Below are 72,089 nucleotides of genomic sequence, written 5' to 3'. Positions count from 1 at the left end.
AAGAATCTAAAGAATCTAAAGAATCTAGAGAATCTAAAGAATCTAAAGAATCTAAAGAATCTAAAGAATCTAAAGAATCTAAATAATCTAATTAATCTAAAGAATCTAAAGAATCTAAAGAATCTAAAGAATCTAAAGAATCAAAAGAATCTAGAGAATCTAAAGAATCTAAAGAATCTAAAGAATCTAAAAATCTAAAGAATCTAAATAATCTAAATAATCTAAAGAATCTAAAGAATCTAAAGAATCTAAAGAAACTAGAGAATCTAAAGAATCTAAAGAATCTAAAGAATCTAAAGAATCTAAAATATCTAAAGAATCTAACGAATCTAATGAATCTAAAGAATCTAAAGAATCTAAAGAATCTAAAGGATCTGAAGGATATAAAAAGTCTAAGGAATCTAAATATTCTAAAAATCTAAAGTATCTAAAGAATCTAAAAATCTAAAGAATCTAAAGAATCTAAAGAATCTAAAGAATCTAAAGAATCTAAAGAATCTAAAGAATCTAAAGAATCTAAATAATCTAAATAATCTAAAGAATCTAAAGGATCTAAAGAATCTAAAGAATCTAAAGAATCCAAAGAATCTAAAGAATCTAAAGAATCTAAAGAATCTAAAGAATCTAAAGAATCTAAAGAATCTAAAGAATCTAAAGAATCTAAAGAATCTAAAGAATCTAAAGAATCTAAAGAATCTAAAGAATCTAAAGAATCTAAAGAATCTAAAGAATCTAAAGAATCTAAAGAATCTAAAGAATCTAAAGAATCTAAAGAATCTAAAAAATCTAAAGAATCTAAAGAATCTAAAGAATCTAAAGAATCTAAAGAATCTAAAGAATCTAAAGAATCTAAAGAATCTAAAGAATCTAAAGAATCTAAAGAATCTAAAGAATCTAAAGAATCTAAAGAATCTAAAGAATCTAAAGAATCTAAAGAATCTAAAGAATCTAAAGAATCTAAAGAATCTAAAGAATCTAAAGAATCTAAAGAATCTAAAGAATCTAAAGAATCTAAAGAATCTAAAGAATCTAAAGAATCTAAATAATCTAAATAATCTAAAGAATCTAAAGGATCTAAAGAATCTAAAGTATCTAAAGAATCTAAAGAATCTAAAGAATCTAAAGAATCTAAAGAATCTAAAGAATCTAAAGAATCTAAAGAATCTAAAGAATCTAAAGAATCTAAAGAATCTAAAGAATCTAAAGAATCTAAAGAATCTAAAGAATCTAAAGAATCTAAAGAATCTAAAGAATCTAAAGAATCTAAAGAATCTAAAGAATCTAAAGAATCTAAAGAATCTAAATTATCTAAAAAATCTAAAAAATCTAATGAATCTAATGAATCTAAAAAATCTAAAGGATCTGAAGAATATAAAAAGTCTAAGGAATCTAAATAATCTAAAGAATCTAAAGAATCTAAAGTATCTAAAGAATCTAAAAATCTAAAGTATCTAAAAAATCTAAAGAATCTAAAAATTCTAAAGGAACTGAAGAATCTAAAGAATCTAAAGAATCTAAAGGATCTAAATAATCTAAAGTATTTAAAAAATTTAAAAATCTAGCGAATCTAAAGAATCTAAAGAATCCAAAGAATCTAAATAATCTAAAGAATCTAAAGAATCTAAAGTATCTAAAAAATCTAAAGAATCTAAAGAATCTAAAGGATATGAAGAATATAAATTGTCTAAGGAATCTAAATATTCTAAAGAATCTAAAGAATCTAAAGTATCTAAAGAATCTAAAAATCTAAAGGATCTAAAGAATCTAAAGAATCTAAAGAATCTAAAGAATCTAAAGAATCTAAAGGGTCTAAAGAATCTAAAGAATCTAAATAATCTAAATAATCTAAAGAATCTAAAGGATCTGAAGAAACTAAAGAATCTAAAGAATCTAAAGAATCTAAAGAATCTAAAGAATCTAAAGAATCTAAAGAATCTAAAGAATCTAAAGAATCTAAAGAATCTAAAGAACCTAAAGAATCTAAAGAATCTAAAGAATATAAAGAATCTAAAGAATCTAAAGAATCTAAAGAATCTAAAGAATCTAAAGAATCTAAAGAATCTAAAGAATCTAAAGAATCTAAAGAATCTAAAGAATCTAAAGAATCTAAATAATCTAAATAATCTAAAGAATCTAAAGGATCTAAAGAATCTAAAGAATCTAAAGAATCTAAAGAATCTAAAGAATCTAAAGAATCTAAAGAATCTAAAGAATCTAAAGAATCTAAAGAATCTAAAGAATCTAAAGAATCTAAAGAATCTAAAGAATCTAAAGAATCTAAAGAATCTAAAGAATCTAAATAATCTAAAGAATCTAAAGAATCTAAAGAATCTAAAGAATCTAAAGAATCTAAAGAATCTAAAGATTCTAAAGAATCTAAAGAACCTAAAGAATCTAAAGAATCTAAAGAATCTAAAGAATCTAAAGAATCTAAAGAATCTAAAGAATCTAAAGAATCTAAATAATCTAAAGAATCTAAAGGGTCTAAAGAATCTAAAGAATCTAAAGAATCTAAAGAATCTAAAGAATCTAAAGAATCTAAAGAATCTAAAGAATCTAAAGAATCTAAAGAATCTAAAGAATCTAGAGAATCTAAAGAATCTAAAGAATCTAAAGAATCTAAAGAATCTAAAATATCTAAAGAATCTAAAGAATCTAATGAATCTAGAGAATCTAAAGAATCTAAAGAATCTAAAGAATCTAAAGAATCTAAAGAATCTAAAGAATCTAAAGAATCTAAAGAATCTAAAGAATCTAGAGAATCTAAAGAATCTAAAGAATCTAAAGAATCTAAAGAATCTAAAGAATCTAAAGAATCTAGAGAATCTAAAGAATCTAAAGAATCTAAAGAATCTAAAGAATCTAAAGAATCTAAAGAATCTAAAGAATCTAAAGAATCTAAAGAATCTAGAGAATCTAAAGAATCTAAAGAATCTAAAGAATCTAAAGAATCTAAATAATCTAATTAATCTAAAGAATCTAAAGAATCTAAAGAATCTAAAGAATCTAAAGAATCTAAAGAATCTAGAGAAACTAAAGAATCTAAAGAATCTAAAGAATCTAAAAATCTAAAGAATCTAAATAATCTAAATAATCTAAAGAATCTAAAGAATCTAAAGAATCTAAAGAATCTAAAGAATCTAGAGAATCTAAAGAATCTAAAGAATCTAAAGAATCTAAAGAATCTAAAGAATCTAAAGAATCTAAAATATCTAAAGAATCTAACGAATCTAATGAATCTAAAGAATCTAAAGAATCTAAAGGATCTGAAGGATATAAAAAGTCTAAGGAATCTAAATATTCTAAAGAATCTAAAGTATCTAAAGAATCTAAAAATCTAAAGAATCTAAAGAATCTAAAGAATCTAAAGAATCTAAAGAATCTAAAGAATCTAAAGAATATAAAGAATCTAAAGAATCTAAAGAATCTAAAGAATCTAAATAATCTAAATAATCTAAAGAATCTAAAGGATCTAAAGAATCTAAAGAATCTAAAGAATCTAAAGAATCTAAAGAACCTAAAGAATCTAAAGAATCTAAAGAATCTAAAGAATCTAAAGAATCTAAAGAATCTAAAGAATCTAAAGAATCTAAAGAATCTAAAGAATCTAAAGAATCTAAAGAATCTAAAGAATCTAAAGAATCTAAAGAATCTAAAGAATCTAAAGAATCTAAAGAATCCAAAGAATCTAAAGAACCTAAAGAATCTAAAGAATCTAAAGAATCTAAAGAATCTAAAGAATCTAAAGAATCTAAAGAATCTAAAGAATCTAAAGAATCTAAAGAATCTAAAGAATCTAAAGAATCTAAAGAATCTAAAGAATCTAAAGAATCCAAAGAATCTAAAGAACCTAAAGAATCTAAATAATCTAAATAATCTAAAGAATCTAAAGAATCTAAAGAATCTAAAGAATCTAAAGAATCTAAAGAATCTAAAGAATCTAAAGAATCTAAAGAATCCAAAGAATCTAAAGAACCTAAAGAATCTAAAGAATCTAAAGAATCTAAAGAATCTAAAGAATCTAAAGAATCTAAAGAATCTAAATAATCTAAATAATCTAAAGAATCTAAAGAATCTAGAGAATCTAAAGAATCTAAAGAATCTAAAGAATCTAAAGAATCTAAGGAATCTAAAGAATCTAAAATATCTAAAGAATCAAAAGAATCTAATGAATCTAGAGAATCTAAAGAATCTAAAGAATCTAAAGAATCTAAAGAATCTAAAGAATCTAAGGAATCTAAAATATCTAAAGAATCTAAAGAATCTAATGAATCTAAAGAATCTAAAGAATCTAAAGAATCTAAAGAAACTAAAGAATCTAAAGAATCTAAAGAATCTAAAGAATCTAGAGAATCTAAAGAATCTAAAGAATCTAAAGAATCTAAAGAATCTAAAGAATCTAAAGAATCTAGAGAATCTAAAGAATCTAAAGAATCTAAAGAATCTAAAGAATCTAAAGAATCTAAAGAATCTAAAGAATCTAAAGAATCTAGAGAATCTAAAGAATCTAAAGAATCTAAAGAATCTAAAGAATCTAAAGAATCTAAATAATCTAATTAATCTAAAGAATCTAAAGAATCTAAAGAATCTAAAGAATCTAAAGAATCTAAAGAATCAAAAGAATCTAGAGAATCTAAAGAATCTAAAGAATCTAAAGAATCTAAAAATCTAAAGAATCTAAATAATCTAAATAATCTAAAGAATCTAAAGAATCTAAAGAATCTAAAGAATCTAGAGAATCTAAAGAATCTAAAGAATCTAAAGAATCTAAAGAATCTAAAATATCTAAAGAATCTAACGAATCTAATGAATCTAAAGAATCTAAAGAATCTAAAGAATCTAAAGGATCTGAAGGATATAAAAAGTCTAAGGAATCTAAATATTCTAAAAATCTAAAGTATCTAAAGAATCTAAAAATCTAAAGAATCTAAAGAATCTAAAGAATCTAAAGAATCTAAAGAATCTAAAGAATCTAAAGAATCTAAATAATCTAAATAATCTAAATAATCTAAAGAATCTAAAGGATCTAAAGAATCTAAAGAATCTAAAGAATCCAAAGAATCTAAAGAATCTAAAGAATCTAAAGAATCTAAAGAATCTAAAGAATCTAAAGAATCTAAAGAATCTAAAGAATCTAAAGAATCTAAAGAATCTAAAGAATCTAAAGAATCTAAAGAATCTAAAGAATCTAAAGAATCTAAATTATCTAAAAAATCTAAAAAATCTAATGAATCTAATGAATCTAAAAAATCTAAAGGATCTGAAGAATATAAAAAGTCTAAGGAATCTAAATAATCTAAAGAATCTAAAGAATCTAAAGTATCTAAAAAATCTAAAAATCTAAAGTATCTAAAAAATCTAAAGAATCTAAAAATTCTAAAGGAACTGAAGAATCTAAAGAATCTAAAGAATCTAAAGGATCTAAATAATCTAAAGTATTTAAAAAATTTAAAAATCTAGCGAATCTAAAGAATCTAAAGAATCCAAAGAATCTAAATAATCTAAAGAATCTAAAGAATCTAAAATATCTAAAAAATCTAAAGAATCTAAAGAATCTAAAGGATATGAAGAATATAAATTGTCTAAGGAATCTAAATATTCTAAAGAATCTAAAGAATCTAAAGTATCTAAAGAATCTAAAAATCTAAAGGATCTAAAGAATCTAAAGAATCTAAAGAATCTAAAGAATCTAAAGAATCTAAAGGGTCTAAAGAATCTAAAGAATCTAAATAATCTAAATAATCTAAAGAATCTAAAGGATCTGAAGAATCTAAAGAATCTAAAGAATCTAAAGAATCTAAAGAATCTAAAGAATCTAAAGAATCTAAAGAATCTAAAGAATCTAAAGAATCTAAAGAATCTAAAGAACCTAAAGAATCTAAAGAATCTAAAGAATATAAAGAATCTAAAGAATCTAAAGAATCTAAAGAATCTAAAGAATCTAAAGAATCTAAAGAATCTAAAGAATCTAAAGAATCTAAAGAATCTAAAGAATCTAAATAATCTAAATAATCTAAAGAATCTAAAGGATCTAAAGAATCTAAAGAATCTAAAGAATCTAAAGAATCTAAAGAATCTAAAGAATCTAAAGAATCTAAAGAATCTAAAGAATCTAAAGAATCTAAAGAATCTAAAGAATCTAAAGAATCTAAAGAATCTAAAGAATCTAAAGAATCTAAAGAATCTAAATAATCTAAAGAATCTAAAGAATCTAAAGAATCTAAAGAATCTAAAGAATCTAAAGAATCTAAAGATTCTAAAGAATCTAAAGAACCTAAAGAATCTAAAGAATCTAAAGAATCTAAAGAATCTAAAGAATCTAAAGAATCTAAAGAATCTAAAGAATCTAAATAATCTAAAGAATCTAAAGGGTCTAAAGAATCTAAAGAATCTAAAGAATCTAAAGAATCTAAAGAATCTAAAGAATCTAAAGAATCTAAAGAATCTAAAGAATCTAAAGAATCTAAAGAATCTAAAGAATCTAAAGAATCTAGAGAATCTAAAGAATCTAAAGAATCTAAAGAATCTAAAGAATCTAAAGAATCTAAAGAATCTAAAATATCTAAAGAATCTAAAGAATCTAATGAATCTAGAGAATCTAAAGAATCTAAAGAATCTAAAGAATCTAAAGAATCTAAAGAATCTAAAGAATCTAAAGAATCTAAAGAATCTAAAGAATCTAGAGAATCTAAAGAATCTAAAGAATCTAAAGAATCTAAAGAATCTAAAGAATCTAAAGAATCTAGAGAATCTAAAGAATCTAAAGAATCTAAAGAATCTAAAGAATCTAAAGAATCTAAAGAATCTAAAGAATCTAAAGAATCTAAAGAATCTAAAGAATCTAGAGAATCTAAAGAATCTAAAGAATCTAAAGAATCTAAAGAATCTAAATAATCTAATTAATCTAAAGAATCTAAAGAATCTAAAGAATCTAAAGAATCTAAAGAATCTAAAGAATCTAGAGAAACTAAAGAATCTAAAGAATCTAAAGAATCTAAAAATCTAAAGAATCTAAATAATCTAAATAATCTAAAGAATCTAAAGAATCTAAAGAATCTAAAGAATCTAGAGAATCTAAAGAATCTAAAGAATCTAAAGAATCTAAAGAATCTAAAGAATCTAAAGAATCTAAAATATCTAAAGAATCTAACGAATCTAAAGAATCTAAAGAATCTAAAGAATCTAAAGGATCTGAAGGATATAAAAAGTCTAAGGAATCTAAATATTCTAAAGAATCTAAAGTATCTAAAGAATCTAAAAATCTAAAGAATCTAAAGAATCTAAAGAATCTAAAGAATCTAAAGAATCTAAAGAATATAAAGAATCTAAAGAATCTAAAGAATCTAAATAATCTAAATAATCTAAAGAATCTAAAGGATCTAAAGAATCTAAAGAATCTAAAGAATCTAGAGAATCTAAAGAACCTAAAGAATCTAAAGAATCTAAAGAATCTAAAGAATCTAAAGAATCTAAAGAATCTAAAGAATCTAAAGAATCTAAAGAATCTAAAGAATCTAAAGAATCTAAAGAATCTAAAGAATCTAAAGAATCTAAAGAATCTAAAGAATCTAAAGAATCTAAAGAATCTAAAGAATCTAAAGAATCTAAAGAATCCAAAGAATCTAAAGAACCTAAAGAATCTAAAGAATCTAAAGAATCTAAAGAATCTAAAGAATCTAAAGAATCTAAAGAATCTAAAGAATCTAAAGAATCTAAAGAATCTAAAGAATCTAAAGAATCTAAAAAATCTAAAGAATCCAAAGAATCTAAAGAACCTAAAGAATCTAAATAATCTAAATAATCTAAAGAATCTAAAGAATCTAAAGAATCTAAAGAATCTAAAGAATCTAAAGAATCTAAAGAATCTAAAGAATCCAAAGAATCTAAAGAACCTAAAGAATCTAAAGAATCTAAAGAATCTAAAGAATCTAAAGAATCTAAAGAATCTAAAGAATCTAAATAATCTAAATAATCTAAAGAATCTAAAGAATCTAGAGAATCTAAAGAATCTAAAGAATCTAAAGAATCTAAAGAATCTAAGGAATCTAAAGAATCTAAAATATCTAAAGAATCAAAAGAATCTAATGAATCTAGAGAATCTAAAGAATCTAAAGAATCTAAAGAATCTAAAGAATCTAAAGAATCTAAGGAATCTAAAATATCTAAAGAATCTAAAGAATCTAATGAATCTAAAGAATCTAAAGAATCTAAAGAATCTAAAGAAACTAAAGAATCTAAAGAATCTAAAGAATCTAAAGAATCTAGAGAATCTAAAGAATCTAAAGAATCTAAAGAATCTAAAGAATCTAAAGAATCTAAAGAATCTAGAGAATCTAAAGAATCTAAAGAATCTAAAGAATCTAAAGAATCTAAAGAATCTAAAGAATCTAAAGAATCTAAAGAATCTAGAGAATCTAAAGAATCTAAAGAATCTAAAGAATCTAAAGAATCTAAAGAATCTAAATAATCTAATTAATCTAAAGAATCTTAAGAATCTAAAGAATCTAAAGAATCTAAAGAATCAAAAGAATCTAGAGAATCTAAAGAATCTAAAGAATCTAAAGAATCTAAAAATCTAAAGAATCTAAATAATCTAAATAATCTAAAGAATCTAAAGAATCTAAAGAATCTAAAGAATCTAGAGAATCTAAAGAATCTAAAGAATCTAAAGAATCTAAAATATCTAAAGAATCTAACGAATCTAATGAATCTAAAGAATCTAAAGAATCTAAAGAATCTAAAGGATCTGAAGGATATAAAAAGTCTAAGGAATCTAAATATTCTAAAAATCTAAAGTATCTAAAGAATCTAAAAATCTAAAGAATCTAAAGAATCTAAAGAATCTAAAGAATCTAAAGAATCTAAAGAATCTAAAGAATCTAAAGAATCTAAATAATCTAAATAATCTAAAGAATCTAAAGGATCTAAAGAATCTAAAGAATCTAAAGAATCCAAAGAATCTAAAGAATCTAAAGAATCTAAAGAATCTAAAGAATCTAAAGAATCTAAAGAATCTAAAGAATCTAAAGAATCTAAAGAATCTAAAGAATCTAAAGAATCTAAAGAATCTAAAGAATCTAAAGAATCTAAAGAATCTAAAGAATCTAAAGAATCTAAAGAATCTAAAGAATCTAAAGAATCTAAAGAATCTAAAGAATCTAAAGAATCTAAAGAATCTAAAGAATCTAAAGAATCTAAAGAATCTAAAGAATCTAAAGAATCTAAAGAATCTAAAGAATCTAAAGAATCTAAAGAATCTAAAGAATCTAAAGAATCTAAAGAATCTAAAGAATCTAAAGAATCTAAAGAATCTAAAGAATCTAAAGAATCTAAAGAATCTAAAGAATCTAAAGAATCTAAAGAATCTAAAGAATCTAAAGAATCTAAAGAATCTAAAGAATCTAAAGAATCTAAAGAATCTAAAGAATCTAAAGAATCTAAAGAATCTAAAGAATCTAAATAATCTAAATAATCTAAAGAATCTAAAGGATCTAAAGAATCTAAAGTATCTAAAGAATCTAAAGAATCTAAAGAATCTAAAGAATCTAAAGAATCTAAAGAATCTAAAGAATCTAAAGAATCTAAAGAATCTAAAGAATCTAAAGAATCTAAAGAATCTAAAGAATCTAAAGAATCTAAAGAATCTAAAGAATCTAAAGAATCTAAAGAATCTAAAGAATCTAAAGAATCTAAAGAATCTAAAGAATCTAAAGAATCTAAAGAATCTAAAGAATCTAAAGAATCTAAATTATCTAAAAAATCTAAAAAATCTAATGAATCTAATGAATCTAAAAAATCTAAAGGATCTGAAGAATATAAAAAGTCTAAGGAATCTAAATAATCTAAAGAATCTAAAGAATCTAAAGTATCTAAAGAATCTAAAAATCTAAAGTATCTAAAAAATCTAAAGAATCTAAAAATTCTAAAGGAACTGAAGAATCTAAAGAATCTAAAGAATCTAAAGGATCTAAATAATCTAAAGTATTTAAAAAATTTAAAAATCTAACGAATCTAACGAATCTAAAGAATCCAAAGAATCTAAATAATCTAAAGAATCTAAAGAATCTAAAGTATCTAAAAAATCTAAAGAATCTAAAGGATATGAAGAATATAAATTGTCTAAGGAATCTAAATATTCTAAAGAATCTAAAGAATCTAAAGTATCTAAAGAATCTAAAATTCTAAAGGATCTAAAGAATCTAAAGAATCTAAAGAATCTAAAGAATCTAAAGAATCTAAAGGGTCTAAAGAATCTAAAGAATCTAAATAATCTAAATAATCTAAAGAATCTAAAGGATCTGAAGAATCTAAAGAATCTAAAGAATCTAAAGAATCTAAAGAATCTAAAGAATCTAAAGAATCTAAAGAATCTAAAGAATCTAAAGAATCTAAAGAACCTAAAGAATCTAAAGAATCTAAAGAATATAAAGAATCTAAAGAATCTAAAGAATCTAAAGAATCTAAAGAATCTAAAGAATCTAAAGAATCTAAAGAATCTAAAGAATCTAAAGAATCTAAATAATCTAAATAATCTAAAGAATCTAAAGGATCTAAAGAATCTAAAGAATCTAAAGAATCTAAAGAATCTAAAGAATCTAAAGAATCTAAAGAATCTAAAGAATCTAAAGAATCTAAAGAATCTAAAGAATCTAAAGAATCTAAAGAATCTAAAGAATCTAAAGAATCTAAAGAATCTAAAGAATCTAAATAATCTAAAGAATCTAAAGAATCTAAAGAATCTAAAGAATCTAAAGAATCTAAAGAATCTAAAGATTCTAAAGAATCTAAAGAACCTAAAGAATCTAAAGAATCTAAAGAATCTAAAGAATCTAAAGAATCTAAAGAATCTAAAGAATCTAAATAATCTAAAGAATCTAAAGGGTCTAAAGAATCTAAAGAATCTAAAGAATCTAAAGAATCTAAAGAATCTAAAGAATCTAAAGAATCTAAAGAATCTAAAGAATCTAAAGAATCTAAAGAATCTAAAGAATCTAAAGAATCTAGAGAATCTAAAGAATCTAAAGAATCTAAAGAATCTAAAGAATCTAAAGAATCTAAAGAATCTAAAATATCTAAAGAATCTAAAGAATCTAATGAATCTAGAGAATCTAAAGAATCTAAAGAATCTAAAGAATCTAAAGAATCTAAAGAATCTAAAGAATCTAAAGAATCTAAAGAATCTAAAGAATCTAAAGAATCTAAAGAATCTAAAGAATCTAGAGAATCTAAAGAATCTAAAGAATCTAAAGAATCTAAAGAATCTAAAGAATCTAAAGAATCTAGAGAATCTAAAGAATCTAAACAATCTAAAGAATCTAAAGAATCTAAAGAATCTAAAGAATCTAAAGAATCTAAAGAATCTAAAGAATCTAGAGAATCTAAAGAATCTAAAGAATCTAAAGAATCTAAAGAATCTAAATAATCTAATTAATCTAAAGAATCTAAAGAATCTAAAGAATCTAAAGAATCTAAAGAATCTAAAGAATCTAGAGAATCTAAAGAATCTAAAGAATCTAAAGAATCTAAAAATCTAAAGAATCTAAATAATCTAAATAATCTAAAGAATCTAAAGAATCTAAAGAATCTAAAGAATCTAGAGAATCTAAAGAATCTAAAGAATCTAAAGAATCTAAAGAATCTAAAGAATCTAAAGAATCTAAAATATCTAAAGAATCTAACGAATCTAATGAATCTAAAGAATCTAAAGAATCTAAAGGATCTGAAGGATATAAAAAGTCTAAGGAATCTAAATATTCTAAAGATCTAAAGTATCTAAAGAATCTAAAAATCTAAAGAATCTAAAGAATCTAAAGAATCTAAAGAATCTAAAGAATCTAAAGAATATAAAGAATCTAAAGAATCTAAATAATCTAAATAATCTAAAGAATCTAAAGGATCTAAAGAATCTAAAGAATCTAAAGAATCTAAAGAATCTAAAGAACCTAAAGAATCTAAAGAATCTAAAGAATCTAAAGAATCTAAAGAATCTAAAGAATCTAAAGAATCTAAAGAATCTAAAGAATCTAAAGAATCTAAAGAATCTAAAGAATCTAAAGAATCTAAAGAATCTAAAGAATCTAAAGAATCTAAAGAATCTAAAGAATCTAAAGAATCCAAAGAATCTAAAGAACCTAAAGAATCTAAAGAATCTAAAGAATCTAAAGAATCTAAAGAATCTAAAGAATCTAAAGAATCTAAAGAATCTAAATAATCTAAATAATCTAAAGAATCTAAAGGATCTAAAGAATCTAAAGTATCTAAAGAATCTAAAGAATCTAAAGAATCTAAAGAATCTAAAGAATCTAAAGAATCTAAAGAATCTAAAGAATCTAAAGAATCTAAAGAATCTAAAGAATCTAAAGAATCTAAAGAATCTAAAGAATCTAAAGAATCTAAAGAATCTAAAGAATCTAAAGAATCTAAAGAATCTAAAGAATCTAAAGAATCTAAAGAATCTAAAGAATCTAAAGAATCTAAAGAATCTAAAGAATCTAAAGAATCTAAAGAATCTAAAGAATCTAAAGAATCTAAAGAATCTAAAGAATCTAAAGAATCTAAAGAATCTAAAGAATCTAAAGAATCTAAATTATCTAAAAAATCTAAAAAATCTAATGAATCTAAAGAATCTAAAAAATCCAAAGGATCTGAAGAATATAAAAAGTCTAAGGAATCTAAATAATCTAAAGAATCTAAAGAATCTAAAGTATCTAAAGAATCTAAAAATCTAAAGTATCTAAAAAATCTAAAGAATCTAAAAATTCTAAAGGAACTGAAGAATCTAAAGAATCTAAAGAATCTAAAGTATCTAAAGAATCTAAAAATCTAAAGTATCCAAAGAATCTAAATAATCTAAAGAATCTAAAGAATCTAAAGTATCTAAAAAATCTAAAGAATCTAAAGAATCTAATGAATCTGAAGAATCTAAAGAATCTGAAAATTCTAAAGGATCTGAAGAATATAAAAAGTCTAAGGAATCTAAATAATCTAAAGATTCTAAAGAAACTAAAGAATCTAAAGAATCTAAAGAATCTAAAGAATCTAAAGAATCTAAAGAATCTAAAAAATCTAAAGAATCTAAAGAATCTAAAGAATCTAAAGAATCTAAAGAATCTAAAAAATCTAAAGGATCTAAAGAATCTAAGGAATCTAAAGAATAAAAAGAATCTAAAGAATCTAAAGAATCTAAAAAATCTAAAGAATTTGAAGAATCTAAAGAATCTAAAGAATCTAAGGAATCTAAAGAATCTAAAGAATCTAAAGAATCTAAAGAATCTAAAGAATCTAAAGAATCTAAAGAATCTAAAGAATCTAAAAATCTAAAGAATCTAAAAAATCTAAAAAATCTAAAGAATCTGAAGAATCTAAAGAATCTAAAGAATCTAAAGGATCTAAATAATCTAAAATATTTAAAAAATCTAAAAAATTTAACAAATCTAAAGAATCTAAAGAATCTAAAGAATCTAAAGAATCTAAAGAATCTAAAGAATCTAAAGAATCTAAAGAATCTAAAGAATCTAAAGAATCTAAAAAATCTAAAGAATCTAAAGAACCTAAAGAATCTAAAGAATCTAAAGAATCTAAAGAATCTAAAGAATCTAAAGAATCTAAAGAATCTAAAGAATCTAAAGAATCTAAAGAATCTAAAGAATCTAAAGAATCTAAATAATCTAAATAATCTAAATAATCTAAAGCATCTAAAGGATCTAAAGAATCTAAAGAATCTAAAGAATCTAAAGAATCTAAAGAATCTAAAGAATCTAAAGAATCTAAAGAATCTAAAGAATCTAAAGAATCTAAAGAATCTAAAGAATCTAAAGAATCTAAAGAATCTAAAGAATCTAAAGAATCTAAAGAATCTAAAGGATCTAAAGTATCTAAATTATCTAAAAAATCTAAAAAATCTAATGAATCTAAAGAATCTAAAAAATCTAAAGGATCTAAAGAATATAAAAAGTCTAAGGAATCTAAATAATCTAAAGAATCTAAAGAATCTAAAGTATCTAAAGAATCTAAAAATCTAAAGTATCTAAAGAATCTAAAGAATCTAAAAAATCTAAAGGATCTGAGGAATCTAAAGAATCTAAAGAATCTAAAGGATCTAAATAATCTAAAGTATTTAAAAAATTTAAAAATCTAACGAATCTAAAGAATCTAAAGAATCCAAAGAATCTAAATAATCTAAAGAATCTAAAGAATCTAAAGTATCTAAAAAATCTAAAGAATCTAAAGAATCTAATGAATCTGAAGAATCTAAAGAATCTAAAGATTCTAAAGGATCTGAAGAATATAAAAAGTCTAAGGAATCTAAATAATCTAAAGATTCTAAAGAATCTAAAGAATATAAAGAATCTAAAGAATCTATAGAATCTAAAGAATCTAAAGAATCTAAAGAATCTAAAGAATCTAAAGAATCTAAAGAATCTAAAGTATCTAAAGAATCTAGAGAATCTAATGGATCTAAAGAATCTAAAGAATCTAAAGAATCTAAAGAATCTAAAGAATCTAAAGAATCTAAAGAATCTAAAGAATCTAAAGAATCTAAAGAATCTAAAGTATCTAAAGAATCTAAAAATCTAAAGAATCTAAAGAATCTAAAGAATCTAAAAAATCTAAAGAATCTGAAGAATCTAAAGAATCTAAAGAATCTAAAGTATTTAAAAAATCTAAAAAATCTAATGAATCTAAAGAATCTAAAGATTCTAAAGAATCTAAAGAATCTAAAGAATCTAAAGAATCTAAAGAATCTAAAGAATCTAAAAAATCTAAAGAATCTAAAGAATCTAAAGAATCTAAAGAATCTAAAGAATCTAAAGATTCTAAAGAATCTAAAGAATCTAAAGAATCTAAAGAATCTAAAGAATCTAAAGAATCTAAAGAATCTAAAGAATCTAAAGAATCTAAAGAATCTAAAGAATCTAAAGAATCTAAAGAATCTAAAGAATCTAAAGAATCTAAATAATCTAAAGAATCTAAAGAATCTAAAGAATCTAAAGAATCTAAAGAATCTAAAGAATCTAAAGAATCTAAAGAATCTAAAGAATCTAAAGAATCTTAAGAATCTAAAGAATCTAAAAAATCTAAAGAATCTAAAAAATCTAAAGAATCTAAAGGATCTAAAAAATCTAAAGAATCTAAAGAATCTAAAGAATCTAAAGAATCTAAAGAATCTAAAGAATCTAAGGAATCTAAAGAATCTAAAGAATCTAAAGAATCTAAAGAATCTAAAAATCTAAAGAATCTAAAGAATCCAAAGAATCTAAAAAATCTAAAGAATCTGAAGTATCTAAAGAATCTAAAGAATCTAAAGGATCTAAATAATCTAAAGTATTTAAAAAATCTAAAAAATCCAGCAAATCTAAAGAATCTAAAGAATCTAAAGAATCTATAGAATCTAAAGAATCTAAAGAATCTAAAGAATCTAAAGAATCTAAAAAATCTAAAGAATCTAAAGAATCTAATGAATCTAAAGAATCTAAAGTATCTAAAGAATCTAGAGAATCTAATGAATCTAAAGAATCTAAAGAATCTAAAGAATCTAAAAAGTCTAAAGGATCTGAAGAATATAAAAAGTCTAAGGAATCTAAATAATCTAAAGAATCTAAAGAATCTAAAGTATCTAAAGAATCTAAAAATCTAAAGAATCTAAAGAATCTAAAGAATCTAAAAAATCTAAAGAATCTGAAGAATCTAAAGAATCTAAAGAATCTAAAGAATCTAAAGTATTTAAAAATCTAAAAAATCTAATGAATCTAAAGTTTCTAAAGAATCTAAAGAATCTAAAGAATCTAAAGAATCTAAAGAATCTAAAGAATCTAAAGAATCTAAAGAATCTAAAGAATCTAAAGAATCTAAAGAAACTAAAGAATCTAAAGAATCTAAAGAATCTAAAGAATCTAAAGAATCTAAAGAATCTAAAGAATCTAAAGAATCTAAAAAATCTAAAAAATCTAAAGAATCTAAAGAATCTAAAGAACCTAAAAATCTAAAGAATCTAAAGAATCTAAAGAATCTAAAGAATCTAAAGAATCTAAAGAATCTAAAGAATCTAAAGAATCTAAAGAATCTAAAGAATCTAAAGAATCTAAAGAATCTAAAGAATCTAAAGAATCTAAAGAATCTAAAGAATCTAAAGAATCTAAAGAATCTAAAGAATCTAAAGAATCTAAAGAATCTAAAGAATCTAAAGAATCTAAAGAATCTAAAGAATCTAAAGAATTTAAAGAATCTAGAGAATCTAAAGAATCTAAAGAATCTAAAGAATCTAAAGAATCTAAAGAATCTAAAGAATCTAAAGAATCTAAAGAATCTAAAGAATCTAAAGAATCTAAAGAATCTAAAGAATCTAAAGAATCTAAAATATCTAAAGAATCTAAAGAATCTAATGAATCTAAAGAATCTAAAGAATCTAAAGAATCTAAAGGATATGAAGAATATAAAATGTCTAAGGCATCTAAATATTCTAAAGAATCTAAAGAATCTAAAGTATCTAAAGAATCTAAAAATCTAAAGGATCTAAAGAATCTAAAGAATCTAAAGAATCTAAAGAATCTAAAGAATCTAAAGAATCTAAAGAATCTAAAGAGTCTAAAGAATCTAAAGAATCTAAATAATCTAAATAATCTAAAGAATCTAAAGGATCTAAAGAATCTAAAGAATCTAAAGAATCTAAAGAATCTAAAGAATCTAAAGAATCTAAAGAATCTAAAGAATCTAAAGAATCTAAAGAATCTAAAGAATCTAAAGAACCTAAAGAATCTAAAGAATATAAAGAATCTAAAGAATCTAAAGAATCTAAAGAGTCTAAGGAATCTAAAGAATCTAAAGAATCTGAAGAATCTAAAGAATCTAAAGAATCTAAATAATCTAAATAATCTAAAGAATCTAAAGGATCTAAAGAATCTAAAGAATCTAAAGAATCTAAAGAATCTAAAGAATCTAAAGAATCTAAAGAATCTAAAGAATCTAAAGAATCTAAAGAATCTAAAGAATCTAAAGAATCTAAAGAATCTAAATAATCTAAATAATCTAAAGAATCTAAAGAATCTAAAGAATCTAAAGAATCTAAAGAATCTAAAGAATCTAAAGAACCTAAAGAATCTAAAGAATCTAAAGAATCTAAAGAATCTAAAGAATCTAAAGAATCTAAAGAATCTAAATAATCTAAATAATCTAAAGAATCTAAAGGATCTAAAGAATCTAAAGAATCTAAAGAATCTAAAGAATCTAAAGAATCTAAAGAATCTAAAGAATCTAAAGAATCTAAAGAATCTAAAGAATCTAAAGAATCTAAAGAATCTAAAGAATCTAAAGAATCTAAAGAATCTAAAGAATCTAAAGAATCTAAAGAATCTAAAGAATCTAAAGAATCTAAAGAATCTAAAGAATCTAAAGAATCTAAAGAATCTAAAGAATCTAAAGAATCTAAAGAATCTAGAGAATCTAAAGAATCTAAAGAATCTAAAGAATCTAAAGAATCTAAGGAATCTAAAGAATCTAAAATATCTAAAGAATCAAAAGAATCTAATGAATCTAGAGAATCTAAAGAATCTAAAGAATCTAAAGAATCTAAAGAATCTAAAGAATCTAAGGAATCTAAAATATCTAAAGAATCTAAAGAATCTAACGAATCTAAAGAATCTAAAGAATCTAAAGAATCTAAAGAAACTAAAGAATCTAAAGAATCTAAAGAATCTAAAGAATCTAAAGTATCTAAAGAATCTAGAGAATCTAATGGATCTAAAGAATCTAAAGAATCTAAAGAATCTAAAGAATCTAAAGAATCTAAAGAATCTAAAGAATCTAAAGAATCTAAAGAATCTAAAGAATCTAAAGTATCTAAAGAATCTAAAAATCTAAAGAATCTAAAGAATCTAAAGAATCTAAAAAATCTAAAGAATCTGAAGAATCTAAAGAATCTAAAGAATCTAAAGTATTTAAAAAATCTAAAAAATCTAATGAATCTAAAGAATCTAAAGATTCTAAAGAATCTAAAGAATCTAAAGAATCTAAAGAATCTAAAGAATCTAAAGAATCTAAAATATCTAAAGAATCTAAAGAATCTAATGAATCTAGAGAATCTAAAGGATCTAAAGAATCTAAAGAATCTAAAGAATCTAAAGAATCTAAAGAATCTAAAGAATCTAAAGAATCTAAAGAATCTAGAGAATCTAAAGAATCTAAAGAATCTAAAGAATCTAAAGAATCTAAAGAATCTAAAGAATCTAGAGAATCTAAAGAATCTAAAGAATCTAAAGAATCTAAAGAATCTAAAGAATCTAAAGAATCTAAAGAATCTAAAGAATCTAGAGAATCTAAAGAATCTAAAGAATCTAAAGAATCTAAAGAATCTAAATAATCTAATTAATCTAAAGAATCTAAAGAATCTAAAGAATCTAAAGAATCTAAAGAATCTAAAGAATCTAAAGAATCTAAAGAATCTAAAGAATCTAAAGAATCTAAAGGATCTAAAGAATCTAAAGAATCTAGAGAATCTAAAGATTTTAAAGAATCTAAAGATTCTAAAGAATCTAAAGAATCTAAAGAATCTAAAGAATCTAAAGAATCTAAAAAATCTAAAGAATCTAAAGAATCTAAAGAATATAAAGAATCTAAAGAATCTAAAGAATCTAAAAAATCTAAAGAAACTAAAGAATCTAAAGAATCTAAAGAATCTAAAGAATCTAAAGAATCTAAAGAATCTAAAGAATCTAAAGAATCTAAAGAATCTAAAGAATCTAAAGAATATAAAGAATCTAAAGAATCTAAAGAATCTAAATAATCTAAATAATCTAAAGAATCTAAAGGATCTAAAGAATCTAAAGAATCTAAAGAATCTAAAGAATCTAAAGAATCTAAAGAACCTAAAGAATCTAAATAATCTAATTAATCTAAGGAATCTAAATATTCTAAAGAATCTAAAGTATCTAAAGAATCTAAAAATCTAAAGAATCTAAAGAATCTAAAGAATCTAAAGAATCTAAAGAATCTAAAGAATCTAAAGAATATAAAGAATCTAAAGAATCTAAAGAATCTAAATAATCTAAATAATCTAAAGAATCTAAAGGATCTAAAGAATCTAAAGAATCTAAAGAATCTAAAGAATCTAAAGAACCTAAAGAATCTAAAGAATCTAAAGAATCTAAAGAATCTAAAGAATCTAAAGAATCTAAAGAATCTAAAGAATCTAAAGAATCTAAAGAATCTAAAGAATCTAAAGAATCTAAAGAATCTAAAGAATCTAAAGAATCTAAAGAATCTAAAGAATCCAAAGAATCTAAAGAACCTAAAGAATCTAAAGAATCTAAAGAATCTAAAGAATCTAAAGAATCTAAAGAATCTAAAGAATCTAAAGAATCTAAAGAATCTAAATAATCTAAATAATCTAAAGAATCTAAAGGATCTAAAGAATCTAAAGTATCTAAAGAATCTAAAGAATCTAAAGAATCTAAAGAATCTAAAGAATCTAAAGAATCTAAAGAATCTAAAGAATCTAAAGAATCTAAAGAATCTAAAGAATCTAAAGAATCTAAAGAATCTAAAGAATCTAAAGAATCTAAAGAATCTAAAGAATCTAAAGAATCTAAAGAATCTAAAGAATCTAAAGAATCTAAAGAATCTAAAGAATCTAAAGAATCTAAAGAATCTAAAGAATCTAAAGAATCTAAAGAATCTAAAGAATCTAAAGAATCTAAATTATCTAAAAAATCTAAAAAATCTAATGAATCTAAAGAATCTAAAAAATCTAAAGGATCTGAAGAATATAAAAAGTCTAAGGAATCTAAATAATCTAAAGAATCTAAAGAATCTAAAGAATCTAAAGAATCTAAAGAATCTAAAGAATCTAAAGAATCTAAAGAATCTAAAGAATCTAAAGAATCTAAAGAATCTAAAGAATCTAAAGAATCTAAAGAATCTAAAGAATCTAAAGAATCTAAAGAATCTAAAGAATCTAAAGAATCTAAAGAATCTAAAGAATCTAAAGAATCTAAAGAATCTAAAGAATCTAAAGAATCTAAAGAATCTAAAGAATCTAAAGAATCTAAAGAATCTAAAGAATCTAAAGAATCTAAAGAATCTAAAGAATCTAAAGAATCTAAAGAATCTAAAGAATCTAAAGAATCTAAATTATCTAAAAAATCTAAAAAATCTAATGAATCTAAAGAATCTAAAAAATCTAAAGGATCTGAAGAATATAAAAAGTCTAAGGAATCTAAATAATCTAAAGAATCTAAAGAATCTAAAGTATCTAAAGAATCTAAAAATCTAAAGTATCTAAAAAATCTAAAGAATCTAAAAATTCTAAAGGAACTGAAGAATCTAAAGAATCTAAAGAATCTAAAGTATCTAAAGAATCTAAAAATCTAAAGTATCCAAAGAATCTAAATAATCTAAAGAATCTAAAGAATCTAAAGTATCTAAAAAATCTAAAGAATCTAAAGAATCTAATGAATCTGAAGAATCTAAAGAATCTAAAAATTCTAAAGGATCTGAAGAATATAAAAAGTCTAAGGAATCTAAATAATCTAAAGATTCTAAAGAAACTAAAGAATCTAAAGAATCTAAAGAATCTAAAGAATCTAAAGAATCTAAAGAATCTAAAAAATCTAAAGAATCTAAAGAATCTAAAGAATCTAAAGAATCTAAAGAATCTAAAAAATCTAAAGGATCTAAAGAATCTAAGGAATCTAAAGAATAAAAAGAATCTAAAGAATCTAAAGAATCTAAAAAATCTATAGAATTTGAAGAATCTAAAGAATCTAAAGAATCTAAGGAATCTAAAGAATCTAAAGAATCTAAAGAATCTAAAGAATCTAAAGAATCTAAAGAATCTAAAAATCTAAAGAATCTAAAAAATCTAAAAAATCTAAAGAATCTGAAGAATCTAAAGAATCTAAAGAATCTAAAGGATCTAAATAATCTAAAATATTTAAAAAATCTAAAAAATTTAACAAATCTAAAGAATCTAAAGAATCTAAAGAATCTATTGAATCTAAAGAATCTAAAGAATCTAAAGAATCTAAAGAATCTAAAGAATCTAAAGAATCTAAAGTATCTAAGGAATCTAGAGAATCTAATGAATCTAAAGAATCTAAAGAATCTAAAGAATCTAAAGAATCTAAAGAATCTAAAGAATCTAAAGAATCTAAAGAATCTAAAGAATCTAAAGAATCTAATGAATCTAAAGAATCTTAAGAATCTAAAGAATCTAAAGGATCTGAAGAATATAAAAAGTCTAAGGAATCTAAAAATTCTAAAGAATCTAAAGTATCTAAAGAATCTAAAAATCTAAAGAATCTAAAGAATCTAAAGAATCTAAAGAATCTAAAGAATCTAAAGAATCTAAAGAATCTAAAGAATCTAAAGAATCTAAAGAATCTAAAGAATCTAAAGAATCTAAAGAATCTAAAGAATCTAAAGAATCTAAAGAATCTAAAGAATCTAAAGAATCTAAAGAATCTAAAGAATCTAAATAATCTAAATAATCTAAAGAATCTAAAAGATCTAAAGAATATAAAGAATCTAAAGAATCTAAAGAATCTAAAGAATCTAAAGAATCTAAAGAATCTAAAGAATCTAAAGAATCTAAAGAATCTAAAGAATCTAAAGAATCTAAAGAATCTAAAGAATCTAAAGAATCTAAAGAATCTAGAGAATCTAAAGAATCTAAAGAATCTAAAGAATCTAAAGAATCTAAATAATCTAATTAATCTAAAGAATCTAAAGAATCTAAAGAATCTAAAGAATCTAAAGAATCTAAAGAATCTAAAGAATCTAAAGAATCTAAAGAATCTAAAGAATCTAAAGGATCTAAAGAATCTAAAGAATCTAGAGAATCTAAAGATTTTAAAGAATCTAAAGATTCTAAAGAATCTAAAGAATCTAAAGAATCTAAAGAATCTAAAGAATCTAAAAAATCTAAAGAATCTAAAGAATCTAAAGAATATAAAGAATCTAAAGAATCTAAAGAATCTAAAAAATCTAAAGAAACTAAAGAATCTAAAGAATCTAAAGAATCTAAAGAATCTAAAGAATCTAAAGAATCTAAAGAATCTAAAGAATCTAAAGAATATAAAGAATCTAAAGAATCTAAAGAATCTAAATAATCTAAATAATCTAAAGAATCTAAAGGATCTAAAGAATCTAAAGAATCTAAAGAATCTAAAGAATCTAAAGAATCTAAAGAACCTAAAGAATCTAAATAATCTAATTAATCTAAGGAATCTAAATATTCTAAAGAATCTAAAGTATCTAAAGAATCTAAAAATCTAAAGAATCTAAAGAATCTAAAGAATCTAAAGAATCTAAAGAATCTAAAGAATCTAAAGAATATAAAGAATCTAAAGAATCTAAAGAATCTAAATAATCTAAATAATCTAAAGAATCTAAAGGATCTAAAGAATCTAAAGAATCTAAAGAATCTAAAGAATCTAAAGAACCTAAAGAATCTAAAGAATCTAAAGAATCTAAAGAATCTAAAGAATCTAAAGAATCTAAAGAATCTAAAGAATCTAAAGAATCTAAAGAATCTAAAGAATCTAAAGAATCTAAAGAATCTAAAGAATCTAAAGAATCTAAAGAATCTAAAGAATCCAAAGAATCTAAAGAACCTAAAGAATCTAAAGAATCTAAAGAATCTAAAGAATCTAAAGAATCTAAAGAATCTAAAGAATCTAAAGAATCTAAAGAATCTAAATAATCTAAATAATCTAAAGAATCTAAAGGATCTAAAGAATCTAAAGTATCTAAAGAATCTAAAGAATCTAAAGAATCTAAAGAATCTAAAGAATCTAAAGAATCTAAAGAATCTAAAGAATCTAAAGAATCTAAAGAATCTAAAGAATCTAAAGAATCTAAAGAATCTAAAGAATCTAAAGAATCTAAAGAATCTAAAGAATCTAAAGAATCTAAAGAATCTAAAGAATCTAAAGAATCTAAAGAATCTAAAGAATCTAAAGAATCTAAAGAATCTAAAGAATCTAAAGAATCTAAAGAATCTAAAGAATCTAAAGAATCTAAAGAATCTAAAGAATCTAAAGAATCTAAAGAATCTAAAGAATCTAAAGAATCTAAAGAATCTAAATTATCTAAAAAATCTAAAAAATCTAATGAATCTAAAGAATCTAAAAAATCTAAAGGATCTGAAGAATATAAAAAGTCTAAGGAATCTAAATAATCTAAAGAATCTAAAGAATCTAAAGTATCTAAAGAATCTAAAAATCTAAAGTATCTAAAAAATCTAAAGAATCTAAAAATTCTAAAGGAACTGAAGAATCTAAAGAATCTAAAGAATCTAAAGTATCTAAAGAATCTAAAAATCTAAAGTATCCAAAGAATCTAAATAATCTAAAGAATCTAAAGAATCTAAAGTATCTAAAAAATCTAAAGAATCTAAAGAATCTAATGAATCTGAAGAATCTAAAGAATCTAAAAATTCTAAAGGATCTGAAGAATATAAAAAGTCTAAGGAATCTAAATAATCTAAAGATTCTAAAGAAACTAAAGAATCTAAAGAATCTAAAGAATCTAAAGAATCTAAAGAATCTAAAGAATCTAAAAAATCTAAAGAATCTAAAGAATCTAAAGAATCTAAAGAATCTAAAGAATCTAAAAAATCTAAAGGATCTAAAGAATCTAAGGAATCTAAAGAATAAAAAGAATCTAAAGAATCTAAAGAATCTAAAAAATCTATAGAATTTGAAGAATCTAAAGAATCTAAAGAATCTAAGGAATCTAAAGAATCTAAAGAATCTAAAGAATCTAAAGAATCTAAAGAATCTAAAGAATCTAAAAATCTAAAGAATCTAAAAAATCTAAAAAATCTAAAGAATCTGAAGAATCTAAAGAATCTAAAGAATCTAAAGGATCTAAATAATCTAAAATATTTAAAAAATCTAAAAAATTTAACAAATCTAAAGAATCTAAAGAATCTAAAGAATCTATTGAATCTAAAGAATCTAAAGAATCTAAAGAATCTAAAGAATCTAAAGAATCTAAAGAATCTAAAGTATCTAAGGAATCTAGAGAATCTAATGAATCTAAAGAATCTAAAGAATCTAAAGAATCTAAAGAATCTAAAGAATCTAAAGAATCTAAAGAATCTAAAGAATCTAAAGAATCTAATGAATCTAAAGAATCTTAAGAATCTAAAGAATCTAAAGGATCTGAAGAATATAAAAAGTCTAAGGAATCTAAAAATTCTAAAGAATCTAAAGTATCTAAAGAATCTAAAAATCTAAAGAATCTAAAGAATCTAAAGAATCTAAAGAATCTAAAGAATCTAAAGAATCTAAAGAATCTAAAGAATCTAAAGAATCTAAAGAATCTAAAGAATCTAAAGAATCTAAAGAATCTAAAGAATCTAAAGAATCTAAAGAATCTAAAGAATCTAAAGAATCTAAAGAATCTAAATAATCTAAATAATCTAAAGAATCTAAAAGATCTAAAGAATATAAAGAATCTAAAGAATCTAAAGAATATAAAGAATCTAAAGAATCTAAAGAATCTAAAGAATCTAAAGAATCTAAAGAATCTAAAGAATCTAAAGAATCTAAAGAATCTAAAGAATCTAAAGAATCTAAAGAATCTAAAGAATCTAAAGAATCTAAAGAATCTAAAGAATCTAAAGAATCTAAAGAAACTAAAGAATCTAAAGAATCTAAAGAATCTAAAGAATCTAAAGAATCTAAAGAATCTAAAGAATCTAAAGAATCTAAAGAATCTAAAGAATCTAAAGAATCTAAAGAATCTAAAAAATCTAAAGAATCTAAAGAACCTAAAGAATCTAAAGAATCTAAAGAATCTAAAGAATCTAAAGAATCTAAAGAATCTAAAGAATCTAAAGAATCTAAAGAATCTAAAGAATCTAAAGAATCTAAATAATCTAAATAATCTAAAGCATCTAAAGGATCTAAAGAATCTAAAGAATCTAAAGAATCTAAAGAATCTAAAGAATCTAAAGAATCTAAAGAATCTAAAGAATCGAAAGAATCTAAAGAATCTAAAGAATCTAAAGAATCTAAAGAATCTAAAGAATCTAAAGAATCTAAAGGATCTAAAGAATCTAAATTATCTAAAAAATCTAAAAAATCTAATGAATCTAAAGAATCTAAAAAATCTAAAGGATCTAAAGAATATAAAAAGTCTAAGGAATCTAAATAATCTAAAGAATCTAAAGAATCTAAAGTATCTAAAGAATCTAAAAATCTAAAGTATCTAAAGAATCTAAAGAATCTAAAAAATCTAAAGGATCTGAGGAATCTAAAGAATCTAAAGAATCTAAAGGATCTAAATAATCTAAAGTATTTAAAAAATTTAAAAATCTAACGAATCTAAAGAATCTAAAGAATCCAAAGAATCTAAATAATCTAAAGAATCTAAAGAATCTAAAGTATCTAAAAAATCTAAAGAATCTAAAGAATCTAATGAATCTGAAGAATCTAAAGAATCTAAAGATTCTAAAGGATCTGAAGAATATAAAAAGTCTAAGGAATCTAAATAATCTAAAGATTCTAAAGAATCTAAAGAATATAAAGAATCTAAAGAATCTAAAAAATCTAAAGAATCTAAAGAATCTAAAGAATCTAAAAAATCTAAAGAATCTAAAGAATCTAAAGAATCTAAAGAATCTAAGGAATCTAAAGAATATAAAGAATCTAAAGAATCTAAAAAATCTAAAGAATTTGAAGAATCAAAAGAATCTAAAGAATCTAAAGAATCTAAAGAATCTAAGGAATCTAAAGAATCTAAAGAATCTAAAGAATCTAAAGAATCTAAAGAATCTAAAGAATCTAAAGAATCTAAAAATCTAAAGAATCTAAAAAATCTAAAAAATCTAAAGAATCTGAAGAATCTAAAGAATCTAAAGAATCTAAAGGATCTAAATAATCTAAAGTATTTAAAAAATCTAAAAAATTTAACAAATCTAAAGAATCTAAAGAATCTAAAGAATCTATAGAATCTAAAGAATCTAAAGAATCTAAAGAATCTAAAGAATCTAAAGAATCTAAAGAATCTAAAGTATCTAAAGAATCTAGAGAATCTAATGGATCTAAAGAATCTAAAGAATCTAAAGAATCTAAAGAATCTAAAGAATCTAAAGAATCTAAAGAATCTAAAGTATCTAAAGTATCTAAAGAATCTAAAAATCTAAAGAATCTAAAGAATCTAAAGAATCTAAAAAATCTAAAGAATCTGAAGAATCTAAAGAATCTAAAGAATCTAAAGTATTTAAAAAATCTAAAAAATCTAATGAATCTAAAGAATCTAAAGATTCTAAAGAATCTAAAGAATCTAAAGAATCTAAAGAATCTAAAGAATCTAAAGAATCTAAAAAATCTAAAGAATCTAAAGAATCTAAAGAATCTAAAGAATCTAAAGAATCTAAAGATTCTAAAGAATCTAAAGAATCTAAAGAATCTAAAGAATCTAAAGAATCTAAAGAATCTAAAGAATCTAAAGAATCTAAAGAATCTAAAGAATCTAAAGAATCTAAAGAATCTAAAGAATCTAAAGAATCTAAAGAATCTAAATAATCTAAAGAATCTAAAGAATCTAAAGAATCTAAAGAATCTAAAGAATCTAAAGAATCTAAAGAATCTAAAGAATCTAAAGAATCTTAAGAATCTAAAGAATCTAAAAAATCTAAAGAATCTAAAAAATCTAAAGAATCTAAAGGATCTAAAAAATCTAAAGAATCTAAAGAATCTAAAGAATCTAAAGAATCTAAAGAATCTAAAGAATCTAAGGAATCTAAAGAATCTAAAGAATCTAAAGAATCTAAAGAATCTAAAAATCTAAAGAATCTAAAGAATCCAAAGAATCTAAAAAATCTAAAGAATCTCAAGTATCTAAAGAATCTAAAGAATCTAAAGGATCTAAATAATCTAAAGTATTTAAAAAATCTAAAAAATCCAGCAAATCTAAAGAATCTAAAGAATCTAAAGAATCTATAGAATCTAAAGAATCTAAAGAATCTAAAGAATCTAAAGAATCTAAAAAATCTAAAGAATCTAAAGAATCTAATGAATCTAAAGAATCTAAAGTATCTAAAGAATCTAGAGAATCTAATGAATCTAAAGAATCTAAAGAATCTAAAGAATCTAAAAAGTCTAAAGGATCTGAAGAATATAAAAAGTCTAAGGAATCTAAATAATCTAAAGAATCTAAAGAATCTAAAGTATCTAAAGAATCTAAAAATCTAAAGAATCTAAAGAATCTAAAGAATCTAAAAAATCTAAAGAATCTGAAGAATCTAAAGAATCTAAAGAATCTAAAGAATCTAAAGTATTTAAAAATCTAAAAAATCTAATGAATCTAAAGTTTCTAAAGAATCTAAAGAATCTAAAGAATCTAAAGAATCTAAAGAATCTAAAGAATCTAAAGAATCTAAAGAATCTAAAGAAACTAAAGTATCTAAAGAATCTAAAGAATCTAAAGAATCTAAAGAATCTAAAGAATCTAAAGAATCTAAAGAATCTAAAAAATCTAAAAAATCTAAAGAATCTAAAGAATCTAAAGAATCTAAAAATCTAAAGAATCTAAAGAATCTAAAGAATCTAAAGAATCTAAAGAATCTAAAGAATCTAAAGAATCTAAAGAATCTAAAGAATCTAAAGAATCTAAAGAATCTAAAGAATCTAAAGAATCTAAAGAATCTAAAGAATCTAAAGAATCTAAAGAATCTAAAGAATTTAAAGAATCTAGAGAATCTAAAGTATCTAAAGAATCTAAAGAATCTAAAGAATCTAAAGAATCTAAAGAATCTAAAGAATCTAAAGAATCTAAAGAATCTAAAGAATCTAAAGAATCTAAAGAATCTAAAGAATCTAAAGAATCTAAAGAATCTAAAATATCTAAAGAATCTAAAGAATCTAATGAATCTAAAGAATCTAAAGAATCTAAAGAATCTAAAGGATATGAAGAATATAAAATGTCTAAGGCATCTAAATATTCTAAAGAATCTAAAGAATCTAAAGTATCTAAAGAATCTAAAAATCTAAAGGATCTAAAGAATCTAAAGAATCTAAAGAATCTAAAGAATCTAAAGGATCTAAAGAATCTAAAGAATCTAAAGAGTCTAAAGAATCTAAAGAATCTTAATAATCTAAATAATCTAAAGAATCTAAAGGATCTAAAGAATCTAAAGAATCTAAAGAATCTAAAGAATCTAAAGAATCTAAAGAATCTAAAGAATCTAAAGAATCTAAAGAATCTAAAGAATCTAAAGAACCTAAAGAATCTAAAGAATCTAAAGAATCTAAAGAATCTAAAGAATCTAAAGAGTCTAAGGAATCTAAAGAATCTAAAGAATCTGAAGAATCTAAAGAATCTAAAGAATCTAAATAATCTAAATAATCTAAAGAATCTAAAGGATCTAAAGAATCTAAAGAATCTAAAGAATCTAAAGAATCTAAAGAATCTAAAGAATCTAAAGAATCTAAAGAATCTAAAGAATCTAAAGAATCTAAAGAATCTAAATAATCTAAATAATCTAAAGAATCTAAAGAATCTAAAGAATCTAAAGAATCTAAAGAATCTAAAGAATCTAAAGAACCTAAAGAATCTAAAGAATCTAAAGAATCTAAAGAATCTAAAGAATCTAAAGAATCTAAAGAACCTAAATAATCTAAATAATCTAAAGAATCTAAAGGATCTAAAGAATCTAAAGAATCTAAAGAATCTAAAGAATCTAAAGAATCTAAAGAATCTAAAGAATCTAAAGAATCTAAAGAATCTAAAGAATCTAAAGAATCTAAAGAATCTAAAGAATCTAAAGAATCTAAAGAATCTAAAGAATCTAAAGAATCTAAAGAATCTAAAGAATCTAAAGAATCTAAAGAATCTAAAGATTCTAAAGAATCTAAAGAATCTAAAGAATCTAAAGAATCTAAAGAATCTAAAGAATCTAGAGAATCTAAAGAATCTAAAGAATCTAAAGAATCTAAAGAATCTAAGGAATCTAAAGAATCTAAAATATCTAAAGAATCAAAAGAATCTAATGAATCTAGAGAATCTAAAGAATCTAAAGAATCTAAAGAATCTAAAGAATCTAAAGAATCTAAGGAATCTAAAATATCTAAAGAATCTAAAGAATCTAATGAATCTAAAGAATCTAAAGAATCTAAAAAATCTAAAGAAACTAAAGAATCTAAAGAATCTAAAGAATCTAAAGAATCTAAAGAATCTAGAGAATCTAAAGAATCTAAAGAATCTAAAGAATCTAAAGAATCTAAAGAATCTAAAGAATCTAGAGAATCTAAAGAATCTAAAGAATCTAAAGAATCTAAAGAATCTAAAGAATCTAAAGAATCTAAAGAATCTAAAGAATCTAGAGAATCTAAAGAATCTAAAGAATCTAAAGAATCTAAAGAATCTAAAGAATCTAAATAATCTAATTAATCTAAAGAATCTAAAGAATCTAAAGAATCTAAAGAATCTAAAGAATCAAAAGAATCTAGAGAATCTAAAGAATCTAAAGAATCTAAAGAATCTAAAAATCTAAAGAATCTAAATAATCTAAATAATCTAAAGAATCTAAAGAATCTAAAGAATCTAAAGAATCTAGAGAATCTAAAGAATCTAAAGAATCTAAAGAATCTAAAGAATCTAATGAATCTAAAGAATCTAAAGAATCTAAAGAATCTAAAGGATCTGAAGGATATAAAAAGTCTAAGGAATCTAAATATTCTAAAAATCTAAAGTATCTAAAGAATCTAAAAATCTAAAGAATCTAAAGAATCTAAAGAATCTAAAGAATCTAAAGAATCTAAAGAATCTAAAGAATCTAAAGAATCTAAAGAATCTAAATAATCTAAATAATCTAAAGGATCTAAAGGATCTAAAGAATCTAAAGAATCTAAAGAATCCAAAGAATCTAAAGAATCTAAAGAATCTAAAGAATCTAAAGTATCTAAAGAATCTAAAGAATCTAAAGAATCTAAAGAATCTAAAGAATCTAAAGAATCTAAAGAATCTAAAGAATCTAAAGAATCTAAAGAATCTAAAGAATCTAAAGAATCTAAAGAATCTAAAGAATCTAAAGAATCTAAAGAATCTAAAGAATCTAAAGAATCTAAAGAATCTAAAGAATCTAAAGAATCTAAAGAATCTAAAGAATCTAAAGAATCTAAAGAATCTAAAGAATCTAAAGAATCTAAAGAATCTAAAGAATCTAAAGAATCTAAAGAATCTAAAGAATCTAAAGAATCTAAAGAATCTAAAGAATCTAAAGAATCTAAAGAATCTAAAGAATCTAAAGAATCTAAAGAATCTAAAGAATCTAAAGAATCTAAAGAATCTAAAGAATCTAAAGAATCTAAAGAATCTAAATAATCTAAATAATCTAAAGAATCTAAAGGATCTAAAGAATCTAAAGTATCTAAAGAATCTAAAGAATCTAAAGAATCTAAAGAATCTAAAGAATCTAAAGAATCTAAAGAATCTAAAGAATCTAAAGAATCTAAAGAATCTAAAGAATCTAAAGAATCTAAAGAATCTAAAGAATCTAAAGAATCTAAAGAATCTAAAGAATCTAAAGAATCTAAAGAATCTAAAGAATCTAAAGAATCTAAATTATCTAAAAAATCTAAAAAATCTAATGAATCTAATGAATCTAAAAAATCTAAAGGATCTGAAGAATATAAAAAGTCTAAGGAATCTAAATAATCTAAAGAATCTAAAGAATCTAAAGTATCTAAAGAATCTAAAAATCTAAAGTATCTAAAAAATCTAAAGAATCTAAAAATTCTAAAGGAACTGAAGAATCTAAAGAATCTAAAGAATCTAAAGGATCTAAATAATCTAAAGTATTTAAAAAATTTAAAAATCTAACGAATCTAAAGAATCTAAAGAATCCAAAGAATCTAAATAATCTAAAGAATCTAAAGAATCTAAAGTATCTAAAAAATCTAAAGAATCTAAAGAATCTAAAGAATCTAAAGAATCTAAAAAATCTAAAGAATCTAAAGAATCTAAAGAATCTAAAGAATCTAAAGAATCTAAAGAATCTAAAGAATCTAAAGAATCTAAAGAATCTAAAGAATCTAAAGAATCTAAAGAATCTAAAGAATCTAAAGAATCTAAAGAATCTAAGGAATCTAAAGAATATAAAGAATCTAAAGTATCTAAAGAATCTAAAAAATCTAAAGAATTTGAAGAATCTAAAGAATCTAAAGAATCTAAAGAATCTAAGGAATCTAGAGAATCTAAAGAATCTAAAGAATCTAAAGAATCTAAAGAATCTAAAGAATCTAAAAATCTAAAGAATCTAAAAAATCTAAAAATCTAAAGAATCTGAAGAATCTAAAGGATCTGAAGAATATAAAAAGTCTAAGGAATCTAAATAATCTAAAGAGTCTAAAGAATCTAAAGTATCTTAAGAATCTAAAAATCTAAAGAATCTAAAAAATCTAATGAATCTAAAGAATCTAAAAAATCTAAAGGATCTGAAGAATATAAAAAGTCTAAGGAATCTAAATAATCTAAAGAGTCTAAAGAATCTAAAGTATCTAAAGAATCTAAAAATCTAAATAATCTAAAGAGTCTAAAGAATCTAAAGTATCTAAAGAATCTAAAAATCTAAAGAATCTAAAGAATCCAAAGAATCTAAAGAATCTAAAAAATCTAAAGAATTTGAAGAATCTAACGAATCTAAAGAATCTAAAGAATCTAAGGAATCTAAAGAATCTAAAGAATCTAAAGAATCTGAAGAATCTAAAGAATCTAAAAAATCTAAAGAATCTAAAGAATCTAAAGAATCTAAAGAATCTAAAGAATCTAAAGAATCTAAAGAATCTAAAGAATCTAAAGGATCTGAAGAATATAAAAAGTATAAGGAATCTAAATAATCTAAAGAGTCTAAAGAATCTAAAGTATCTAAAGAATCTAAAAATCTAAATAATCTAAAGAGTCTAAAGAATCTAAAGTATCTAAAGAATCTAAAAATCTAAAGAATCTAAAGAATCCAAAGAATCTAAAGAATCTAAAAAATCCAAAGAATTTGAAGAATCTAACGAATCTAAAGAATCTAAAGAATCTAAGGAATCTAAAGAATCTAAAGAATCTAAAGAATCTAAAGAATCTAAAGAATCTGAAGAATCTAAAGAATCTAAAGAATCTAAAGAATCTAAAGAATCTAAAGAATCTAAAGAATCTAAAGAATCTAAAGGATCTGAAGAATATAAAAAGTCTAAGGAATCTAAATAATCTAAAGAGTCTAAAGAATCTAAAGTATCTAAAGAATCTAAAAATCTAAAGAATCTAAAGAATCTAAAGAATCTAAAGAATCTAAAAAATCTAAAGAATCTGAAGAATCTAAAGAATCTAAAGAATCTAAAGTATCTAAAGAAACTAGAGAGTCTAATGAATCTAAAGAATCTAAAGAATCTAAAGTATCTAAAGAATCTAGAGAATCTAAAGAATCTAAAAAATCTAAAGAATCTGAAGAATCTAAAGAATCTAAAGAATCTAAATAATCTAAAGAGTCTAAAGAATCTAAAGTATCTAAAGAATCTAAAGAATCTAAAGAATCTAAAGAATCTAAAGAATCTAAAGAATCTATAGAATCTAAAGAATCTAAAGAATCTAAAGAATCTAAAGAATATAAAGAATCTAAAGAATCTAAAGAATCTAGAGAATCTAATGAATCTAAAGGATCTAAAGAATCTAAAGAATCTAAAGAATCTAAAGAATCTAAAGAATCTAAAGGATCTGAAGAATATAAAAAGTCTAAGGAATCTAAATAATCTAAAGAGTCTAAAGAATCTAAAGTATCTAAAGAATCTAAAAATCTAAAGAATCTAAAGAATCTAAAGAATCTAAAGAATCTAAAAAATCTAAAGAATCTGAAGAATCTAAAGAATCTAAAGAAACTAAAGTATTTAAAAAATCTAAAAAATCTAATGAATCTAAAGAATCCAAAGAATCTAAAGAATCTAAAGAATCTAAAGAATCTAAAGAATCTAAAGAATCTAAAGAATCTAAAGAATCTAAAGAATCTAAAGGATCTAAAAAATCTAAAGAATCTAAAGAATCTAAAGAATCTAAAGAATCTAAAGAATCTAAAGAATCTAAAGAATCTAAAGAAACTAAGGAATCTAAAGAATCTAAAGAATCTAAAGAATCTAAAGAATCTAAAAATCTAAAGAATCTAAAGAATCTAAAGAATCTAAAAAATCTAAAGAATCTGAAGTATCTAAAGAATCTAAAGAATCTAAAGGATCTAAATAATCTAAAGTATTTAAAAAATCTAAAAAATCTAACAAATCTAAAGAATCTATAGAATCTAAAGAATCTAAAGAATCTAAAGAATCTAAAGAATCTAAAAAATCTAAAGAATCTAAAGAATCTAAAGAATCTAAAGAATCTAAAGAATCTAAAGTATCTAAAGAATCTAGAGAATCTAATGAATCTAAAGAATCTAAAGAATCTAAAGAATCTAAAGAATCTAAAGAATCTAAAGAATCTAAAGTATTTAAAAAATCTAAAAAATCTAATGAATCTAAAGAATCTAAAGATTCTAAAGAATCTAAAGAATCTAAAGAATCTAAAGAATCTAAAGAATCTAAAGAATCTAAAGAATCTAAAAAATCTAAAGAATCTAAAGAATCTAAAGAATCTAAAGAATCTAAAGAATCTAAAGAATCTAAAGAATCTAAAGAATCTAAAGAATCTAAAGGATCTGAAGAATATAAAAAGTCTAAGGAATCTAAATAATCTAAAGAGTCTAAAGAATCTAAAGTATCTAAAGAATCTAAAAATCTAAAGAATCTGAAGAATCCAAAGAATCTAAAGAATCAAAAGAATCTAAAGAATCTAAAGGATCTGAAGAATATAAAAAGTCTAAGGAATCTAAATAATCTAAAGAGTCTAAAGAATCTAAAGTATCTAAAGAATCTAAAAATCTAAATAATCTAAAGAGTCTAAAGAATCTAAAGTATCTAAAGAATCTAAAAATCTAAAGAATCTAAAGAATCCAAAGAATCTAAAGAATCTAAAAAATCTAAAGGATTTGAAGAATCTAACGAATCTAAAGAATCTAAAGAATCTAAGGAATCTAAAGAATCTAAAGAATCTGAAGAATCTAAAGAATCTAAAGAATCTAAAGAATCTAAAGAATCTAAAGAATCTAAAGAATCTAAAGAATCTAAAGAATCTAAAGAATCTAAAGAATCTAAAGAATCTAAAGAATCTAAAGAATCTAAAGAATCTAAAGAATCTAAAGAATCTAAAGAATCTAAAGAATCTAAAGAATCTAAAGAATCTAAAGGATCTAAAAAATCTAAAGAATCTAAAGAATCTAAAGAATCTAAAGAATCTAAAGAATCTAAAGAATCTAAAGAAACTAAGGAATCTAAAGAATCTAAAGAATCTAAAGAATCTAAAGAATCTAAAGAATCTAAAGAATCTAAAGAATCTAAAGAATCTAAAGAATCTAAAGAATCTAAAGAATCTAAAGGATCTAAAAAATCTAAAGAATCTAAAGAATCTAAAGAATCTAAAGAATCTAAAGAATCTAAAGAAACTAAGGAATCTAAAGAATCTAAAGAATCTAAAGAATCTAAAGAATCTAAAGAATCTAAAGAATCTAAAGAATCTAAAATATCTAAAGAATCTAAAGAATCTAAAGAATCTAAAGAATCTAAAGAATCTAAAGTATCTAAAGAATCTAGAGAATCTAATGAATCTAAAGAATCTAAAGAATCTAAAGAATCTAAAGAATCTAAAGAATCTAAAGAATCTAAAGTATTTAAAAAATCTAAAAAATCTAATGAATCTAAAGAATCTAAAGATTCTAAAGAATCTAAAGAATCTAAAGAATCTAAAGAATCTAAAGAATCTAAAGAATCTAAAGAATCTAAAAAATCTAAAGAATCTAAAGAATCTAAAGAATCTAAAGAATCTAAAGAATCTAAAGAATCTAAAGAATCTAAAGAATCTAAAGAATCTAAAGGATCTGAAGAATATAAAAAGTCTAAGGAATCTAAATAATCTAAAGAGTCTAAAGAATCTAAAGTATCTAAAGAATCTAAAAATCTAAAGAATCTGAAGAATCCAAAGAATCTAAAGAATCAAAAGAATCTAAAGAATCTAAAGGATCTGAAGAATATAAAAAGTCTAAGGAATCTAAATAATCTAAAGAGTCTAAAGAATCTAAAGTATCTAAAGAATCTAAAAATCTAAATAATCTAAAGAGTCTAAAGAATCTAAAGTATCTAAAGAATCTAAAAATCTAAAGAATCTAAAGAATCCAAAGAATCTAAAGAATCTAAAAAATCTAAAGGATTTGAAGAATCTAACGAATCTAAAGAATCTAAAGAATCTAAGGAATCTAAAGAATCTAAAGAATCTGAAGAATCTAAAGAATCTAAAGAATCTAAAGAATCTAAAGAATCTAAAGAATCTAAAGAATCTAAAGAATCTAAAGAATCTAAAGAATCTAAAGAATCTAAAGAATCTAAAGAATCTAAAGAATCTAAAGAATCTAAAGAATCTAAAGAATCTAAAGGATCTAAAAAATCTAAAGAATCTAAAGAATCTAAAGAATCTAAAGAATCTAAAGAATCTAAAGAATCTAAAGAAACTAAGGAATCTAAAGAATCTAAAGAATCTAAAGAATCTAAAGAATCTAAAGAATCTAAAGAATCTAAAGAATCTAAAGAATCTAAAGAATCTAAAGAATCTAAAGAATCTAAAGGATCTAAAAAATCTAAAGAATCTAAAGAATCTAAAGAATCTAAAGAATCTAAAGAATCTAAAGAATCTAAAGAAACTAAGGAATCTAAAGAATCTAAAGAATCTAAAGAATCTAAAGAATCTAAAGAATCTAAAGAATCTAAAGAATCTAAAAAATCTAAAGAATCTGAAGTATCTAAAGAATCTAAAGAATCTAAAGGATCTAAATAATATAAAGTATTTAAAAAATCTAAAAATCTAACAAACCTAAAGAATCTAAAGAATCTAAAGAATCTATAGAATCTAAAGGATCTAAAGAATCTAAAGAATCTAAAGAATCTAAAAAATCTAAAGAATCTAAAGAATCTAATGAATCTAAAGAATCTAAAAAATCTAAAGGATCTGAAGAATATAAAAAGTCTAAGGAATCTAAATAATCTAAAGAATCTAAAGAATCTAAAGTATCTAAAGAATCTAAAAATCTAAAGAATCTAAAGAATCTAAAGAATCTAAAATATCTAAAGAATCTGAAGAATCTAGAGAATCTAAAGAATCTAAAGAATCTAAAATATTTAAAAATCTAAAAAATCTAATGAATCTAAAGTATCTAAAGAATCTAAAGAATCTAAAGAATCTAAAGAATCTAAAGAATCTAAAGAATCTAAAAAATCTAAAGAATCTAAAGAATCTAAAGAATCTAAAGAATCTAAAGAATCTAAAGAATCTAAAGAATCTAAAGAATCTAAAGAATCTAAAGAATCTAAAGAATCTAAAGAATCTAAAGAATCTAAAGAATCTAAAAAATCTAAAGAATCTAAAGAATCTAAAGAATCTAAAGAATCTAAAAATCTAAAGAATCTAAAGAATCTAAAGAATCTAAAGAAACTAAAGAATCTAAAGAATCTAAAGAATCTAAAGAATCTAAAGAATCTAAAGAATCTAAAGAATCTAAAGAATCTAAAGAATCTAAAGAATCTAAAGAATCTAAAGAATCTAAAGAATCTAAAGAATCTAAAGAATCTAAAGAATCTAAAGAATCTAAAGAATCTAAAGAATCTAAAGAATTTAAAGAATCTAAAGAACCTAAATAATCTAAGGAATCTAAAGAATCTAAAGAATCTAAAGAATCTAAAGAATCTAAATAATCTAAAGAATCTAAAGAATCTAAAGAATCTAGAGAATCTAAAGATTCTAAAGAATCTAAAGAATCTAAAGAATCTAAAGAATCTAAAGAATCTAAAGAATCTAAAGAATCTAAAGAATCTAAAGAATCTAAAGAATCTAAAGAATCTAAAGAATCTAAAGAATCCAAAGAATCTAAAGAATCCAAAGAATCTAAAATATCTAAAGAATCTAAAGAATCTAATGAATCTAAAGAATCTAAAGAATCTAAAGAATCTAAAGGATCTGAAGAATATAAAACGTCTAAGGAATCTAAATATTCTAAAGAATCTAAAGAATCTAAAGTATCTAAAGAATCTAAAAATCTAAAGGATCTAAAGAATCTAAAGAATCTAAAGAATCTAAAGAATCTAATGAATCTAAAGAATCTAAAGAATCTAAAGAATCTAAAGGATCTGAAGAATATAAAATGTCTAAGGAATCTAAATATTCTAAAGAATCTAAAGAATCTAAAGTATCTAAAGAATCTAAAAATCTAAAGGATCTAAAGAATCTAAAGAATCTAAAGAATCTAAAGAATCTAAAGAATCTAAAGAATCTAAAGAATCTAAAAAATCTAAAGAATCTGAAGTATCTAAAGAATCTAAAGAATCTAAAGGATCTAAATAATCTAAAGTATTTAAAAAATCTAAATAATCTAACAAATCTAAAGAATCTAAAAAATCTAAAGAATCTAAAGAATCTATAGAATCTAAAGAATCTAAAGAATATAAAGAATCTAAAGAATCTAAAGTATCTAAAGAATCTAGAGAATCTAATGAATCTAAAGAATCTAAAGAATCTAAAAAATCCAAAGGATCTGAAGAATATAAAAAGTCTAAGCAATCTAAATAATCTAAAGAATCTAAAGAATCTAAAGTATCTAAAGAATCTAAAAATCTAAAGAATCTAAAGAATCTAAAGAATCTAAAGAATCTAAAAAATCTAAAGAATCTGAAGAATCTAAAGAATCTAAAGAATCTAAAGAATCTAAAGAATCTAAAGTATTTAAAAATCTAAAAAATCTTATGAATCTAAAGAATTTAAAGATTCTAAAGAATCTATAGAATCTAAAGAATCTAAAGAATCTAAAGAATCTAAAGAATCTAAAGAATCTAAAGAATCTAAAGAATCTAAAGAATCTAAAGAATCTAAAGAATCTAAAGAATCTAAAGAATCTAAAGAATCTAAAGAATCTAAAGAATCTAAAGAATCTAAAGAATCTAAAGAATCTAAAGAATCTAAAGAATCTAAAGAATCTAAAGAATCTAAAGAATCTAAAGAATCTAAAGAATCTAAAGAATCTAAAGAATCTAAAGAATCTAAAGAATCTAAAGAATCTAAAGAATCTAAAGAATCTAAAGAATCTAAAGAATCTAAAGAATCTAAAGAATCTAAAGAATCTAAAGAATCTAAAGAATCTAAAGAATCTAAAGAATCTAAAGAATCTAAAGAATCTAAAGAATCTAAAGAATCTAAAGAATCTAAAGAATCTAAAGAATCTAAAGAATCTAAAGAATCTAAAGAATCTAAAGAATCTAAAGAATCTAAAGAATCTAAAGAATCTAAAGAATCTAAAAAATCTAAAAAACCTAAAGAATCTAAAAAATCTAGAGGATATAAAGAAGCTAAAGAATCTAAAGAATTTAAAGAATCTAAAGAATCTAAAGAATCTAAAGAATCTAAAGAATCTAAAGAATCTAAAGAATCTAAAGAATCTAAAGAATCTAAAGAATCTAAAGAATCTAAAGAATCTAAAGAATCTAAAGAATCTAAAGAATCTAAAAAATCTAAAGAACTTAAAGAATCTAAAAAATCTAAAAAATATAAAGAAGCTAAAGAACCTAAAGAATTTAAAGAATCTAAAGAATCTAAAGAATCTAAAGAATCTAAAGAATCTAAAGAATCTAAAGAATCTAAAGAATCTAAAGAATCTAAAGAATCTAAAGTATTTAAAAATCTAAAAAATCTTATGAATCTAAAGAATTTAAAGATTCTAAAGAATCTAAAGAATCTAAAGAATCTAAAGAATCTAAAGAATCTAAAGAATCTAAAGAATCTAAAGAATCTAAAGAATCTAAAGAATCTAAAGAATCTAAAGAATCTAAAGAATCTAAAGAATCTAAAGAATCTAAAGAATCTAAAGAATCTAAAGAATCTAAAGAATCTAAAGAATCTAAAGAATCTAAAGAATCTAAAGAATCTAAAAATTCTAAAAAACCTAAAGAATCTAAAAAATCTAGAGGATATAAAGAATCTAAAGAATCTAAAGTATCTAAAGAATCTAGAGAATCTAATGAATCTAAAGAATCTAAAGAATCTAAAAAATCTAAAGGATGTGAAGAATATAAAAAGTCTAAGGAATCTAAATAATCTAAAAAATCTAAAGAATCTAAAGTATTTAAAAATCTAAAAAATCTTATGAATCTAAAGAATTTAAAGATTCTAAAGTATCTAAAGAATCTAAAGAATCTAAAGAATCTAAAGAATCTAAAGAATCTAAAGAATCTAAAGAATCTAAAGAATCTAAAGAATCTAAAGAATCTAAAGAATCTAAAGAATCTAAATTATCTAAAAAATCTAAAAAATCTAATGAATCTAATGAATCTAAAAAATCTAAAGGATCTGAAGAATATAAAAAGTCTAAGGAATCTAAATAATCTAAAGAATCTAAAGAATCTAAAGTATCTAAAGAATCTAAAAATCTAAAGTATCTAAAAAATCTAAAGAATCTAAAAATTCTAAAGGAACTGAAGAATCTAAAGAATCTAAAGAATCTAAAGGATCTAAATAATCTAAAGTATTTAAAAAATTTAAAAATCTAACGAATCTAAAGAATCTAAAGAATCCAAAGAATCTAAATAATCTAAAGAATCTAAAGAATCTAAAGTATCTAAAAAATCTAAAGTATCTAAAGAATCTAAAGAATCTAAAGAATCTAAAGAATCTAAAGAATCTAAAGAATCTAAAGAATCTAAAGAATCTAAAGAATCTAAAGAATCTAAAGAATCTAAGGAATCTAAGGAATCTAAAGAATATAAAGAATCTAAAGTATCTAAAGAATCTAAAAAATCTAAAGAATTTGAAGAATCTAAAGAATCTAAAGAATCTAAAGAATCTAAGGAATCTAAAGAATCTAAAGAATCTAAAGAATCTAAAGAATCTAAAGAATCTAAAGAATCTAAAAATCTAAAGAATCTAAAAAATCTAAAAATCTAAAGAATCTGAAGAATCTAAAGGATCTGAAGAATATAAAAAGTCTAAGGAATCTAAATAATCTAAAGAGTCTAAAGAATCTAAAGTATCTTAAGAATCTAAAAATCTAAAGAATCTAAAAAATCTAATGAATCTAAAGAATCTAAAAAATCTAAAGGATCTGAAGAATATAAAAAGTCTAAGGAATCTAAATAATCTAAAGAGTCTAAAGAATCTAAAGTATCTAAAGAATCTAAAAATCTAAATAATCTAAAGAGTCTAAAGAATCTAAAGTATCTAAAGAATCTAAAAATCTAAAGAATCTAAAGAATCCAAAGAATCTAAAGAATCTAAAAAATCTAAAGAATTTGAAGAATCTAACGAATCTAAAGAATCTAAAGAATCTAAGGAATCTAAAGAATCTAAAGAATCTAAAGAATCTGAAGAATCTAAAGAATCTAAAGAATCTAAAGAATCTAAAGAATCTAAAGAATCTAAAGAATCTAAAGAATCTAAAGAATCTAAAAGATCTGAAGAATATAAAAAGTCTAAGGAATCTAAATAATCTAAAGAGTCTAAAGAATCTAAAGTATCTAAAGAATCTAAAAATCTAAATAATCTAAAGTGTCTAAAGAATCTAAAGTATCTAAAGAGTCTAAAAATCTAAAGAATCTAAAGAATCCAAAGAATCTAAAGAATCTAAAAAATCTAAAGAATTTGAAGAATCTAACGAATCTAAAGAATCTAAAGAATCTAAGGAATCTAAAGAATCTAAAGAATCTAAAGAATCTAAAGAATCTAAAGAATCTGAAGAATCTAAAGAATCTAAAGAATCTAAAGAATATAAAGAATCTAAAGAATCTAAAGAATCTAAAGGATCTGAAGAATATAAAAAGTCTAAGGAATCTAAATAATCTAAAGAGTCTAAAGAATCTAAAGTATCTAAAGAATCTAAAAATCTAAAGAATCTAAAGAATCTAAAGAATCTAAAGAATCTAAAGAATCTAAAAAATCTAAAGAATCTGAAGAATCTAAAGAATCTAAAGAATCTAAAGAATCTAAAGTATCTAAAGAAACTAGAGAATCTAATGAATCTAAAGAATCTAAAGAATCTAAAGTATCTAAAGAATCTAGAGAATCTAAAGAATCTAAAAAATCTAAAGAATCTGAAGAATCTAAAGAATCTAAAGAATCTAAATAATCTAAAGAGTCTAAAGAATCTAAAGTATCTAAAGAATCTAAAGAATCTAAAGAATCTAAAGAATCTAAAGAATCTATAGAATCTAAAGAATCTAAAGAATCTAAAGAATCTAAAGAATCTAAAGAATCTAAAGAACCTAAAGTATCTAAAGAATCTAGAGAATCTAATGAATCTAAAGGATCTAAAGAATCTAAAGAATCTAAAGAATCTAAAGAATCTAAAGGATCTGAAGAATATAAAAAGTCTAAGGAATCTAAATAATCTAAAGAGTCTAAAGAATCTAAAGTATCCAAAGAATCTAAAAATCTAAAGAATCTAAAGAATCTAAAGAATCTAAAGAATCTAAAGAATCTAAAAAATCTAAAGAATCTGAAGAATCTAAAGAATCTAAAGAAACTAAAGTATTTAAAAAATCTAAAAAATCTAATGAATCTAAAGAATCTAAAGAATCTAAAGAATCTAAAGAATCTAAAGAATCTAAAGAATCTAAAGAATCTAAAGAATCTAAAGAATCTAAAGAATCTAAAGAATCTAAAGAATCTAAAGAATCTAAAGGATCTAAAAAATCTAAAGAATCTAAAGAATCTAAAGAATCTAAAGAATCTAAAGAATCTAAAGAATCTAAAGAATCTAAAGAATCTAAAGAAACTAAGGAATCTAAAGAATCTAAAGAATCTAAAGTATCTAAAGAATCTAAAAATCTAAAGAATCTAAAGAATCTAAAGAATCTAAAGAATCTAAAAAATCTAAAGAATCTGAAGAATCTAAAGAATCTAAAGAATCTAAAGAATCTAAAGTATCTAAAGAATCTAGAGAATCTAAAGAATCTAAAAAATCTAAAGAATCTGAAGAATCTAAAGAATCTAAAGAATCTAAATAATCTAAAGAGTCTAAAGAATCTAAAGTATCTAAAGAATCTAAAGAATCTAAAGAATCCAAAGAATCTAAAGAATCTATAGAATCTAAAGAATCTAAAGAATCTAAAGAATCTAAAGAATCTAAAGAACCTAAAGAATCTAAAGAATCTAGAGAATCTAATGAATCTAAAGGATCTAAAGAATCTAAAGAATCTAAAGAATTTAAAGAATCTAAAGAATCTAAAGAATCTAAAGGATCTGAAGAATATAAAAAGTCTAAGGAATCTAAATAATCTAAAGAGTCTAAAGAATCTAAAGTATCTAAAGAATCTAAAAATCTAAAGAATCTAAAGAATCTAAAGAATCTAAAGAATCTAAAGAATCTAAAGAATCTAAAAAATCTAAAGAATCTGAAGAATCTAAAGAATCTAAAGAAACTAAAGTATTTAAAAAATCTAAAAAATCTAATGAATCTAAAGAATCTAAAGAATCTAAAGAATCTAAAGAATCTAAAGAATCTAAAGAATCTAAAGAATCTAAAGAATCTAAAGAATCTAAAGAATCTAAAGGATCTAAAAAATCTAAAGAATCTAAAGAATCTAAAGAATCTAAAGAATCTAAAGAATCTAAAGAATCTAAAGAATCTAAAGAATCTAAAGAAACTAAGGAATCTAAAGAATCTAAAGAATCTAAAGAATCTAAAGAATCTAAAAATCTAAAGAATCTAAAGAATCTAATGAATCTAAAAAATCTAAAGAATCTGAAGTATCTAAAGAATCTAAAGAATCTAAAGGATCTAAATAATCTAAAGTATTTAAAAAATCTAAAAAATCTAACAAATCTAAAGAATCTAAAGAATCTAAAGAATCTATAGAATCTAAAGAATCTAAAGAATCTAAAGAATCTAAAGAATCTAAAAAATCTAAAGAATCTAAAGAATCTAAAGAATCTAAAGAATCTAAAGAATCTAAAGTATCTAAAGAATCTAGAGAATCTAATGAATCTAAAGAATCTAAAGAATCTAAAGAATCTAAAGTATTTAAAAAATCTAAAAAATCTAATGAATCTAAAGAATCTAAAGATTCTAAAGAATCTAAAGAATCTAAAGAATCTAAAGAATCTAAAGAATCTAAAGAATCTAAAGAATCTAAAAAATCTAAAGAATCTAAAGAATCTAAAGAATCTAAAGAATCTAAAGAATCTAAAGAATCTAAAGAATCTAAAGAATCTAAAGGATCTGAAGAATATAAAAAGTCTAAGGAATCTAAATAATCTAAAGAGTCTAAAGAATCTAAAGTATCTAAAGAATCTAAAAATCTAAAGAATCTGAAGAATCCAAAGAATCTAAAGAATCTAAAGAATCTAAAGAATCTAAAGAATCTAAAGGATCTGAAGAATATAAAAAGTCTAAGGAATCTAAATAATCTAAAGAGTCTAAAGAATCTAAAGTATCTAAAGAATCTAAAAATCTAAATAATCTAAAGAGTCTAAAGAATCTAAAGTATCTAAAGAATCTAAAAATCTAAAGAATCTAAAGAATCCAAAGAATCTAAAGAATCTAAAAAATCTAAAGGATTTGAAGAATCTAACGAATCTAAAGAATCTAAAGAATCTAAGGAATCTAAAGAATCTAAAGAATCTAAAGAATCTGAAGAATCTAAAGAATCTAAAGAATCTAAAGAATCTAAAGAATCTAAAGAATCTAAAGAATCTAAAGAATCTAAAGAATCTAAAAAATCTAAAGAATTTGAAGAATCTAACGAATCTAAAGAATCTAAAGAATCTAAGGAATCTAAAGGATCTGAAGAATATAAAAAGTCTAAGGAATCTAAATAATCTAAAGAGTCTAAAGAATCTAAAGTATCTAAAGAATCTAAAAATCTAAATAATCTAAAGAGTCTAAAGAATCTAAAGTATCTAAAGAATCTAAAAATCTAAAGAATCTAAAGAATCCAAAGAATCTAAAGAATCTAAAAAATCTAAAGAATTTGAAGAATCTAACGAATCTAAAGAATCTAAAAAATCTAAGGAATCTAAAGAATCTAAAGAATCTAAAGAATCTAAAGAATCTAAAGAATCTGAAGAATCTAAAGAATCTAAAGAATCTAAAGAAACTAAAGAATCTAAAGAATCTAAAGAATCTAAAGAATCTAAAGGATCTGAAGAATATAAAAAGTCTAAGGAATCTAAATAATCTAAAGAGTCTAAAGAATCTAAAGTATCTAAAGAATCTAAAAATCTAAAGAATCTAAAGAATCTAAAGAATCTAAAGAATCTAAAAAATCTAAAGAATCTGAAGAATCTAAAGAATCTAAAGAATCTAAAGTATCTAAAGAATCTAGAGAATCTAATGAATCTAAAGAATCTAAAGAATCTAAAGTATCTAAAGAATCTAGAGAATCTAAAGAATCTAAAATATCTAAAGAATCTGAAGAATCTAAAGAATCTAAAGAATCTAAATAATCTAAAGAGTCTAAAGAATCTAAAGTATCTAAAGAATCTAAAGAATCTAAAGAATCTAAAGAATCTAAAGAATCTAAAGAATCTATAGAATCTAAAAAATCTAAAGAATCTAAAGAATCTAAAGAATCTAAAGAATCTAAAGAATCTAAAGAATCTAAAGTATCTAAAGAATCTAGAGAATCTAATGAATCTAAAGAATCTAAAGAATCTAAAGAATCTAAAGAATCTAAAGAATCTAAAGAATCTAAAGAATCTAAAGAATCTAAAGAATCTAAAGGATCTGAAGAATATAAAAAGTCTAAGGAATCTAAAGAATCTGAAGAATCTAAAGAATCTAAAGAATCTAAAGTATTTAAAAAATCTAAAAAATCTAATGAATCTAAAGAATCTAAAGATTCTAAAGAATCTAAAGAATCTAAAGAATCTAAAGAATCTAAAGAATCTAAAGAATATAAAGAATCTAAAAAATCTAAAGAATCTAAAGAATCTAAAGAATCTAAAGAATCTAAAGAATCTAAAGAATCTAAAGAATCTAAAGAATCTAAAGAATCTAAAGAATCTAAAGAATCTAAAGAATCTAAAGAATCTAAAGAATCTAAAGAATCTAAAGAATCTAAAGAATCTAAAGAATCTAAAGAATCTAAAGAATCTAAAGAATCTAAAGAATCTAAAGAATCTAAATAATCTAAAGAATCTAAAGAAAAGAATCTAAAGAATCTAAAGAATCTAAAGAATCTAAAGAATCTAAAGAATCTAAAGAATCTAAAGAATCTAAAGAATCTAAAGAATCTAAAGACTCTAAAGAATCTAAAGAATCTAAAGAATCTAAAGAATCTAAAGAATCTAAAGAATCTAAAGAATCTAAAGAATCTAAAGAATCTAAAGGATCTAAAAAATCTAAAGAATCTAAAGAATCTAAAGAATCTAAAGAATCTAAAGAATCTAAAGAATCTAAAGAAACTAAGGAATCTAAAGAATCTAAAGAATCTAAAGAATCTAAAGAATCTAAAAATCTAAAGAATCTAAAGAATCTAAAGAATCTAAAAAATCTAAAGAATCTGAAGTATCTAAAGAATCTAAAGAATCTAAAGGATCTAAATAATATAAAGTATTTAAAAAATCTAAAAATCTAACAAACCTAAAGAATCTAAAGAATCTAAAGAATCTATAGAATCTAAAGGATCTAAAGAATCTAAAGAATCTAAAGAATCTAAAGAATCTAAAAAATCTAAAGAATATAAAGAATCTAAAGAATCTAAAGAATCTAAAGAATCTAAAGTATTTAAAGAAACTAGAGAATCTAATGAATCTAAAGAATCTAAAGAATCTAAAGAATCTAAAAAATCTAAAGGATCTGAAGAATATAAAAAGTCTAAGGAATCTAAATAATCTAAAGAATCTAAAGAATCTAAAGAATCTAAAGAATCTAAAATATCTAAAGAATCTGAAGAATCTAGAGAATCTAAAGAATCTAAAGAATCTAAAATATTTAAAAATCTAAAAAATCTAATGAATCTAAAGTATCTAAAGAATCTAAAGAATCTAAAGAATCTAAAGAATCTAAAGAATCTAAAGAATCTAAAGAATCTAAAGAATCTAAAAAATCTAAAGAATCTAAAGAATCTAAAGAATCTAAAGAATCTAAAGAATCTAAAGAATCTAAAGAATCTAAAGAATCTAAAGAATCTAAAGAATCTAAAAAATCTAAAGAATCTAAAGAATCTAAAGAATCTAAAGAATCTAAAAATCTAAAGAATCTAAAGAATCTAAAGAATCTAAAGAAAAGAATCTAAAGAATCTAAAGAATCTAAAGAATCTAAAGAATCTAAAGAATCTAAAGAATCTAAAGAATCTAAAGAATCTAAAGAATCTAAAGAATCTAAAGAATCTAAAGAATCTAAAGAATCTAAAGAATCTAAAGAATCTAAAGAATTTAAAGAATCTAAAGAACCTAAATAATCTAAGGAATCTAAAGAATCTAAAGAATCTAAAGAATCTAAAGAATCTAAAGAATCTAAAGAATCTAAAGAATCTAAAGAATCTAAAGAATCTATATAATCTAAAGAATCTAAAGAATCTAAAGGATCTAGAGAATCTAAAGATTCTAAAGAATCTAAAGAATCTAAAGAATCTAAAGAATCTAAAGAATCTAAAGAATCTAAAGAATCTAAAGAATCTAAAGAATCTAAAGAATCCAAAGAATCTAAAGAATCTAAAGAATCTAAAGGATCTGAAGAATATAAAATGTCTAAGGAATCTAAATATTCTAAAGAATCTAAAGAATCTAAAGTATCTAAAGAATCTAAAAATCTAAAGGATCTAAAGAATCTAAAGAATCTAAAGAATCTAAAGAATCTAAAGAATCTAAAGAATCTAAAGAATCTAAAGAATCTAAAGGATCTAAAAAATCTAAAGAATCTAAAGAATCTAAAGAATCTAAAGAATCCAAAGAATCTAAAGAATCTAAAGAAACTAAGGAATCTAAAGAATCTAAAGAATCTAAAGAATCTAAAGAATCTAAAAATCTAAAGAATCTAAAGAATCTAAAGAATCTAAAAAATCTAAAGAATCTGAAGTATCTAAAGAATCTAAAGAATCTAAAGGATCTAAATAATATAAAGTATTTAAAAAATCTAAAAATCTAACAAACCTAAAGAATCTAAAGAATCTATAGAATCTAAAGGATCTAAAGAATCTAAAGAATCTAAAGAATCTAAAGAATCTAAAGTATTTAAAGAATCTAGAGAATCTAATGAATCTAAAGAATCTAAAGAATCTAAAGAATCTAAAAAATCTAAAGGATCTGAAGAATATAAAAAGTCTAAGGAATCTAAATAATCTAAAGAATCTAAAGAATCTAAAGTATCTAAAGAATCTAAAAATCTAAAGAATCTAAAGGATCTGAAGAATATAAAAAGTCTAAGGAATCTAAATAATCTAAAGAGTCTAAAGAATCTAAAGTATCTAAAGAATCTAAAAATCTAAAGAATCTAAAGAATCTAAAGAATCTAAAGAATCTAAAGAATCTAAAGAATCTAAAAAATCTAAAGAATCTGAAGAATCTAAAGAATCTAAAGAAACTAAAGTATTTAAAAAATCTAAAAAATCTAATGAATCTAAAGAATCTAAAGAATCTAAAGAATCTAAAGAATCTAAAGAATCTAAAGAATCTAAAGAATCTAAAGAATCTAAAGAATCTAAAGAATCTAAAGGATCTAAAAAATCTAAAGAATCTAAAGAATCTAAAGAATCTAAAGAATCTAAAGAATCTAAAGAATCTAAAGAATCTAAAGAATCTAAAGAATCTAAAGAAACTAAGGAATCTAAAGAATCTAAAGAATCTAAAGAATCTAAAGAATCTAAAAATCTAAAGAATCTAAAGAATCTAATGAATCTAAAAAATCTAAAGAATCTGAAGTATCTAAAGAATCTAAAGAATCTAAAGGATCTAAATAATCTAAAGTATTTAAAAAATCTAAAAAATCTAACAAATCTAAAGAATCTAAAGAATCTAAAGAATCTATAGAATCTAAAGAATCTAAAGAATCTAAAGAATCTAAAGAATCTAAAAAATCTAAAGAATCTAAAGAATCTAAAGAATCTAAAGAATCTAAAGAATCTAAAGTATCTAAAGAATCTAGAGAATCTAATGAATCTAAAGAATCTAAAGAATCTAAAGAATCTAAAGTATTTAAAAAATCTAAAAAATCTAATGAATCTAAAGAATCTAAAGATTCTAAAGAATCTAAAGAATCTAAAGAATCTAAAGAATCTAAAGAATCTAAAGAATCTAAAGAATCTAAAAAATCTAAAGAATCTAAAGAATCTAAAGAATCTAAAGAATCTAAAGAATCTAAAGAATCTAAAGAATCTAAAGAATCTAAAGGATCTGAAGAATATAAAAAGTCTAAGGAATCTAAATAATCTAAAGAGTCTAAAGAATCTAAAGTATCTAAAGAATCTAAAAATCTAAAGAATCTGAAGAATCCAAAGAATCTAAAGAATCTAAAGAATCTAAAGAATCTAAAGAATCTAAAGGATCTGAAGAATATAAAAAGTCTAAGGAATCTAAATAATCTAAAGAGTCTAAAGAATCTAAAGTATCTAAAGAATCTAAAAATCTAAATAATCTAAAGAGTCTAAAGAATCTAAAGTATCTAAAGAATCTAAAAATCTAAAGAATCTAAAGAATCCAAAGAATCTAAAGAATCTAAAAAATCTAAAGGATTTGAAGAATCTAACGAATCTAAAGAATCTAAAGAATCTAAGGAATCTAAAGAATCTAAAGAATCTAAAGAATCTGAAGAATCTAAAGAATCTAAAGAATCTAAAGAATCTAAAGAATCTAAAGAATCTAAAGAATCTAAAGAATCTAAAGAATCTAAAAAATCTAAAGAATTTGAAGAATCTAACGAATCTAAAGAATCTAAAGAATCTAAGGAATCTAAAGGATCTGAAGAATATAAAAAGTCTAAGGAATCTAAATAATCTAAAGAGTCTAAAGAATCTAAAGTATCTAAAGAATCTAAAAATCTAAATAATCTAAAGAGTTTAAAGAATCTAAAGTATCTAAAGAATCTAAAAATCTAAAGAATCTAAAGAATCCAAAGAATCTAAAGAATCTAAAAAATCTAAAGAATTTGAAGAATCTAACGAATCTAAAGAATCTAAAAAATCTAAGGAATCTAAAGAATCTAAAGAATCTAAAGAATCTAAAGAATCTAAAGAATCTGAAGAATCTAAAGAATCTAAAGAATCTAAAGAAACTAAAGAATCTAAAGAATCTAAAGAATCTAAAGAATCTAAAGGATCTGAAGAATATAAAAAGTCTAAGGAATCTAAATAATCTAAAGAGTCTAAAGAATCTAAAGTATCTAAAGAATCTAAAAATCTAAAGAATCTAAAGAATCTAAAGAATCTAAAGAATCTAAAAAATCTAAAGAATCTGAAGAATCTAAAGAATCTAAAGAATCTAAAGTATCTAAAGAATCTAGAGAATCTAATGAATCTAAAGAATCTAAAGAATCTAAAGTATCTAAAGAATCTAGAGAATCTAAAGAATCTAAAATATCTAAAGAATCTGAAGAATCTAAAGAATCTAAAGAATCTAAATAATCTAAAGAGTCTAAAGAATCTAAAGTATCTAAAGAATCTAAAGAATCTAAAGAATCTAAAGAATCTAAAGAATCTAAAGAATCTATAGAATCTAAAAAATCTAAAGAATCTAAAGAATCTAAAGAATCTAAAGAATCTAAAGAATCTAAAGAATCTAAAGTATCTAAAGAATCTAGAGAATCTAATGAATCTAAAGAATCTAAAGAATCTAAAGAATCTAAAGAATCTAAAGAATCTAAAGAATCTAAAGAATCTAAAGAATCTAAAGAATCTAAAGGATCTGAAGAATATAAAAAGTCTAAGGAATCTAAAGAATCTGAAGAATCTAAAGAATCTAAAGAATCTAAAGTATTTAAAAAATCTAAAAAATCTAATGAATCTAAAGAATCTAAAGATTCTAAAGAATCTAAAGAATCTAAAGAATCTAAAGAATCTAAAGAATCTAAAGAATATAAAGAATCTAAAAAATCTAAAGAATCTAAAGAATCTAAAGAATCTAAAGAATCTAAAGAATCTAAAGAATCTAAAGAATCTAAAGAATCTAAAGAATCTAAAGAATCTAAAGAATCTAAAGAATCTAAAGAATCTAAAGAATCTAAAGAATCTAAAGAATCTAAAGAATCTAAAGAATCTAAAGAATCTAAAGAATCTAAAGAATCTAAAGAATCTAAAGAATCTAAATAATCTAAAGAATCTAAAGAAAAGAATCTAAAGAATCTAAAGAATCTAAAGAATCTAAAGAATCTAAAGAATCTAAAGAATCTAAAGAATCTAAAGAATCTAAAGAATCTAAAGAATCTAAAGAATCTAAAGAATCTAAAGAATCTAAAGAATCTAAAGAATCTAAAGAATCTAAAGAATCTAAAGAATCTAAAGAATCTAAAGGATCTAAAAAATCTAAAGAATCTAAAGAATCTAAAGAATCTAAAGAATCTAAAGAATCTAAAGAATCTAAAGAAACTAAGGAATCTAAAGAATCTAAAGAATCTAAAGAATCTAAAGAATCTAAAAATCTAAAGAATCTAAAGAATCTAAAGAATCTAAAAAATCTAAAGAATCTGAAGTATCTAAAGAATCTAAAGAATCTAAAGGATCTAAATAATATAAAGTATTTAAAAAATCTAAAAATCTAACAAACCTAAAGAATCTAAAGAATCTAAAGAATCTATAGAATCTAAAGGATCTAAAGAATCTAAAGAATCTAAAGAATCTAAAGAATCTAAAAAATCTAAAGAATATAAAGAATCTAAAGAATCTAAAGAATCTAAAGAATCTAAAGTATTTAAAGAAACTAGAGAATCTAATGAATCTAAAGAATCTAAAGAATCTAAAGAATCTAAAAAATCTAAAGGATCTGAAGAATATAAAAAGTCTAAGGAATCTAAATAATCTAAAGAATCTAAAGAATCTAAAGAATCTAAAGAATCTAAAATATCTAAAGAATCTGAAGAATCTAGAGAATCTAAAGAATCTAAAGAATCTAAAATATTTAAAAATCTAAAAAATCTAATGAATCTAAAGTATCTAAAGAATCTAAAGAATCTAAAGAATCTAAAGAATCTAAAGAATCTAAAGAATCTAAAGAATCTAAAAAATCTAAAGAATCTAAAGAATCTAAAGAATCTAAAGAATCTAAAGAATCTAAAGAATCTAAAGAATCTAAAGAATCTAAAGAATCTAAAGAATCTAAAAAATCTAAAGAATCTAAAGAATCTAAAGAATCTAAAGAATCTAAAAATCTAAAGAATCTAAAGAATCTAAAGAATCTAAAGAAAAGAATCTAAAGAATCTAAAGAATCTAAAGAATCTAAAGAATCTAAAGAATCTAAAGAATCTAAAGAATCTAAAGAATCTAAAGAATCTAAAGAATCTAAAGAATCTAAAGAATCTAAAGAATCTAAAGAATCTAAAGAATCTAAAGAATTTAAAGAATCTAAAGAACCTAAATAATCTAAGGAATCTAAAGAATCTAAAGAATCTAAAGAATCTAAAGAATCTAAAGAATCTAAAGAATCTAAAGAATCTAAAGAATCTAAAGAATCTATATAATCTAAAGAATCTAAAGAATCTAAAGGATCTAGAGAATCTAAAGATTCTAAAGAATCTAAAGAATCTAAAGAATCTAAAGAATCTAAAGAATCTAAAGAATCTAAAGAATCTAAAGAATCTAAAGAATCTAAAGAATCTAAAGAATCTAAAGAATCCAAAGAATCTAAAGAATCTAAAGAATCTAAAGGATCTGAAGAATATAAAATGTCTAAGGAATCTAAATATTCTAAAGAATCTAAAGAATCTAAAGTATCTAAAGAATCTAAAAATCTAAAGGATCTAAAGAATCTAAAGAATCTAAAGAATCTAAAGAATCTAAAGAATCTAAAGAATCTAAAGAATCTAAAGAATCTAAAGGATCTAAAAAATCTAAAGAATCTAAAGAATCTAAAGAATCTAAAGAATCCAAAGAATCTAAAGAATCTAAAGAAACTAAGGAATCTAAAGAATCTAAAGAATCTAAAGAATCTAAAGAATCTAAAAATCTAAAGAATCTAAAGAATCTAAAGAATCTAAAAAATCTAAAGAATCTGAAGTATCTAAAGAATCTAAAGAATCTAAAGGATCTAAATAATATAAAGTATTTAAAAAATCTAAAAATCTAACAAACCTAAAGAATCTAAAGAATCTATAGAATCTAAAGGATCTAAAGAATCTAAAGAATCTAAAGAATCTAAAGAATCTAAAGTATTTAAAGAATCTAGAGAATCTAATGAATCTAAAGAATCTAAAGAATCTAAAGAATCTAAAAAATCTAAAGGATCTGAAGAATATAAAAAGTCTAAGGAATCTAAATAATCTAAAGAATCTAAAGAATCTAAAGTATCTAAAGAATCTAAAAATCTAAAGAATCTAAAGAATCTAAAGAATCTAAAATATCTAAAGAATCTGAAGAATCTAGAGAATCTAAAGAATCTAAAGAATCTAAAATATTTAAAAATCTAAAAAATCTAATGAATCTAAAGTATCTAAAGAATCTAAAGAATCTAAAGAATCTAAAGAATCTAAAGAATCTAAAGAATCTAAAAAATCTAAAGAATCTAAAGAATCTACAGAATCTAAAGAATCTAAAGAATCTAAAGAATCTAAAGAATCTAAAGAATCTAAAGAATCTAAAGAATCTAAAGAATCTAAAGAATCTAAAAAATCTAAAGAATCTAAAGAATCTAAAGAATCTAAAGAATCTAAAAATCTAAAGAATCTAAAGAATCTAAAGAATCTAAAGAATCTAAAGAATCTAAAGAATCTAAAGAATCTAAAGAATCTAAAGAATCTAAAGAATCTAAAGAATCTAAAGAATCTAAAGAATCTAAAGAATCTAAAGAATCTAAAGAATCTAAAGAATCTAAAGAACCTAAATAATCTAAGGAATCTAAAGAATCTAAAGAATCTAAAGAATCTAAAGAATCTAAAGAATCTAAAGAATCTAAAGAATCTAAAGAATCTAAATAATCTAAAGAATCTAAAGAATCTAAAGAATCTAGAGAATCTAAAGATTCTAAAGAATCTAAAGAATCTAAAGAATCTAAAGAATCTAAAGAATCTAAAGAATCTAAAGAATCTAAAGAATCTAAAGAATCTAAAGAATCTAAAGAATCTAAAGAATCTAAAGAATCCAAAGAATCTAAAGAATCTAAAGAATCTAAAGGATCTGAAGAATATAAAATGTCTAAGGAATCTAAATATTCTAAAGAATCTAAAGAATCTAAAGAATCTAAAGTATCTAAAGAATCTAAAAATCTAAAGGATCTAAAGAATCTAAAGAATCTAAAGAATCTAAAGAATCTAAAGGATCTAAAGAATCTAAAAAATCTAAAGAATCTGAAGTATCTAAAGAATCTAAAGAATCTAAAGGATCTAAATAATCTAAAGTATTTAAAAAATCTAAAAAATCTAACAAATCTAAAGAATCTAAAAAATCTAAAGAATCTAAAGAATCTAAAGAATCTATAGAATCTAAAGAATCTAAAGAATATAAAGAATCTAAAGAATCTAAAGAATCTAAAAAATCTAAAGAATCTAAAGAATCTAAAGAATCTAAAGTATCTAAAGAATCTAGAGAATCTAATGAATCTAAAGAATCTAAAGAATCTAAAAAATCCAAAGGATCTGAAGAATATAAAAAGTCTAAGGAATCTAAATAATCTAAAGAATCTAAAGAATCTAAAGTATCTAAAGAATCTAAAAATCTAAAGAATCTAAAGTATCTAAAGAATCTAAAGAATCTAAAAAATCTAAAGAATCTGAAGAATCTAAAGAATCTAAAGAATCTAAAGAATCTAAAGTATTTAAAAATCTAAAAAATTTTATGAATCTAAAGAATTTAAAGATTCTAAAGAATCTAAAGAATCTAAAGTATCTAAAGAATCTAAAGAATCTAAAGAATCTAAAGAATCTAAAGAATCTAAAGAATCTAAAGAATCTAAAGAATCTAAAGAATCTAAAGAATCTAAAGAATCTAAAGAATCTAAAGAATCTAAAGAATCTAAAGAATCTAAAGAATCTAAAGAATCTAAAGAATCTAAAGAATCTAAAGAATCTAAAGAATCTAAAGAATCTAAAGAATCTAAAGAATCTAAAGAATCTAAAGAATCTAAAGAATCTAAAGAATCTAAAAAATCTAAAGAATCTAAAGAATCTAAAGAATCTAAAGAATCTAAAGAATCTAAAGAATCTAAAGAATCTAAAGAATCTAAAGAATCTAAAGAATCTAAAGAATCTAAAGAATCTAAAGAATCTAAAGAATCTAAAGAATCTAAAGAATCTAAAGAATCTAAAGAATCTAAAGAATCTAAAGAATATAAAGAATCTAAAGAATCTAAAGAATCTAAAGAATCTAAAGAATCTAAAGAATCTAAAGAATCTAAAGAATCTAAAGAATCTAAAGAATCTAAAAAATCTAAAAAACCTAAAGAATCTAAAAAATCTAGAGGATATAAAGAAGCTAAAGAATCTAAAGAATTTAAAGAATCTAAAGAATCTAAAGAATCTAAAGAATCTAAAGAATCTAAAGAATCTAAAGAATCTAAAGAATCTAAAGAATCTAAAGAATCTAAAGAATCTAAAGAATCTAAAGAATCTAAAGAATCTAAAGAATCTAAAAAATCTAAAGAACTTAAAGAATCTAAAAAATCTAAAAAATATAAAGAAGCTAAAGAACCTAAAGAATTTAAAGAATCTAAAGAATCTAAAGAATCTAAAGAATCTAAAGAATCTAAAGAATCTAAAGAATCTAAAGAATCTAAAGAATCTAAAGAATCTAAAGAATCTAAAGTATTTAAAAATCTAAAAAATCTTATGAATCTAAAGAATTTAAAGATTCTAAAGTATCTAAAGAATCTAAAGAATCTAAAGAATCTAAAGAATCTAAAGAATCTAAAGAATCTAAAGAATCTAAAGAATCTAAAGATTCTAAAGAATCTAAAGAATCTAAAGAATCTAAAGAATCTAAAGAATCTAAAGAATCTAAAGAATCTAAAGAATCTAAAGAATCTAAAGAATCTAAAGAATCTAAAGAATCTAAAGAATCTAAAGAATCTAAAGAATCTAAAGAATCTAAAGAATCTAAAGAATCTAAAGAATCTAAAGAATCTAAAGAATCTAAAGAATCTAAAGAATCTAAAGAATCTAAAGAATCTAAAGAATCTAAAGAATCTAAAAAATCTAAAAAACCTAAAGAATCTAAAAAATCTAGAGGATATAAAGAATCTAAAGAATCTAAAGAATCTAAAGTATCTAAAGAATCTAGAGAATCTAATGAATCTAAAGAATCTAAAGAATCTAAAAAATCTAAAGGATCTGAAGAATATAAAAAGTCTAAGGAATCTAAATAATCTAAAGAATCTAAAGAATCTAAAGTATCTAAAGAATCTAAAAATCTAAAGAATCTAAAGAATCTAAAGAATCTAAAAAATCTAAAGAATCTGAAGAATCTAAAGAATCTAAAGAATCTAAAGAATCTAAAGTATTTAAAAATCTAAAAAATTTTATGAATCTAAAGAATTTAAAGATTCTAAAGAATCTAAAGAATCTAAAGAATCTAAAGAATCTAAAGAATCTAAAGAATCTAAAGAATCTAAAGAATCTAAAGAATCTAAAGAATCTAAAGAATCCAAAGAATCTAAAGAATCTAAAGAATCTAAAGAATCTAAAGAATCTAAAGAATCTAAAGAATCTAAAGAATCTAAAGAATCTAAAGAATCTAAAGAATCTAAAGAATCTAAAGAATCTAAAGAATCTAAAGAATCTAAAGAATCTAAAGAATCTAAAGAATCTAAAGAATCTAAAGAATCTAAAGAATCTAAAGAATCTAAAGAATCTAAAGAATCTAAAGAATCTAAAGAATCTAAAGAATCTAAAGAATCTAAAGAATCTAAAGAATCTAAAGAATGTAAAGAATCTAAAGAATATAAGAATCTAAAGAATCTAAAGAATCTAAAGAATCTAAAGAATCTAAAGAATCTAAAGAATCTAAAGAATCTAAATAATCTAAAGAATCTAAAGAATCTAAAGAATCTAAAGAATCTAAAGAATCTAAAGAATCTAAAGAATCTAAAGAATCTAAAGAATCTAAAGAATCTAAAGAATCTAAAGAATCTAAAGAATTTAAAGAATCTAAAGAACCTAAAGAATCTAAGGAATCTAAAGAATCTAAAGAATCTAAAGAATCTAAAGAATCTAAATAATCTAAATAATCTAAAGAATCTAAAGAATCTAAAGAATCTAGAGAATCTAAAGAATCTAAAGAATCTAAAGAATCTAAAGAATCTAAAGAATCTAAAGAATCTAAAGAATCTAAAGAATCTAAAGAATCTAAAGAATCTAAAATATCTAAAGAATCTAAAGAATCTAATGAATCTAAAGAATCTAAAGAATCTAAAGAATCTAAAGAATCTAAAGGATCTGAAGAATATAAAAAGTCTAAGGAATCTAAATATTCTAAAGAATCTAAAGAATCTAAAGTATCTAAAGAATCTAAAAATCTAAAGAATCTAAAGAATCTAAAGAATCTAAAGAATCTAAAGAATCTAAAGAATCTAAAGAATCTAAAGAATCTAAAGAATCTAAAGAATCTAAAGAATCTAAAGAATCTAAAGAATCTAAAGAATCTAAAGAATCTAAAGAATCTAAAGAATCTAAAGAATCTAAAGAATCTATAGAATCTAAAGAATCTAAAGAATCTAAAGAATCTAAAGAATCTAAAGAATCTAAAGAATCTAAAGAATTTAAATAATCTAAATAATCTAAAGAATCTAAAGGATCTAAAGAATCTAAAGAATCTAAAGAATCTAAAGAATCTAAAGAATCTAAAGAATCTAAAGAATGTAAAGAATCTAAAGAATCTAAAGAATCTAAAGAATCTAAAGAACCTAAAGAATCTAAAGAATCTAAAGAATCTAAAGAATCTAAAGAATCTAAAGTATTTAAAGAAACTAGAGAATCTAATGAATCTAAAGAATCTAAAGAATCTAAAGAATCTAAAAAATCTAAAGGATCTGAAGAATATAAAAAGTCTAAGGAATCTAAATAATCTAAAGAATCTAAAGAATCTAAAGAATCTAAAATATCTAAAGAATCTGAAGAATCTAGAGAATCTAAAGAATCTAAAGAATCTAAAATATTTAAAAATCTAAAAAATCTAATGAATCTAAAGTATCTAAAGAATCTAAAGAATCTAAAGAATCTAAAGAATCTAAAGAATCTAAAGAATCTAAAGAATCTAAAGAATCTAAAGAATCTAAAAAATCTAAAGAATATAAAGAATCTAAAGAATCTAAAGAATCTAAAGAATCTAAAGTATTTAAAGAAACTAGAGAATCTAATGAATCTAAAGAATCTAAAGAATCTAAAGAATCTAAAGAATCTAAAGAATCTAAAATATCTAAAGAATCTGAAGAATCTAGAGAATCTAAAGAATCTAAAGGATCTAAATAATATAAAGTATTTAAAAAATCTAAAAATCTAACAAACCTAAAGAATCTAAAGAATCTAAAGAATCTATAGAATCTAAAGGATCTAAAGAATCTAAAGAATCTAAAGAATCTAAAGAATCTAAAAAATCTAAAGAATATAAAGAATCTAAAGAATCTAAAGAATCTAAAGAATCTAAAGTATTTAAAGAAACTAGAGAATCTAATGAATCTAAAGAATCTAAAGAATCTAAAGAATCTAAAAAATCTAAAGGATCTGAAGAATATAAAAAGTCTAAGGAATCTAAATAATCTAAAGAATCTAAAGAATCTAAAGAATCTAAAGAATCTAAAATATCTAAAGAATCTGAAGAATCTAGAGAATCTAAAGAATCTAAAGAATCTAAAATATTTAAAAATCTAAAAAATCTAATGAATCTAAAGTATCTAAAGAATCTAAAGAATCTAAAGAATCTAAAGAATCTAAAGAATCTAAAGAATCTAAAGAATCTAAAAAATCTAAAGAATCTAAAAAATCTAAAGAATCTAAAGAATCTAAAGAATCTAAAGAATCTAAAGAATCTAAAGAATCTAAAGAATCTAAAGAATCTAAAGAATCTAAAAAATCTAAAGAATCTAAAGAATCTAAAGAATCTAAAGAATCTAAAAATCTAAAGAATCTAAAGAATCTAAAGAATCTAAAGAAAAGAATCTAAAGAATCTAAAGAATCTAAAGAATCTAAAGAATCTAAAGAATCTAAAGAATCTAAAGAATCTAAAGAATCTAAAGAATCTAAAGAATCTAAAGAATCTAAAGAATCTAAAGAATCTAAAGAATCTAAAGAATCTAAAGAATTTAAAGAATCTAAAGAACCTAAATAATCTAAGGAATCTAAAGAATCTAAAGAATCTAAAGAATCTAAAGAATCTAAAGAATCTAAAGAATCTAAAGAATCTAAAGAATCTAAAGAATCTATATAATCTAAAGAATCTAAAGAATCTAAAGAATCTAGAGAATCTAAAGATTCTAAAGAATCTAAAGAATCTAAAGAATCTAAAGAATCTAAAGAATCTAAAGAATCTAAAGAATCTAAAGAATCTAAAGAATCTAAAGAATCTAAAGAATCCAAAGAATCTAAAGAATCTAAAGAATCTAAAGGATCTGAAGAATATAAAATGTCTAAGGAATCTAAATATTCTAAAGAATCTAAAGAATCTAAAGTATCTAAAGAATCTAAAAATCTAAAGGATCTAAAGAATCTAAAGAATCTAAAGAATCTAAAGAATCTAAAGAATCTAAAGAATCTAAAGAATCTAAAGAATCTAAAGAATCTAAAGGATCTAAAAAATCTAAAGAATCTAAAGAATCTAAAGAATCTAAAGAATCCAAAGAATCTAAAGAATCTAAAGAAACTAAGGAATCTAAAGAATCTAAAGAATCTAAAGAATCTAAAGAATCTAAAAATCTAAAGAATCTAAAGAATCTAAAGAATCTAAAAAATCTAAAGAATCTGAAGTATCTAAAGAATCTAAAGAATCTAAAGGATCTAAATAATATAAAGTATTTAAAAAATCTAAAAATCTAACAAACCTAAAGAATCTAAAGAATCTATAGAATCTAAAGGATCTAAAGAATCTAAAGAATCTAAAGAATCTAAAGAATCTAAAGTATTTAAAGAATCTAGAGAATCTAATGAATCTAAAGAATCTAAAGAATCTAAAGAATCTAAAAAATCTAAAGGATCTGAAGAATATAAAAAGTCTAAGGAATCTAAATAATCTAAAGAATCTAAAGAATCTAAAGTATCTAAAGAATCTAAAAATCTAAAGAATCTAAAGAATCTAAAGAATCTAAAATATCTAAAGAATCTGAAGAATCTAGAGAATCTAAAGAATCTAAAGAATCTAAAATATTTAAAAATCTAAAAAATCTAATGAATCTAAAGTATCTAAAGAATCTAAAGAATCTAAAGAATCTAAAGAATCTAAAGAATCTAAAAAATCTAAAGAATCTAAAGAATCTACAGAATCTAAAGAATCTAAAGAATCTAAAGAATCTAAAGAATCTAAAGAATCTAAAGAATCTAAAGAATCTAAAGAATCTAAAGAATCTAAAAAATCTAAAGAATCTAAAGAATCTAAAGAATCTAAAGAATCTAAAAATCTAAAGAATCTAAAGAATCTAAAGAATCTAAAGAATCTAAAGAATCTAAAGAATCTATAGAATCTAAAGAATCTAAAGAATCTAAAGAATCTAAAGAATCTAAAGAATCTAAAGAATCTAAAGAATCTAAAGAATCTAAAGAATCTAAAGAATCTAAAGAACCTAAATAATCTAAGGAATCTAAAGAATCTAAAGAATCTAAAGAATCTAAAGAATCTAAAGAATCTAAAGAATCTAAAGAATCTAAATAATCTAAAGAATCTAAAGAATCTAAAGAATCTAGAGAATCTAAAGATTCTAAAGAATCTAAAGAATCTAAAGAATCTAAAGAATCTAAAGAATCTAAAGAATCTAAAGAATCTAAAGAATCTAAAGAATCTAAAGAATCTAAAGAATCTAAAGAATCTAAAGAATCCAAAGAATCTAAAGAATCTAAAGAATCTAAAGGATCTGAAGAATATAAAATGTCTAAGGAATCTAAATATTCTAAAGAATCTAAAGAATCTAAAGTATCTAAAGAATCTAAAAATCTAAAGGATCTAAAGAATCTAAAGAATCTAAAGAATCTAAAGAATCTAAAGGATCTAAAGAATCTAAAAAATCTAAAGAATCTGAAGTATCTAAAGAATCTAAAGAATCTAAAGGATCTAAATAATCTAAAGTATTTAAAAAATCTAAAAAATCTAACAAATCTAAAGAATCTAAAAAATCTAAAGAATCTAAAGAATCTAAAGAATCTATAGAATCTAAAGAATCTAAAGAATATAAAGAATCTAAAGAATCTAAAGAATCTAAAAAATCTAAAGAATCTAAAGAATCTAAAGAATCTAAAGTATCTAAAGAATCTAGAGAATCTAATGAATCTAAAGAATCTAAAGAATCTAAAAAATCCAAAGGATCTGAAGAATATAAAAAGTCTAAGGAATCTAAATAATCTAAAGAATCTAAAGAATCTAAAGTATCTAAAGAATCTAAAAATCTAAAGAATCTAAAGTATCTAAAGAATCTAAAGAATCTAAAAAATCTAAAGAATCTGAAGAATCTAAAGAATCTAAAGAATCTAAAGAATCTAAAGTATTTAAAAATCTAAAAAATCTTATGAATCTAAAGAATTTAAAGATTCTAAAGAATCTAAAGAATCTAAAGAATCTAAAGAATCTAAAGAATCTAAAGAATCTAAAGAATCTAAAGAATCTAAAGAATCTAAAGAATCTAAAGAATCTAAAGAATCTAAAGAATCTAAAGAATCTAAAGAATCTAAAGAATCTAAAGAATCTAAAGAATCTAAAGAATCTAAAGAATCTAAAGAATCTAAAGAATCTAAAGAATCTAAAGAATCTAAAGAATCTAAAGAATCTAAAGAATCTAAAGAATCTAAAGAATCTAAAGAATCTAAAGAATCTAAAAAATCTAAAGAATCTAAAGAATCTAAAGAATCTAAAGAATCTAAAGAATCTAAAGAATCTAAAGAATCTAAAGAATCTAAAGAATCTAAAGAATCTAAAGAATCTAAAGAATCTAAAGAATCTAAAGAATCTAAAGAATCTAAAGAATCTAAAGAATCTAAAGAATCTAAAGAATCTAAAGAATCTAAAGAATCTAAAGAATATAAAGAATCTAAAGAATCTAAAGAATCTAAAGAATCTAAAGAATCTAAAGAATCTAAAGAATCTAAAGAATCTAAAGAATCTAAAGAATCTAAAAAATCTAAAAAACCTAAAGAATCTAAAAAATCTAGAGGATATAAAGAAGCTAAAGAATCTAAAGAATTTAAAGAATCTAAAGAATCTAAAGAATCTAAAGAATCTAAAGAATCTAAAGAATCTAAAGAATCTAAAGAATCTAAAGAATCTAAAGAATCTAAAGAATCTAAAGAATCTAAAGAATCTAAAGAATCTAAAGAATCTAAAAAATCTAAAGAACTTAAAGAATCTAAAAAATCTAAAAAATATAAAGAAGCTAAAGAACCTAAAGAATTTAAAGAATCTAAAGAATCTAAAGAATCTAAAGAATCTAAAGAATCTAAAGAATCTAAAGAATCTAAAGAATCTAAAGAATCTAAAGAATCTAAAGAATCTAAAGTATTTAAAAATCTAAAAAATCTTATGAATCTAAAGAATTTAAAGATTCTAAAGTATCTAAAGAATCTAAAGAATCTAAAGAATCTAAATAATCTAAAGAATCTAAAGAATCTAAAGAATCTAAAGAATCTAAAGAATCTAAAGAATCTAAAGAATCTAAAGAATCTAAAGAATCTAAAGAATCTAAAGAATCTAAAGAATCTAAAGAATCTAAAGAATCTAAAGAATCTAAAGAATCTAAAGAATCTAAAGAATCTAAAGAATCTAAAGAATCTAAAGAATCTAAAGAATCTAAAGAATCTAAAGAATCTAAAGAATCTAAAGAATCTAAAGAATCTAAAGAATCTAAAGAATCTAAAGAATCTAAAGAATCTAAAGAATCTAAAGAATCTAAAAAATCTAAAAAACCTAAAGAATCTAAAAAATCTAGAGGATATAAAGAATCTAAAGAATCTAAAGAATCTAAAGTATCTAAAGAATCTAGAGAATCTAATGAATCTAAAGAATCTAAAGAATCTAAAAAATCTAAAGGATCTGAAGAATATAAAAAGTCTAAGGAATCTAAATAATCTAAAGAATCTAAAGAATCTAAAGTATCTAAAGAATCTAAAAATCTAAAGAATCTAAAGAATCTAAAGAATCTAAAAAATCTAAAGAATCTGAAGAATCTAAAGAATCTAAAGAATCTAAAGAATCTAAAGTATTTAAAAATCTAAAAAATTTTATGAATCTAAAGAATTTAAAGATTCTAAAGAATCTAAAGAATCTAAAGAATCTAAAGAATCTAAAGAATCTAAAGAATCTAAAGAATCTAAAGAATCTAAAGAATCTAAAGAATCTAAAGAATCCAAAGAATCTAAAGAATCTAAAGAATCTAAAGAATCTAAAGAATCTAAAGAATCTAAAGAATCTAAAGAATCTAAAGAATCTAAAGAATCTAAAGAATCTAAAGAATCTAAAGAATCTAAAGAATCTAAAGAATCTAAAGAATCTAAAGAATCTAAAGAATCTAAAGAATCTAAAGAATCTAAAGAATCTAAAGAATCTAAAGAATCTAAAGAATCTAAAGAATCTAAAGAATCTAAAGAATCTAAAGATTCTAAAGAATCTAAAGAATCTAAAGAATCTAAAGAATCTAAAGAATCTAAAGAATCTAAAGAATCTAAAGAATCTAAAGAATCTAAAGAATCTAAAGAATCTAAAGAATCTAAAGAATCTAAAGAATCTAAAGAATCTAAAGAATCTAAAGAATCTAAAGAATCTAAAGAATCTAAAGAATCTAAATTATCTAAAAAATCTAAAAAATCTAATGAATCTAAAGAATCTAAAGAATCTAAAGATTCTAAAGGATCTGAAGAATATAAAAAGTCTAAGGAATCTAAATAATCTAAAGAATCTAAAGAATCTAAATTATCCAATGAATCTAAAAATCTAAAGTATCTAAAGAATCTAAAGAATCTAAAAAATCTAAAGGATCTGAAGAATCTAAAGAATCTAAAGAATCTAAAGGGTCTAAATAATCTAAAGTATTTAAAAAATTTAAAAATCTAACGAATCTAAAGAATCTAAAGAATCCAAAGAATCTAAATAATCTAAAGAATCTAAAGAATCTAAATTATCTAAAGAATCTAAAGAATCTAAAGAATCTAAAGAATCTAATGAATCTAAAGAATCTAAATAATCTAAAGAATCTAAAGAATCTAAAGAATCTAAAGAATCTAAAGAATCTAAAGAATCTAAAGAATCTAAAGAATCTAAAGAATCTAAAGAATCTAAAGAATCTAAAGAATCTAAAGAATCTAAAGAATTTAAAGAATCTAAAGAACCTAAAGAATCTAAGGAATCTAAAGAATCTAAAGAATCTAAAGAATCTAAAGAATCTAAATAATCTAAATAATCTAAAGAATCTAAAGAATCTAAAGAATCTAGAGAATCTAAAGAATCTAAAGAATCTAAAGAATCTAAAGAATCTAAAGAATCTAAAGAATCTAAAGAATCTAAAGAATCTAAAGAATCTAAAGAATCTAAAATATCTAAAGAATCTAAAGAATCTAATGAATCTAAAGAATCTAAAGAATCTAAAGAATCTAAAGAATCTAAAGGATCTGAAGAATATAAAAAGTCTAAGGAATCTAAATATTCTAAAGAATCTAAAGAATCTAAAGTATCTAAAGAATCTAAAAATCTAAAGAATCTAAAGAATCTAAAGAATCTAAAGAATCTAAAGAATCTAAAGAATCTAAAGAATCTAAAGAATCTAAAGAATCTAAAGAATCTAAAGAATCTAAAGAATCTAAAGAATCTAAAGAATCTAAAGAATCTAAAGAATCTAAAGAATCTAAAGAATCTAAAGAATCTATAGAATCTAAAGAATCTAAAGAATCTAAAGAATCTAAAGAATCTAAAGAATCTAAAGAATTTAAATAATCTAAATAATCTAAAGAATCTAAAGGATCTAAAGAATCTAAAGAATCTAAAGAATCTAAAGAATCTAAAGAATCTAAAGAATCTAAAGAATCTAAAGAATCTAAAGAATCTAAAGAATCTAAAGAACCTAAAGAATCTAAAGAATCTAAAGAATCTAAAGAATCTAAAGAATCTAAAGAATCTAAAGAATCTAAAGAATCTAAAGAATCTAAAGAATCTAAAGAATCTAAGTAATCTAAATAATCTAAAGAATCTAAAGAATCCAAAGAATCTAAAGAATCTAAAGAATCTAAAGAATCTAAAGAATCTAAAGAATCTAAATAATCTAAAGAATCTAAAGAATCTAAAGAATCTAAAGAATCTAAAGAATCTAAAGAATCTAAAGAATCTAAAGAATCTAAAGAATCTAAAGAATCTAAAGAATCTAAAGTATCCAAAGAATCTAAAGAATCTAATGAATCTAAAGAATCTAAAGAATCTAAAGAATCTAAAGGATCTGAAGAATATAAAAAGTCTAAGGAATCTAAATAATCTAAAGAATCTAAAGTATCTAAAGAATCTAAAAATCTAAGGAATCTAAAGGATCTAAAGAATCTAAAAAATCTAAAGAATCCAAAGTAACTAAATAATCTAAAGAATCTAAAGGATCTAAAGAATCTAAAGTATTTAAAAAATCTAAAAAATCTAACGAATCTAAAGAATCTAAAGATTCGAAAGAATCTAAAGAATCTAAAGAATCCAAAGAATCTAAAGAATCTAAAGAATCTAAAGAATCTAAAGAATCTAAAGAATCTAAAGAATCTAAAGAATCTAAAGAATCTAAAGAATCTAAAGAATCTAAAGAATCTAAAGAATCTAAAGAATCTAAAGAATCTAAAGAATCTAAAGAATCTAAAGAATCTAAAGAATCTAAAGAATCTAAATAATCTAAATAATCTGAAGAATCTAAAGGATCTAAAGAATCTAAAGAATCTAAAGAATCTAAAAAATCTAAAGAATCTAAAGAATCCAAATAATCTAAAGAATCTAAAGAATCTAAAGTATCTAAAGAATCTAAAGAATCTAAAGAATCTAAAGAATCTAAAGAATCTAAAGAATCTAAATTATCTAAAAAATCTAAAAAATCTAATGAATCTAAAGAATCTAAAGAATCTAAAGATTCTAAAGGATCTGAAGAATATAAAAAGTCTAAGGAATCTAAATAATCTAAAGATTCTAAAGAATCTAAAGAATCTAAAGAATCTAAAAAATCTAAAGAATCTAAAGAATCTAAAGAATCTAAAGAATCTAAAGAATCTAAAGAATCTAAAGAATCTAAAGAATCTAAAGAATCTAAAGATTCTAAAGAATCTAAAGAATCTAAAGAATCTAAAGAATCTAAAGAATCTAAAGAATCTAAAGAATCTAAAGAATCTAAAGAATCTAAAGAATCTAAAGAATCTAAAGAATCTAAAGAATCTAAAGAATCTAAAGAATCTAAAGAATCTAAAGAATCTAAAGAATCTAAAGAATCTAAAGAATCTAAATTATCTAAAAAATCTAAAAAATCTAATGAATCTAAAGAATCTAAAGAATCTAAAGATTCTAAAGGATCTGAAGAATATAAAAAGTCTAAGGAATCTAAATAATCTAAAGAATCTAAAGAATCTAAATTATCCAATGAATCTAAAAATCTAAAGTATCTAAAGAATCTAAAGAATCTAAAAAATCTAAAGGATCTGAAGAATCTAAAGAATCTAAAGAATCTAAAGGGTCTAAATAATCTAAAGTATTTAAAAAATTTAAAAATCTAACGAATCTAAAGAATCTAAAGAATCCAAAGAATCTAAATAATCTAAAGAATCTAAAGAATCTAAATTATCTAAAGAATCTAAAGAATCTAAAGAATCTAAAGAATCTAATGAATCTGAAGAATCTAAAGAACCTAAAGATTCTAAAGGATCTGAAGAATATAAAAAGTCTAAGGAATCTAAATAATCTAAAGATTCTAAAGAATCTAAAGAATCTAAAGAATCTAAAAAATCTAAAGAATCTAAAGAATCTAAAGAATCTAAAGAATCTAAAGAATCTAAAGAATCTAAAGAAACCAAAGAATCTAAAGAATCTAAGGAATCTAAAGAATCTAAAGAATCTAAAGAATCTAAAGAATCTAAAAAATCTAAAAAATTTGAAGAATCTAAAAAATCTAAAGAATCTAAAGAATCCAAGGAATCTAAAGAATCTAAAAAATCTAAAGAATCTAAAGAATCTAAAGAATCTAAAGAATCTATAGAATCTAAAGAATCTAAAGAATCTAAAGAATCTAAAGTATCTAAAGAATCTAGAGAATCTAATGAATCTAAAGAATCTAAAGAATCTAAAGAATCTAAAGAATCTAAAGAATCTAAAGAATCTAAAGAATCTAAAGAATCTAAAGAATCTAAAGAATCTAAAGAATCTAAAAAATCTAAAAAATCTAAAGAATCTAAAGAATCTAAAGAATCTATAGAATCCAAAGAATCTAAAGAATATAAAGAATCTAAAGTATCTAAAGAATCTAGAGAATCTAATGAATCTAAAGAATCTAAAGAATCTAAAGAATCTAAAGAATCTAAAGGATCTGAAGAATATAAAAAGTCTAAGGAATCTAAATAATCTAAAGAGTCTAAAGAATCTAAAGTATCTAAAGAATCTAAAAATCTAAAGAATCTAAAGAATCTAAAGAATCTAAAAAATCTAAAGAATCTGAAGAATCTAAAGAATCTAAAGAATCTAAAGTATTTAAAAAATCTAAAAAATCTAATGAATCTAAAGAATCTAAAGATTCTAAAGAATCTAAAGAATCTAAAGAATCTAAAGAATCTAAAGAATCTAAAGAATCTAAAGAATCTAAAGAATCTAAAGAATCTAAAGAATCTAAAGAATCTAAAGAATCTAAAGAATCTAAAAAATCTAAAGAATCTAAAGAATCTAAAGAATCTAAAGAATCTAAAGAATCTAAAGAATCTAAAGAATCTTAAGAATCTAAAGAATCTAAAGAATCTAAAGAATCTAAAGAATCTAAAGAATCTAAAGAATCTAAAGAATCTAAAGAATCTAAAGAATCTAAAGAATCTAAGGAATCTAAAGAATCTAAAGGATCTAAAGAAACTAAAGAATCTAAGGAATCTAAAGAATCTAAAGAATCTAAAGAATCTAAAGAATCTAAAGAATCTAAAGAATCTAAAGAATCTAAAGAATCTAAAGAATCTAAAGAATCTAAAGAATCTAAAGAATCTAAAGAATCTAAAGAATCTAAAGAATCTAAAGAATCTAAAGAATCTAAAGAATCTAAAGAATCTAAAGAATCTAAAAAATCTAAAAAACCTAAAGAATCTAAAAAATCTAGAGGATATAAAGAAGCTAAAGAATCTAAAGAATTTAAAGAATCTAAAGAATCTAAAGAATCTAAAGAATCTAATGAATCTAAAGAATCTAAAGAATCTAAAGAATCTAAAGAATCTAAAGAATCTAAAGAATCTAAAAAATCTAAAGAACTTAAAGAATCTAAAAAATCTAAAAAATATAAAGAAGCTAAAGAACCTAATGAATTTAAAGAATCTAAAGAATCTAAAGAATCTAAAGAATCTAAAGAATCTAAAGAATCTAAAGAATCTAAAGAATCTAAAGAATCTAAAGAATCTAAAGAATCTAAAGAATCTAAAGAATCTAAAGAATCTAAAGAATCTAAAGAATCTAAAGAATCTAAAGAATCTAAAGATTATAAAGAATCTAAAGAATCTAAAGAATCTAAAGAATCTAAAGAATCTAAAGAATCTAAAAAATCTAAAGAATCTAATGAATCTAAAGAATCAAAAGAATCTAAAGAATCTAAAGAATCTAAAGAATCTAAAGAATCTAAAGAATCTAAAGAATCTAAAGAATCTAAAGAATCTAAAGAATCTAAAGAATCTAAAGAATCTAAAGAATCTAAAGAATCTAAAGAATCTAAAGAATCTAAAGAATCTAAAGAATCTAAAGAATCTAAAGAATCTAAAGAATCTAAAAAATCTAAAAAACCTAAAGAATCTAAAAAATCTAGAGGATATAAAGAATCTAAAGAATCTAAAGAATCTAAAGTATCTAAAGAATCTAGAGAATCTAATGAATCTAAAGAATATAAAGAATCTAAAGAATCTAAAAAATCTAAAGGACCTGAAGAATATAAAAAGTCTAAGGAATCTAAATAATCTAAAGAATCTAAAGAATCTAAAGTATCTAAAGAATCTAAAAATCTAAAGAATCTAAAGAATCTAAAGAATCTAAAAAATCTAAAGAATCTGAAGAATCTAAAGAATCTAAAGAATCTAAAGAATCTAAAGAATCTAAAGAATCTAAAGTATTTAAAAATCTAAAAAATTTTATGAATCTAAAGAATTTAAAGATTCTAAAGAATCTAAAGAATCTAAAGAATCTAAAGAATCTAAAGAATCTAAAGAATCTAAAGAATCTAAAGAATCTAAAGAATCTAAAGAATCTAAAGAATCTAAAGAATCTAAAGAATCCAAAGAATCTAAAGAATCTAAAGAATCTAAAGAATCTAAAGAATCTAAAGAATCTAAAGAATCTAAAGAATCTAAAGAATCTAAAGAATCTAAAGAATCTAAAGAATCTAAAGAATCTAAAGAATCTAAAGAATCTAAAGAATCTAAAGAATCTAAAGAATCTAAAGAATCTAAAGAATCTAAAGAATCTAAAGAAAAGAATCTAAAGAATCTAAAGAATCTAAAGAATCTAAAGAATCTAAAGAATCTAAAGAATCTAAAGAATCTAAAGAATCTAAAGAATCTAAAGAATCTAAAGAATCTAAAGAATCTAAAGAATCTAAAGAATCTAAAGAATCTAAAGAATCTAAAGAATCTAAAGAATCTAAAGAATCTAAAGAATCTAAAGAATCTAAAGAATCTAAAGTATTTAAAAAATCTAAAAAATCTAATGAATCTAAAGAATCTAAAGATTCTAAAGAATCTAAAGAATCTAAAGAATCTAAAGAATCTAAAGGATCTAAAGAAACTAAAGAATCTAAGGAATCTAAAGAATCTAAAGAATCTAAAGAATCTAAAGAATCTAAGGAATCTAAAGAATCTAAAGGATCTAAAGAAACTAAAGAATCTAAGGAATCTAAAGAATCTAAAGAATCTAAAGAATCTAAAGAATCTAAAGAATCTAAAGAATCTAAAGAATCTAAAGAATCTAAAGAATCTAAAGAATCTAAAGAATCTAAAGAATCTAAAGAATCTAAAGAATCTAAAGAATCTAAAAAATCTAAAAAACCTAAAGAATCTAAAAAATCTAGAGGATATAAAGAAGCTAAAGAATCTAAAGAATTTAAAGAATCTAAAGAATCTAAAGAATCTAAAGAATCTAATGAATCTAAAGAATCTAAAGAATCTAAAGAATCTAAAGAATCTAAAGAATCTAAAGAATCTAAAAAATCTAAAGAACTTAAAGAATCTAAAAAATCTAAAAAATATAAAGAAGCTAAAGAACCTAAAGAATTTAAAGAATCTAAAGAATCTAAAGAATCTAAAGAATCTAAAGAATCTAAAGAATCTAAAGAATCTAAAGAATCTAAAGAATCTAAAGAATCTAAAGAATCTAAAGAATCTAAAGTATTTAAAAATCTAAAAAATCTTATGAATCTAAAGAATTTAAAGATTCTAAAGAATCTAAAGAATCTAAAGAATCTAAAGAATCTAAAGAATCTAAAGAATCTAAAGAATCTAAAGAATCTAAAGAATCTAAAGAATCTAAAGAATCTAAAGAATCTAAAGAATCTAAAGAATCTAAAGAATCTAAAGAATCTAAAGAATCTAAAGAATCTAAAGAATCTAAAGAATCTAAAGAATCTAAAGAATCTAAAGAATCTAAAGAATCTAAAGAATCTAAAGAATCTAAAGAATCTAAAGAATCTAAAGAATCTAAAGAATCTAAAGAATCTAAAAAATCTAAAAAACCTAAAGAATCTAAAAAATCTAGAGGATATAAAGAATCTAAAGAATCTAAAGAATCTAAAGTATCTGAAGAATCTAGAGAATCTAATGAATCTAAAGAATCTAAAGAATCTAAAAAATCTAAAGGACCTGAAGAATATAAAAAGTCTAAGGAATCTAAATAATCTAAAGAATCTAAAGAATCTAAAGTATCTAAAGAATCTAAAAATCTAAAGAATTTAAAGAATCTAAAGAATCTAAAAAATCTAAAGAATCTGAAGAATCTAAAGAATCTAAAGAATCTAAAGAATCTAAAGTATTTAAAAATCTAAAAAATTTTATGAATCTAAAGAATTTAAAGATTCTAAAGAATCTAAAGAATCTAAAGAATCTAAAGAATCTAAAGAATCTAAAGAATCTAAAGAATCTAAAGAATCTAAAGAATCTAAAGAATCTAAAGAATCTAAAGAATCCAAAGAATCTAAAGAATCTAAAGAATCTAAAGAATCTAAAGAATCTAAAGAATCTAAAGAATCTAAAGAATCTAAAGAATCTAAAGAATCTAAAGAATCTAAAGAATCTAAAGAATCTAAAGAATCTAAAGAATCTAAAGAATCTAAAGAATCTAAAGAATCTAAAGAATCTAAAGAATCTAAAGAATCTAAAGAATCTAAAGAATCTAAAGAATCTAAAGAATCTAAAGAATCTAAAAAATCTAAAGAATCTAAAGAATCTAAAGAATCTAAAGAATCTAAAGAATCTAAAGAATCTAAAGAATCTAAAGAATCTAAAGAATCTAAAGAATCTAAAGAATCTAAAGAATCTAAAGAATCTAAAGAATCTAAAGAATCTAAAGAATCTAAAGAATCTAAAGAATCTAAAGAATCTAAAGAATCTAAAGAATCTAAAGAATCTAAAGAATCTAAAGAATCTAAAGAATCTAAAGAATCTAAAGAATCTAAAGAATCTAAAGAATCTAAAGAATCTAAAGAATCTAAAGAATCTAAAGAATCTAAAGAATTTAAAGAATCTAAAGAACCTAAAGAATCTAAGGAATCTAAAGAATCTAAAGAATCTAAAGAATCTAAAGAATCTAAATAATCTAAATAATCTAAAGAATCTAAAGAATCTAAAGAATCTAGAGAATCTAAAGAATCTAAAGAATCTAAAGAATCTAAAGAATCTAAAGAATCTAAAGAATCTAAAGAATCTAAAGAATCTAAAGAATCTAAAATATCTAAAGAATCTAAAGAATCTAATGAATCTAAAGAATCTAAAGAATCTAAAGAATCTAAAGAATCTAAAGAATCTAAAGGATCTGAAGAATATAAAAAGTCTAAGGAATCTAAATATTCTAAAGAATCTAAAGAATCTAAAGTATCTAAAGAATCTAAAAATCTAAAGAATCTAAAGAATCTAAAGAATCTAAAGAATCCAAAGAATCTAAAGAATCTAAAGAATCTAAAGAATCTAAAGAATCTAAAGAATCTAAAGAATCTAAAGAATCTAAAGAATCTAAAGAATCTAAAGAATCTAAAGAATCTAAAGAATCTAAAGAATCTAAAGAATCTAAAGAATCTAAAGAATCTAAAGAATTTAAATAATCTAAATAATCTAAAGAATCTAAAGGATCTAAAGGATCTAAAGAATCTAAAGAATCTAAAGAATCTAAAGAATCTAAAGAATGTAAAGAATGTAAAGAATGTAAAGAATCTAAAGAATCTAAAGAATCTAAAGAATCTAAAGAACCTAAAGAATCTAAAGAATCTAAAGAATCTAAAGAATCTAAAGAATCTAAAGAATCTAAAGAAACTAAAGAATCTAAAGAATCTAAATAATCTAAATA

This window comes from Aethina tumida, chromosome 5 (assembly GCF_024364675.1).
Source record: "Aethina tumida isolate Nest 87 chromosome 5, icAetTumi1.1, whole genome shotgun sequence".
NCBI classification, from domain to species: domain Eukaryota; kingdom Metazoa; phylum Arthropoda; class Insecta; order Coleoptera; family Nitidulidae; genus Aethina; species Aethina tumida.
Note: the sequence above shows the minus strand (reverse complement) of the source record.